General features: G+C 43.8%; 1 protein-coding gene, 1 long non-coding RNA gene and 1 pseudogene across 3 annotated transcripts in view; 1 reads left to right on the top strand and 2 right to left on the bottom strand.

Moving 5' to 3' along the window:
• Positions 1 to 41,511: 41,511 nt before the first annotated feature.
• LOC132869249 (carbohydrate sulfotransferase 12-like) lies at positions 41,512 to 55,565 on the bottom strand (annotated as a pseudogene).
• Positions 55,566 to 65,525: 9,960 nt separating this feature from the next.
• Positions 65,526 to 68,776, bottom strand: LOC132869242 (uncharacterized). Its single transcript, XM_060902581.1, has 8 exons — positions 68,745 to 68,776; positions 68,417 to 68,516; positions 67,900 to 68,039; positions 67,623 to 67,727; positions 67,349 to 67,432; positions 66,650 to 66,852; positions 66,191 to 66,350; positions 65,526 to 65,667 (listed from the first exon to the last, which is right to left on the bottom strand). The coding sequence occupies exons 2-8, from the start codon at positions 68,482 to 68,484 to the stop codon at positions 65,528 to 65,530; spliced, it is 900 nt and encodes a 299-aa protein (XP_060758564.1). The 5' UTR covers positions 68,485 to 68,516; positions 68,745 to 68,776; the 3' UTR covers positions 65,526 to 65,527.
• A 2,789-nt stretch (positions 68,777 to 71,565) lies between these two features.
• Positions 71,566 to 72,089, top strand: part of LOC132872428 (uncharacterized) — a 4,973-nt gene continuing 4,449 nt past the window's right edge. Inside the window, exons 1-3 of one of the 2 annotated variants that reach the window (XR_009651439.1) lie at positions 71,566 to 71,677; positions 71,781 to 71,835; positions 72,081 to 72,089. The exon at positions 72,081 to 72,089 is cut by the window's right edge and continues 27 nt beyond it. This is a non-coding gene — a long non-coding RNA (uncharacterized LOC132872428). Of the gene's footprint in view, positions 71,836 to 72,080 lie in introns of both variants that reach the window. The other variant, XR_009651438.1, reaches the window with a different exon arrangement.

Genomic DNA, 72,089 nt, shown 5'->3' with positions numbered 1-72,089 from the left:
AAGCATCTCTTTATGGATTTGATAATGGATGTGAAGTTTAGATTTGCACCATTTTCTTTCAGTCTTTCTACATTCTCTCTTTAGCAGTTTAACAGCCGGGTACTGCTTCCATGGTGCTTTCTGCTTATCATTGACTCTTTTTATTTTGAATGGAGCAATATCATCCATAATTTGGGTCATATTTAAATTAAAAAATTCCAGTAAATCATCTACAGAGTCTGACATTTTGGTTGAGTTCTGAGAGAGAGCTTGCTCAAAAAGAGCACGTGTTGTCGTTTATGACTCTCCTGCCTATAGTCGTTGAGCTATTCTGAATGTGAGGAGACATAGAAACTTCAAAGAAAACACAGAAATGATCAGATAAGGCCAGGTCAACAACAGTATAAGAAACAGTAAGACCCTTTGTGATGACGAGGTCAAGAGTATGACCACGAGAGTGGGTCGGTCCCTGTACATGTTGTACTAGGTTAAAGTTATCAATAATTGCAAATAGTTCTTTGGCATAAATGTTATCAGTATTATCTACATGCAAGTTAAAATCCCCAGATATAATAAGACAATCAAACTCTAAGCAAATGACTGATAACAATTCATCAAACTCTTCAAGAAAGACTTTGGCTGAATGTCTCGGAGGCCTGTAAATAGTTAATAATAATATGTTAGGAGAGCATGTAACAAGTGCACATAAGTGTTCAAAGGACATAAAATCACCAAGTGAGGATTGTTTACATTGAAAAGAGACTTTGAATATATTTGCGATCCCTCCACCTTTCCCTTGTCAGGTAACATTCAAAAAATTAAAATTTGGGGGAGCTGCTTCGATAAGGGTGGTAGCACTATTTGCTTGATCCAGCCAGGTTTCAGTTAGAAGCAAAAAATCAAGATTGTGTTTACAAATAAGATCATTAATTAAAAATGACTTGTTTAAAAGTGATCTAATGTTCAGAAGGGCTAGTTTTACAGTAATATTTGGTTGTGCACTCTGATGCTGTTTTAAAACAGGAAGGAGATTAGATTGGTTCACCCCCAGGGTTAAATGTGCTCTATGTTTTCTGTTTCTTATCAACACAGGAATAGTGTCAACATCGGATCCCTGCTTTTTTCTACATCCATTTGCAGGGACCCAGAGTACATCAAACAAGACTTTCTAAATGTTCCATTTGGTTTGAGGGTGAAAGGACTGGAGATGACATGTATCTTTTGGATGGTGAAAAAGATTTGTAGCCAGCTGAAAGTCCTGGACGAACACAATTTTGATGAACTGGGTACACTGCTTGTCGCGACAAATTTGGACTGGAAAAAGAGAGTGTAGCCATAGGAAGCAATTTTTTCATGCTATTTGGGAAATCCATCCGAGGAGAAGTGGAGTCGTCTGTCCTTGAATGTTGGGAGGCCTGCAAGTCAGATGTTTGTGTGTCCTTGATGACGACTTGCAAAGATGATTGTTTAGGCTTTGTAACTATGTCAGTCTGCGACATCTTATCAACTGTTTTCCTCGGTGCTGGCTGAGAAAAGATTGCAAGTTTGTAGTGGTCTGCTAAGACTTTGGCTCCAATCCAGCTGAGTTCAGTGCTATTTGGCTTGTAGAATTCTTTGCGATTCCAAAAAAGATTAAAATTGTCTATGAAATTCATACCAAATGAAGAACAAGTTTTTCCAAGCCAGGTGTTAAGACTGAAGAGTCGAGAAAAAGCAAAACTTCCTCTCGCTGGGAGTGGGCCACTGATAAAAGATTGAATTCCAGTCTTATAGAGCTCAGAAAAAAGTTTTCTGAAATCATCTTGGACAAACAGCTGTTCTCTGAAAACATCGTTTGCTCCCACATGTACAACAATACGCTTAATAGTTTTATGCTCGGACATGAGTTTCAAAATGCTGTCTTTGGTGTCAGAGATGGATGCATTTGGAAGACAACAAATAATCATCTCATAACCTTTTAATTGTCTTACAGTGGAATCACCAAGAACAAGGGTTGTGGGATCAGGTGGTGTTACGAGCTGCTTTTTGCCTCTTCTCACAGCTCTTCGATCTTGGTGCGATCTCTTTTTACTATGTGTTTGTCCACTTGACAAATCCTCTTCCACATCCCTGAGGCATTCAAATTTGTTCTGAAGCTTTATGGGCTGTGGATTTTCCATAGGATTGTAGATCCTATTGTAATTTGTAGAACGAGCTGGTGTTGAAGTAATTACTCTTCTGTTTTTGTTTTTGGGCTTAGCACCCATCATTTGCCAGTTTTCAGTACTCACATTTTGTACAGCTTGAGTTATGAATTCTTCCACTTGGTCTGCAATGTCCTCAGTCTGTCGGAGCGCAATCTCTGCATACTCAGCCACTGTTTCTGTACTCCTTTCCTGAGATATCGCTTTTAATTCGTCTGTCTTTGGCAGAGCATTAATCTTTGATTCCAGAATAGAAATCCTCTGTTCTAATTCCATGCATTTTCTGCAGGATTTTTTGCTTCCTGGCATTAAAAAAAAAAAAAAAGTGGAAATTAAAATTAAATTTAAAAGCTTATAAAGATGAAGAAAAGAGAAGAAAAAAAAGTGGAAATTCAATGAGAAAGTAAAGTATAGAAATAAAGATTAAGAAAGCAGGAGCAAAGCAAAGAAGCGTCCTACTCGCTTGAGTAGGAGGAGCATGCAGCAAGACAATGACCCTAAGCACACAAGTCGTTCTACAAAAGAATGGTTAAAGAAGAATAAAGTTAATGTTTTGGAATGGCCAAGTCAAAATCCTGACCTTAATCCAATCAAAATGTTGTGGAAGGACCTAAAGTGAGCAGTTGATGTGAGGAAACCCACCAACATCCCAGAGTTGAAGCTGTTCTGTATGGAGGAATGGGCTAAAATTCCTCCAAGCCGGTAATGTAAGTAAAGTACATTAACGTGTCAACAAATTGCCCTATATCTTCATAGTGGTATTAAAATGACTACCACTTATAATTATAGAGTCTCTTAAGTTGTTGGCAAGGAAAACAGAGGAGATGAGGACGTGATGGGCAGATATGGTGTAAGAGAGAGAAATGTGGAAGGGCAAATGGTGGTTGATTTTTCAAAGAGGAATTTGGCAATAGTCAATGCATACTTCGAGAAGAAAGAGCAGCACAGGGTGATGTTTAAGAGTGGAGGAAGATCTACACAGGTGGACTACATACTCTGCAGAAGGGGTAACCTGAAGGAGATTGGAGACTGTAAAGTGATGGCAGGGGAGAGTGTAGCCAGACAACATCAAGTGGTCGTGTGCAGGATGAGCTTGAAAGTGAAAAAGAGGAAGCGTGAAATAGTGAAGCCGAAGATTAAGTGGTGGAAACTAAAAGAGGTTGAACATCAGAAGGAGTTTAGGGAAGAAATGAGATGAGCATTGAGTGGTCATGGAAGTCTGCTAGAAGATTGGAATACTACTGCTGTACTAGTAAGAGAGGCAGCAAGGAAGGTGCTAGGGTGGTCATCAGGAAGGAAGACAAGGAGACATGGTGGTGGAACAAAGAAGTGCAGGAAATTATAAAAGAGAAGAGGATAGCAAAGAAGAATTGGGATGATCAGAGAGATGAGGAAAGCAGGCGGTTATACAGAGAGACGAGACAGAAGGCAAAAAGAGCAGTAGCGAAGGCGAAAGCAGATGCATACCAGGAGTTGTATGAAAGTCTGGAGACCAAAGAAGGAGAGAAAGACCTGTACAGACTAGCTAGGCAGAGAAACAAGGAAGCAAGGGATGTACAGCAGGTAAGAGTGATGAAAGATGTAAATGGAAATGCGCTGACAAACAAAGAGAATGTATTGAGAAGTGTGATGATCAACGCACAGAGCATGATGACATAGATGACATAGGCAGACTAGAACAGTGAACAGGCAGTGAACACCTGTATATGCATTGTGCGAGTACCCAGTAAAGATACCAGCGAACTCCAGAAACCCTCTCAGTCTGGTTTATTCAATACACACACGACTGTGCAAGCTGCAGTCATTACAGTGGCGACGAGGATTCAAAACGGCAAATAAAGGAGAAGACGAACAACGCTTTCGTCAAACTTTGGAGAGGAGAGAGTAACCGGAGCATTGGAACTTTGAAACGCATGAGTGCTAACATCCATGAAAACAACTAGCCAGCTAGCACAGCAAATGCCTGACTACTGAAGCTAAGTAAAATGTTTAATTCTTCGATTGCAAGCCATGCTATTCAACCGTTTGATACAGAGACAGATCCGAGCTCTGTAGGCACGAGATGGAGTAAGTGGATACAACGCTTTGAAAACTTTCTCGTAGCAATGAACATTGTGAATGACGCTAGGAAGAGGGCACTGCTTCTGCACTTAGCTGGGGAACGAGTGCATGATATTTATGATACTCTTGCTGAGGAAGAGGACGATTATGCGGCTACAAAAACGAAGTTAGATGGCTACTTCACCCCAGTGAAAAACACACAGTATCTCGTGTACAAATTCAGAAAAGCAATGCAGCAACCCGGCGAGTCCCTAGATACTTATCATACAAAACTTCGCACTCTAGCCAAAGACTGTGAATTCATCGATGTCGACAGTGAGATCAAAGCACAGCTAATCCAGAGCTGCACGTCGCAAAGGCTCCGCAGGAGGGCGCTCAGAGAACCTGAAATGACATTAGAGAAGCTGTTAGAATATGGGAGGACACTGGAAATATCCGAAGAGCAAGCAGAGGGCATAGAGAAAGGAACAGCCACTGCAGTTAACATGCTGGAACACAAAAACAAAGCACAAACTGAGTTTCAAAGCAAAGACAAAAATAAAGCAAACACAAAATGCAGGAATTGTGGTGGAATATATCCTCACAAAGCAGACTGCCCAGCCAAAGGGAAGGACTGTAATGCCTGTGGGAAACCCAATCATTTCGCCAAGGTGTGCAGGTCCCGCCAAAGAAAAGCACGTGAAGGCAAGAACACAGATTCTGCTGAGAGAAAGCAGATGAGCACCAAGAAGGTAAACCAAGTAACTGCATCGTGCTCAGAGTGCGGCACACACAAAGGTTTATCTAGCAGCGATGAATATGCATTTATGGTCAACAGTGAGGTCTGCTCGTAACATCCACAGACACGTCATGATAAATGGTGTCAAGATAAAAGTCCTGATTGATTCTGGAGCCTCTGTCAACATAATCAGTGAGACAGTAGTCAACACTCTCAAGCCTGCTCCAAAGCTCAGTCCGGCCGAGATCAAAATATTTGCATATGGCTCCAAGACTGCTCTGCCCATTATTAATATGTTTACATGCTGCACCCAAGCCAAGGGCAAAAGCACAGAAGCAATGTTCTACGCGCTGAAAGGGAATGGACATTCACTTCTCAGCTGTGAAACAGCCAAAGCGCTCGGACTGATTCAAATCATCAATGCTGTCAACCTCACCAGACCAAGTGTAGCAGAACAACTCGTTGACAGTCATCCGGAGTTGTTCACTGGAATAGGCAAGCTCAAAGACTTCCAGGTGAAGCTTCACATTGATCCTGATGTGCAACCAACGTGCCAACCGCATCGACGAGTGCCATTCCATATCCGACAAAAGGTTGAAGCAGAGCTACAAAAGCTAGAAAACGACGACATCATTGAGAAGATCACTGGACCAACACCCTGGGTGTCTCCGATAGTAACGCCCCCAAAACCAAAAGATCCTGATAAAGTCAAAATTTGTGTTGACATGCGCCAAGCGAATATGGCGATACAGTGAGAACGACATCTCACACCCACGATGGATGATGTGATCCATGAGCTCAATGGCGCGAGGGTGTTCTCCAAGTTGGATTTAAATGCAGGATACCACCAGCTTGAGCTACATCCAGATAGCCGCTATATCACCACCTTCACTACTCACCTGGGCCTCAGAAGATACAAGCGATTGAACTTTGGCATCTCATCGGCTGCTGAAGTTTTCCAAAATGCCATATGTCAAGCTCTGCACGGTATCCAAGGTGTCAAGAACCTCAGTGATGATATTATCATCTATGGTGCCTCTCAAAAAGCACATGACGATGCCCTGACAGCGGTGTTTGCAAGATTGAAGGAGTGTGGCCTGACACTCAACTGCAACAAATGCGAATTCAACAAGTAACGTCTTGAATTTTTTGGCTTTGTCTTCTCCGCCGACGGCATCTCAGCTGATCCACAAAAGGTGGCGGCCATTCATCAGGCCTCTGCACCCAAAGACCCGGCCGAAATACAAAGCCTCCTAGGTATGGCCAATTACTGTTCCCGGTTTATCAAGGATTTCTCCACCATCACTGCACCCCTCAGGGAACTTACCAAGAAAGGCACACCCTGGAAGTGGGGTGAGGAGCAGTCAGCTGCACTAGAACTGCTCAAGGAGAGACTGACAAGCAATACCATCATGTCTTACTTCGACCCGAACAAGGAGACAGAACTGATTGTTGATGCAAGTCCCGTGGGACTGGGTGCCATTCTCACTCAGAAAGACAAGGGAGAGAGAAATGTCATAGCATATGCCAGCCGCGCGCTCATTGACGTTGAGAGAAGATACTCACAGACTGAATGTGAAGCCCTTGCAATTGTATGGAGCTGTGAGCATTTTCACCTCTATATCTATGGGCACCCGTTCACCCTGGTCACTGACCACAAGCCGCTCGAGCTAATATGGAACAACCCAAGATCAAAGCCACCTGCCCGAATAGAGCGATGGGGTCTCAGGCTGCAGCCCTACAATTACCGTGTCATCTACAGAAAGGGAGCTGACAACCCTACTGACTATTTGTCCAGACACCCAAGTCCAACGCAGACATCCGAGACAAGAGCCTGCAAGGTTGCAGAGGAGTATGTCAACTTCATCTCACTCCAGGCAACTCCGAAGGTGATGATGCTGGAAGAGATTAAAGCTGAAACATTAAAGGACACCACTCTGCAACAGGTCAGTGAATGCATCAAGAACAACACCTGGCACACCATCACAAATGACATGCCAAATGCAGCTGTGCTACAGCAATACAGACATGTTAGCAGAGAACTCACACTGTCTGCGGATGAAGATATCATACTCTGAGGCTGCAGAATTGTCATACCACTATCTCTACAGCAGCGAGTATTAGCACTTGCCCACAAAAGCCATCAGGGCGTAGCCAAGACCAAAGTGCTCCTCCGTGAGAAAGTGTGGTTTCCTAACATTGATCAACAGGCCGAGGCTCTCATCAGAAACTGCTTAGCCTGTCAGGTAAATACTCCTGTCACCAAGACTGAGCCTCTCAGAATGACTGAGTTGCCTGAAGCACCATGGCACTCTGTCAGTGCAGATTTCTATGGCCCGCTCTCATCAGGAGAGTACCTGTTAGTCATTGTTGATGACTACACAAGTGTTAGGGTTTTGCTGGGATTCAAACCTGGTTCATTGGTGTGATAATCCAGCAAACCCCCACTAGGCCACCGGGGGATGACTCAAATGCAGAGGCGTGAGGCGGAAGTAGAAAAAGTATCAAAAAGGTTTATTTACAATATGTACAAAAAATATCCAAAAAGTAAAGATACAAAAACGCTCAGAAGATCACATCACCTCTAGCCGCTTTATCCTTCTACAGGGTCGCAGGCAAGCTGGAGCCTATCCCAGCTGACTACAGGCGAAAGGCGGGGTACACCCTGGACAAGTCGCCAGGTCATCACAGGGCTGACACACAGACACAGACAACCATTCACACTCACATTCACACCTACGGTCAATTTAGAGTCACCAGTTAACCTAACCTGCATGTCTTTGGACTGTGGGGGAAACCGGAGCACCTGGAGGAAACCCACGCGGACACGGGGAGAACATGCAAACTCCACACAGAAAGGCCCTCGCCGGCCCCGGGGCTCGAACCCAGGACCTTCTTGCTGTGAGGCGACAGTGCTAACCACTACACCACCGTGCCGCCCCGCTCAGAAGATATAAGGGAAAAAATAAAAAATCCAAAAGTACAAAACAAAAGCCAAAAAAACAGAAAAGAAAAGGCAAAAATACCAAAGCTCAGAAGATCCAAAAAACACAGTAACTACTAGGTCCAAAAGAAAAGCAAAATGCAAAATAAAGAACATGGTACAGAGGAAACTGGAGATAAACATAACAGCACAAAGACTCCATGACAAGAGGACTGAACTCAGGGGGTATAAATACACAAACTAAATAGAACACAGGTGAAGATAATCAGGTCTAAACAGGCAATTAACACAAACACAAAACACAGGAACAGTGGCGGCCTCTAGAGGCCAAAACAAACATGAGACGAAAAGGAAATAACAGCGGCCTCTAGAGGCCAAAACAGTCCTAGTCCTAACAGGACCCCCCCCCCCCCCCCCCCCCCAGGAGCGTCTCCTGACGTTCCCAGGGCGATCTGGATGGGCCGAATGGAAGTCCCGACACAGTTCTTTATCTAGGACATCCCGAGCAGGAACCCAGCAGCGCTCCTCAGGACCATAGCCCTCCCAGTCCACCAGATATTGCAACCCGCCGCAGACCCGGCGGGAGTCAAGCAGGCGATGCACAGTGAACACAGTCTGACCCTGGAAGATGTGGGGGGGTGGGGGGTTCCTGGGGCAGGGGCATATGTAGATGTCAGTACGGGCCGCAACAGGGAAACATGGAAAGTGGGGTTGATCCTCAGAGTCCGGGGCAACTGGAGCCGGTAGGAGACAGGGTTCACCCTGCACACCACCTTGAAGGGGCCAATGTAGCAAGGAGCAAGCTTGCGGTTCTCCACCCGCAGCGGAAGGTCCTTAGTGGACAGCCAAACCCGCTGCCCAGGGCGGAAAGCGTATGCAGGTCTTCTATGGCGGTTGGCCTGAGTCTGGTTGGTTCTGGAGGTCTGTATGAGGGTCTTCCTGACCTTGCTCCAGGTCTTGCGACACCTCACATATTGGTTGACTGAGGGCATCCCCGCATCCTCCTCCTGGTCCGGGAACAGAGGTGGCTGGAACCTGAATTAGCACTGGAATGGCGACAGCTTGGTGGCCGATGACTGCAGGGTGTTGTGGGCGTACTCTGCCCATGGCAGCCAGGTGCTCCACGATGTCGGGTTATCCATAGCCAGGCCTTGCAAGGTGGTTTCCAGGTCCTGGTTGAGGCTCTCCGTCTGACCATTGGACTGTGGGTGAAACCCAGAGGAGAGGCTGGCAGTGGCTCCGATGACCTTGCAGAACCCGTGCCACACTCGGGAGGAGAACTGGGGCCCTCGGTCTGAGACGATGTCCTGTGGAAGACCAAAGACTCGGAAGACATGATTAAACATGAGTTTCGCTGTTTCAAGAGCAGAGGGGAGTTTGCACAGTGGTATGAAGCGGCAGGCCTTGGAGAATCTGTCAACTATGACCAAAATGACCATGTTACCTTGTGACTCAGGGAGACCCGTGATGTAGTCGACTGCCACGTGGGACCAGGGATGCCGGGGAATGGTCAGAGGATGCAGGAGACCCTGGGGACGCTGTCATGGGTTCTTGGTTCTGGTGCAAACCTCACAGGACAGGACAAATGACCTTACTTCCTTCTCCATGTTAGGCCACCAGAAGCGTCTTTTCAGGAAGTCCAGGGTCCTCCGAGCTCCCGGGTGGGCGGTGAGAGGGGAAGAGTGACCCCACTGGAGAACCTTGGCCCGGGCTTGATGTGGGATGTACAAGAGGCCCGGTGGCCCCGTCCCAGGACCGGGGTCCTGGCGTTGAGCTCGTCGGACGGCCTCCTCAATACCCCAGCGGACAGGGGCCACAATCCGGGACACAGGGATAATAGGCCCGACTTCATTCTCCCTGTTAGTGGCAGAGAACAGCCTGGACAGTGCATCAGGTTTGGTGTTCTTGGAGCCGGGGCGGTACGAGAGGGTGAAGTCAAACCGACTGAAAAACAGGGCCCACCTAGCCTGTCGAGGGTTCAGTCTCTTGGCTTGCTGGAGGTACTCCAGGTTCTTGTGGTCAGTCCAAACCAGGAATGGATGTTGCGCTCCCTCCAGCCAATGCCTCCACTCCTCAAGGGCCAGTTTGACCGCTAGCAGTTCTCGATCCCCCACATCGTATCGGGACTCCGCAGGACTCAGGCGGTGGGAGAAGTAAGCACAGGGGTGCAGCTTTCCTTCTGAACATTGAGAGAGCACCGCGCCGACACCACTGTCCGAGGTGTCCACCTCCACGATGAATGGTTGGGAGGTGTCCGGGAGGACCAGAATGGGTGCCGTGCAGAAGCGGTCCTTGAGGTCTTTGAATGCCTTTTCCGCCTGAGGAGACCAGACATAAGATCCACCTGTCCCTTTGGTAAGGTCTGACATGGGTGCTGCTACAGAACTGAAGTTCCTGATGAACTTGCGGTAGAAGTTAGCGAATCCTAAGAACCGCTGAACCTCCTTAACGGACTTGGGAGTAGGCCAGTCCCGGACGGCCAGGGTCTTGGCAGGGTCCATTTGGAGTTGGCCTGTCCGTACAATAAATCCCAGAAAGGAGACCTCGGGAACATGAAATTCGCATTTCTGGGCCTTGGCGAACAGATTGTTCTGTAGCAGCCTCTGGAGAACCTGGCGGACATGGTGGCGGTGCTCCTGCATGGTCTTGGAAAAGAAAAGGATGTCATCGAGGTAGACAAAAACGTACAGGTTAATCATGTCCCTTAAGACGTCGTTGATTAGGGCCTGAAAAACAGCTGGTGCGTTAGTGAGTCCGAAGGGCATCACCTGGTATTCATAGTGCCCAGACGGGGTGTTAAAGGCAGTCTTCCACTCGTCTCCCTGTCGGATACGGATGAGGTGGTATACGTTCCATAGGTCCAACTTGGTGAAGACGGTGGCGCCTTGAAGCAGGTCGAAAGCAGTGGACATCAGCGGAAGGGGATATCGGTTGCGCACAGTGATCTTGTTCAGGCCCCTGTAGTCAATAGATGGTCGGAGCCCCCCATCCTTCTTGCTGACAAAGAAGAAGCCGGCACCAGCAGGTGAGGTGGAGGGTCGAATGAACCCAGAGACCAGGGCGTCTTTGAGGTATTCCTCCATGGCCTTGCGTTCTGGCTGAGAGAGGGAAAACAGTCTGCCACGAGGAGGGGTAGTCCCAGGGAGCAAGTCGATGGCACAGTCGTAGGCCCGGTGCGGAGGAAGAACGGCGGCCCTGCTCTTGCTGAATACCTCCTTGAGATCCCAGTACTCTGTGGGAACTTGAGATAACTCGGTGAGATCAGGGGGCTCGGCAGGAGACACAGGAGAGCTAGAGAGCAGACAAGAGGCATGGCATGCAGGGCCCCATTCCACAACCTGGCTTGTTACCCAGTCTATGCGAGGGTTGTGGCGAGTAAGCCAAGGAAGGCCTAGAATAACTGGGAACTCAGGTGAAGGAATCAGGTGCCGGGATATTTCTTCCTTGTGACCTTGAGACTGGAGGAAGACTGGAGAAGTAACTTGGGTGACTCTTCCATCACCTAACGCTTGGCCATCGAGGGCAGACACAGACAGTGGGACTTCAAGAGGTGCAGTTGGAATATTGATGCTTTGGGCGAAGTGAATATCCATAAAGTTCCCAGCCGCCCCTGAGTCTAACAAAGCTTGACAAGAGTGGACAGACTCACCCCAGGAGATGGAGACCGGGATGTAGATTCCTTGGCCAGGGAGTCCGGGAGAGAGGGTAGGCCCCGTCACAACCCTCCCTTGGCTGGACGGGGCAGTCCTTTTCCCAAGAGTTCGGGACATGATGCTCGGAAGTGACCAGGCTTGCCACAGTAGATGCAGCACTTGTCCCTCCTTCTGTGCTCCCTCTCAGATGCGGAGAGGCAAGTACGACCCACTTGCATGGGTTCTGGACAGTCACTGAAGGAGGTAGACGGTCTCCAGGTAGAGGTAGGGAGGCTGGGGGGGCTCAAGGCTTGGTGGCGTTCTCTCATCCTGTTGTCCAGATGAATAGCATGTGAGATGAGGGTTTCGAGGTCACTTGGGCATCCAATAGAGGCCAGACCATCCTTGATGGGGTCAGACAGACCATGGTGGAAGGCTGACACCAGGGCAGTCTCGTTCCATCCACTTACTGCTGTGAGCGTCCGGAACGAGATGGCGTAATCTGCGACGCTTCCTCCTTGCCGGATGGACATGAGCTTTCGGGCTGCGTCGGTACTGATGTCCGCCTGATCGAAGACCCGAAGCATCTCTTCAGAAAACAGCTGGAAATCAAGGCACTCAGGTCCCTGTCTTTGCCAGATAGCAGTAGCCCAGGCTCGTGCCTTACCAGCTAATAAGGTGATCAGAAAGGCAATCTTGCGGCGATCCGTAGTGGAGGTGGTAGGCTGAAGCTCAAAGGTGAGTTGACACTGGGTAAGGAACTCTCGGCACTCACTGTGCTTGCCGTCATACCTCTGTGGTGCAGGAAGGCTGGGTTCATGAGGTGAAGAAGGCAGCATGGCAGGAGGCACAGGAGCCGGAGCGGGAGCTGGATCAGGAGATGCAGGCAGAGATGTCAGCTGTGCCAGGGTTTTCCCAATTTGCTGAAGCAGTTCCTCGTGGCGAGCAAGGGCCTCACGTTGGCTGGTGAGCGTACGTCCATGAGCGTCCATGGTCGCTCCGAAGAGTGTCAAAGCTGTCGTAATTCCCTGAAGGTTGGCTGGGTAGACAGTTGAAGCAGCCTCTGCTGAGTCGGTCATGACGGAGTCTTTCTGTTAGGGTTTTGCTGGGATTCGAACCTGGTTCGTTGGTGTGATAATCCAGCAAACCCCCACTAGGCCACCAGGGGGATAACTCAAATGCAGAGGCGTGAGGCGGAAGTAGAAAAAGTATCAAAAAGGTTTATTTACAATATGTACAAAAAATATCCAAAAAGTAAAGATACAAAAACGCTCAGAAGATATAAGGGAAAAAATAAAAAATACAAAAATACAAAACAAAAGCCAAAAAAACAGAAAAGAAAAGGCAAAAATACCAAAGCTCAGAAGATCCAAAAAACACAGTAACTACTAGGTCCAAAAGAAAAGCAAAATGCAAAATAAAGAACACGGTACAGAGGAAACTGGAGATAAACATAACAGCACAAAGACTCCGTGACAAGAGGACTGAACTCAGGGGGTATAAATACACAAACTAAATAGAACACAGGTGAAGATAATCAGGACTAAACAGGCAATTAACACAAACACAAAACACAGGAACAGTGGCGGCCTCTAGAGGCCAAAACAAACATGACACGAAAAGGAAATAACAGCGGCCTCTAGAGGTCAAAACAGTCCTAGTCCTAACAACAAGATACCCCATTGTTGAGGTCCTTTGCTGCATCTCAGCAAACGCAGTGATACCCTGTCTGGATGCTGTCTTCTCTATGTTCGGCATTCCACAAGTTGTCAAGACTGACAATGGACCTCCATTCAATGGCACACAGTTTTCCCAGTTTGCCAGCTACATGGGATTCAAACACAGAAAGATAATACCTCTGTGGCCACAAGCAAATGTGACTGCTGAACGGTTCATGCGGACCATAGGGAAGACAGTGCGGATTGCACAAATGCTTCGCACTTCCTGGAAGCAGCAGCTGAACATCTTCCTGCATGAGTACAGAGCAACACCTCATAGCACAACAGGAAGAGCACCTGCTGAACTGATCTTTCAGAGAAAAATGAACATTAAAATACCATCAGCCAGTCCTGTTACCATTCATGCTGACAGTGATGTACGCCAGAAAGACACCAAGGCAAAGGCCAAGATGAAAGCTCGTTCCAACATCTGACGACATGCCACGCCATCCAACATCAAGCCAGGCGACATTGTGCTCTGCCGTCAACTAAAGAAAAACAAGCTTACCACACCTTACTGCAAAGAGCCATTCACAGTCACACAAGTGAAAGGCCCAATGATGACTGCAGGACGGAACGGCTACTCCATCACCAGAAATAGTTCATTCTTCAAGAAGATCCAACCCGATGCACTGCAGGATCCGCTGGCGCTCCTTGATTCAGACCTGGACCCGGATCAAGACGACGGCGAAGCTGCAGAACCAGCACCCCTGCCACGTCGATATCCTTTCAGACAGCACAGGCAGCCTCCTGCCTATCTACATGACTATAACTAAAGAACTGAGATCGACCTTAAGTCATTAGGGGACTGTTTAGACTTCCCATTAAGTATGGTTAGGTTGCATTTAATGACAGGTTCTGTTGACATCATATTTTCAGTTATTTAGACATGTTATAACATTAGTGAAGCAAGTGCAGTTATGTTCTGTAGTGCAAATGATTTTCACTGCCATTGATAGCCTAAAAGTAAAGTAAGAGTAAAGTAAAAGTGAAAGCTCATGAGATTAGATATTCATACTAAGCTCTGTTATCCGAGTACAGTAATGGTAATGTGTGGAACTTCATTCAAAAAAAAAAGGAGTATTGTGATGATCAATGCACAGAGCATGATGACGTAGATGACGTAGGCAGACTAGAACAGTGAACAGGCAGTGAACACCTGTATATGCATTGTGCAAGTACCCAGTAAAGATACCAGTGAACTCCAGAAACCCTCTTAGTCTGGTTTATTCAATACACACATGACTGTGCAAGCTGCAGTCATTACAAGAAGGTGGAAAGAGTATGTTGAGGATTTATTAAATGAGGAGAATCCAAGAGAGAAAAGGTCAGATTCATTGGAGACAGCAAATCAGGAAGCAGAGTTAGTTAGTAAGGATGAGGTGAGGGCAGCCATGAAAAGAATGAAGACTGGGAAAGCAGTCGGACCAGATGGTATCCCGATTGAGGCTTGGAGATGTTTGGGTGAGGCAGCTGTGGAGTTCCTAATGAGATTGTTTAATAAGATCCTAGACAATGAGAAAATGCCAAATGAATGGAGAAAGTGTGCTAGTCCTAATATACAAGAATAAGGGAGATGTACAGAGCTGCAGTAATTACAGAGGAATAAAATTGATGAGCCACACCATGAAGCTATGGGAAAGGGTATTGGAGGCAAGATTGAGAAGAGAGGTAGCAATCTGTGAACAGCAGTATGGGTTTATGCCAAGCAAGAGCACATCAGATGCAATTTTTGCTTTAAGAATGTTAATGGAGAAGTACAGGGAAGGCCAGAGAAAGCTACATTGTGTGTTTGTAGACCTGGAGAAGGCATACGATAGAGTGCCGAGAGATGAGTTATGGTATTGTATGAGAAAGAGTGGAGTGAATGAAAAGTATATTAAAGTGGTGCAAGACATGTATGAGAACAGTGAACCAGCAGTGAGGTGTGCAGTTGGAATGACTGAATGGTTCAAAGTGAAGGTGGGACTCCATCAAGGATCTGCTTTGAGTCCTTTTTTGTTTGCCATAGTGATGGATAGCTTGATGGACGACGTGAGGCAAGAGTCACCATGGAACATGATGTTTCCGGATGATATTGTGATATGTGGTGAAAGTAGAAAGGAGGTTGAGTTGGGTTTGGAGAGATGGAGGTATGCATTGGAACAAAGAGGAATAAAGGTGAGCAGGAGCAAAACAGAATACATGTGCATCAATGAGAATGGGGATGAGAGTGTAGTGAAGATGCAAGGAGTAGATGTAAAGAAAGTTGGTGAATTCAAGTACCTGGGGTCAACTGTGCAGGAAAATGGGGGCTGCGATAGTGAGGTGAGAAAGAGAGTGCAGGCAGGGTGGAGCAGTTGGAGAAGGATTTTGGGAGTCATTTGTGATAGGAAAGTCCCAGCAAAAGTGAAAGATAAGATGTATAAGACAGTAGTGAGACCAGCTGTGATGTATGGATTGGAGACAGTGCCCTTAATGAAGAGACAAGAAGCAAAGTTGGAGGTGGCGGAGTTGAGGATGTTAAGGTTTATGATGGGAGTGACAAGGTTGGACAAGATAAGGAACGAGCACATCAGAGGGACAGCACATGTGGAGAGCTTGGGAATTAAGCTAGGAGAGATGAGACTGAGATGGTATGGGCACATCCTGAGAAGAGATTCAGAGCATGTTGGAAGGAGAATGTTGAGGATGGAGCTGCCAGGCAAATGAAAACAAGGAAGGCCAAAGAGGAGATACATGGATGTGGTGAGAGAGGACATGAAAGTGGCAGGTGTGGTAGAGAAGGATGCGGAAGACAGGGAGCAATGGAGATGAAAGTTCCGCTGTGGGGACCCCTAATTGGGAGCAGCCAAAAGAAGAAGAAGAAGAAGAAGTCTCTTAAGTTGTTTGGTTGTGAGACAAAGGGTTGATAACGAATCAATCATCATCATCAGTATAATAATAATAATAATAATAATAATAATAATAATAATAATAATAATACATTCAGTTTATATAGCACATTTCTCACACCCAAGGTCATTTTACAATTAGAGAAGGAAGGAAAGAAAAAAAAAGTCCACAAAAAGAGGGTCAGGATGCAATTCCAATGGTGAGTATATACTCAGTATCCACAGATGTGGACAAATTTGTTGGGAACCTTCCACGAAAATAAATAAATAAATAAATAAATAACCAACAGCTATCTCTGAAATAACATGAAACTGACAAAAAAAAGTTCACGGCATCCATCATTGTTTATTCCAAGTTTAACACAAATCAGATTTTGCTTTTGATTTAACTGAATATTTTACATAACAAAAGAAATGAAAATGTCATGGACAAAAATGATGGTACCCTGAACTTAATATTTTGTTACACAACCTTTAGCAGCAATGACTGCTAACAAGCAAACTCTGTAACTCTCAGAGATGGCAGATGCAGATGTAAGTTCTGCATCTGCCACAGGTAGTTTGGCCTATCCTTCCTCAGCAAATGGCTCTTGCCGTCTCAGGTTTGAAGGGTGTCTTCTCCACACTGCATGTTTCAGCTGTTTCCAGAGATGTTCGATAGGATTCATATCAGGACTCAGAGAAGGCCACTTCAGAACAGTCCAATGTTTTGTTCTTTGCCATTCTTGGGTGAGTTTAGCTGTGTGTTTTGGGTTTTTATCCTGTTGGAGGACCCATGACCTGTGTAGGACCCATGACCTACTACCAGGGTAGTAGGTTTCACTCCAAAGAGCCTTCATAGTCTTGAGATTTCATTCTGTACAGATTCAAGGCACCCCATTCCAGATGTAGCAAAGCACCCCCAAATCATTACCAAGCCCCCTCCGTGTTTCACAGTAGGTATGGTGTTATCTTTAAAAGCTTCATTTTTTCTTCTTTGGAGACAGAGCTTATGTGACTTGCCAATAAGCTTGAGTTTTGTCTCATCTGTCCAAAGGACATGGTTCCAGAAGCACTGTGGCTTATCATTATGCATTTTAATAAATTCCAGTATGGCAATTTTTAAAAAAGTTTTTCTTTCAACAGTGGCATCCTCCTGGGTTTTCTTCCATCAAGCTCATTGTCACTCAAAAAGTAACAGATGGTACAAACACATTGATGTACCTTGACCTTGGAGTTAAACTTTTATCTCTTTAAAAGTTGTCCTTAGCTGTTTTTCTCCCATTGGTACTATCCTTCTGTTCAATCTGTGATGGATTTTCTTCTTGAAGTCACATCCAGGAAGGTTGGCTTCAGTCCCATGGACCTTAACAACTTAATAATATTTGCAACTGTTGTCACAGGAACATCAAGCTGCTTGGAGATGGTCTTATAACCTTTTCCTTTAACATGCTGGTCTCTAATTTTCTTTCTGGTCTCCTAAAACAACTCTTTCCATCTGGTCCATGTTCAATGTGGTGCACATGACAAAACCAGACAGCAGAGTCATGACTTTTGTCACTTGAAATTGACTGTATGACTGATTACAAGATTGAAGACACCTGTGATATTAATTAAGGTTAAACAATTAGTTTGAAATATCACTATAATCCAATTATTTGTAGTCATTTCTAGGGGTACCAAGAAATCTGTCCAGGCCATTTTAGAATATCTTTGTAAAATAAACAATCAATAATTTCTTTTCACACTTTTTTGAATGTACTCTCTGATATAGTAAAGGCATGCAAGAATACATGAGAAAATTGTTTATAATTTCATTAAATTTCAGATGGAATAAAGCATTGTCTCAACAAGCTGTAAGGATACCAAAAAATTTGTCTAATTTTGTAGGATTAAACTTGGGTTTACAGTAGTTGTTAAGGTTACACTGGTTTTCTGTTGATAAATGATTTTCTTGTAGTAGACCACAAATTTCTACTTGTATTTTAACAAAATGAGCAAGTAGATTTTCTTTTTGAACATGAACCAGTCCTACGGTTGTTTGAAGTTACATATTTCAGTGTTATATTGTTGACTGTCTATTGTGTTTTTGTAATAGTCTACAGTGGTGCTTGAAAGTTTGTGAACCCTTTAGAATTTTCTACATTTCTGCATAAATATGATCTAAAACATCATCAGATTTTCACACAAGTCCTAAAAGTAGATAAAGAGAACCCAGTTAAACAAATGAGACAAAAATATTATACTTGGTCATTTATTTATTGAGAAAAATGATCCAATATTACATATCTGTCAGTGGCAAAAGTATGTGAACCTCTAGGATTAGCAGTTAATTTGAAGGTGAAAATAGAGTCAGGTGTTTTCAATCAATGGGATGACAATCAGGTGTGAGTGGGCACCCTGTTTTATTTTATTTAAAGAACAGGGATCTATCAAAGTCTGATCTTCACAACACATGTTTGTGGAAGTGTATCATGGCATGAACAAAGGAGATTTCTGAGGACCTCAGAAAAAGCGTTGTTGGAAAAGGTTACAAAACCATCTCTAAAGAGTTCGGACTCCACCAATCCACAGTCAGACAGATTGTGTACAAATGGAGGAAATTCAAGACCATTGTTACCCTCCCCAGGAGTGGTTGATCAACAAAGATCACTCCAAGAGCAAGGTGTGTAATAGTTGGCGAGGTCACAAAGGACCCCAGGGTAACTTCTAAGCAACTGAGCTTCTAAGCACATTGGCTAATGTAAATGTTCAAGAGTCCACCATCAGGAGAACACTGAACAACAATGGTGTGCATGGCAGGGTTGCAAGGAGAAAGCCACTGCTCTCCAAAAAGAACATTGCTGCTCATCTGCAGTTTGCTAAAGATCACGTGGACAAGTCAGGCTATTGGAAAAATGTTTTGTGGACGGATGAGACCAAAATAGAACTTTTTGGTTTAAATGAGAAGCATTATGTTTGGAGAAAGGAAAACACTGCATTCCAGCATAAGAACCTTATCCCATTTGTGAAACATGGTGGTGGTAGTATCATGGTTTTGGCCTGTTTTGTTGCATCTGGGCCAGGACAGCTTGCCATCATTGATGGAACAATGAATTCTGAATTATACCAGCGAATTCTAAAGGAAAATGTCAGGACATCTGTCCATGAACTGAATCTCAAGAGAAGGTGGGTCATGCAGCAAGACAACGACCCTAAGCACACAAGTCGTTCTACCAAAGAATGGTTAAAGAAGAATAAAGTTAATGTTTTGGAATGGCCAAGTCAAAGTCCTGACCTTAATCCAATCGAAATGTTGTGGAAGGACCTGAAGCGAGCAGTTCATGTGAAGAAACCCACCAACATCCCAGAGTTGAAGCTGTTCTGTAGAGAGGAATGCACTAAAATTCCTTCCAGCCGGTGTGCAGGACTGATCAACAGTTACCGGAAACGTTTAGTTGCAGTTATTGCTGCACAAGGGGGTCACACCAGATACTGAAAGCAAAGGTTCACATACTTTTGCCACTCACAGATATGTAATATTGGATCATTTTCCTCAATAAATAAATGACCAAGTATAATATTTTTGTCTCATTTTGTTTAACTGGGTTCTCTTTATCTACTTTTAGGACTTGTGTGAAAATCTGATGAAGTTTTAGGCCATATTTATGCAGAAATATAGAAAATTCTCAAGGGTTCACAAACTTTCAAGCACCACTGTATACGTACATGGATATTAATACAGTAAACACACAAGTACCGACAGTAGGTTCATACACTGGGGCTTGTTTTCTTTCATACTGCAAGGGTAAGCTATTGTGAATGATTATATTGTTTTTGTTTTAAATGATATTTGGTGTTACTATAGAGAATCAGCATGGAACAAGCCAATTTTAAATATAAAGTTTGTCTCTGATGATGCACATGTATCATCCTTCCCCTCAGTGTTGTCTCATTTTAAAAAAATTTTTATTTGGTAGTTTATTTTTTCCAGGTATTACATTACATGAATGGCATTTAATAGATGCTTTTCTCCAGAGCAACGTACAACATATCCAGAGCAGCCTGGAGAGCAGTTGAGGATTAGGTGCCTTGCTCAAGGGCACGCCAACCATTCCTGCTGGTCCAGAGAATTGAACCAGTGACATTTTGGTCCCAAACCTGCTTTTCTAATCATTAGGCCATGGCTTCACCCCATAGCCTAGTGATCATATTAATTGTTCTTTCGTGTTGTAATACCTGAGTTTGGTCTTGATATCAAGACCACTTGTTGAAGGTTGCTTTAATACAATTAATCGACAAAATATCTACAGCTATCGACAATGAATTTACCATAGGAATATTTTTACATCTATCAAAGGCATTTGATACAGTAAATCACTTCATACTCCTTGGGAAACTATTAACCTTAGACTCTTAGATTATTCAAGCATCCATCCATCCGTTATCTGTAGCTGCTTATCCTGTTCTACAGGGTCACAGACAAGCTGGAGCCTATCCCAGCTGACTATGGGCGAGAGGCGGGGTACACCCTGGACAAGTCGCCAGGCCACCGCAGGGCTGACAGATTATTCAAACAATCAATATATAGTTATTGTTGCCTTGAAAATCCTTCATTCACTTTTTGTATCCTATTTCTATATCCTCCTGAGAACCGACCCTTAGACTTGTGTCCTCTGTTGTTGACACTTGTTTTACGTGCACACCCTCTTACTCTTTCAAGGTATTCACTTGAGTTCTGGTGTCTTGTAAAGAGTATGTCCTGGGCTTTCCAATGATATATCATGTGACTTGGAGGGTTGCTGGGAAATTCCTAGTCAGGAAATCACAACAAAAAAGAAATTGAGAGACACATTTTTTTCTTGGCTCCCAGGATATTTCATATTTCATTTACTTTTAATATTGTAATTAAGTTGATTATGTTGTTCACTTATACATTGTTGTTGATATTGTTAGTTTTATTGTATAAATTATATTATTTTTATTTATTTATTTATTTTTTATTGATAACTTGTGAAAAACTTGCTTATTATTTTACTAGCTTAGAATTTGACGTTAGATGGAGGACAGCTTCCTACAAGCCAAAGAGGCTTTTCTCCCTTCCCAGCATGTACCATCATATTATCATTGTATTTATACTGTATTTTTTTAATGTGTGAAATCAGACAAACAAAACAAAACAAAACAAAACAAAACAAAACAAAACAAAACAAAACAAACAAGGTCCAGGCTCAGAATTGATGACGTTTTTACTCAGTCTTTTCTGGGTCTTGGACAGAGAGGAATCGGGATTTTATTTCAAGCCCAGGCAAGATCACAACTCACAATTTCACTAAATTGCCTGCACATTGTTGAATTTAATTGTGAACATCATTACTGTGATTGGATGTGAACTGCTCTGCTTCAAATGCAACCAATAACATGACTTATTGCGAATTTGTAATTTTTATTACTGTTAATGGAAAGAACTGAAACTCCATAAAATACCATCAGGTATTTGTGTGTCCTTTTGCACTCACACTGACATGCTATGAGTTCCACAATATGGCAGTCCATTCTTCCTGGACAATTTTCTCTGGATTATTTGTGTTTGCTGAGACTCATGGCTCCAAGTCATTGCATTAAAAAAAAAAAAAAAAAAAGGCTATGTGAGGTTATGTCACCACCTAGAGGTTTACTCTGCACTGTGATCTTAGATCTCATATCCCTCTGATGATAAAATTGATGTGCATGATTTTTGTGATGTTTGAACAAAAGGCTACATAAAGAATACACTAGAATATGCTCCTGTGTTCATTGTTTCACTAATGAAATCTTCTTCTTCTTCTTCTTCTTTTGGCTGCTCCCGATTAGGGGTCCCCACAGCAGATCTTTCGTCTCCATTGCTCCCTGTCTTCCGCATCCTTCTCTTCCACACCTGCCACTTTCATGTCCTCTCTCACCACATCCGTGTATCTCCTCTTTGGCCTTCCTCATTTTTGTTTGCCTGGCAGCACCATCCTCCACATTCTCCTTCCAACATACTCTGCATCTCTTCTCAGGATGTGCCCATACCATCTCAGTCTCATCTCTTTTCGCTTAATTTCCAAGCTCTCCACATGTGCTGTCCCTCTGATGAGCTCATTCCTTATCCTGTCCAACCTTGCCAGTCCCATCGCAAACCTTAACATCCTCAACTCTGCCACCTCCAACTTTGCCTCCTGTCTCTTCGTTAAGGGCACTGTCTCCAATCCATACATCACAGCTGGTCTCACTACTGTCTTATACATCTTACTTTTCACTTTTGCTGGGACTTTCCTATCACAAATGACTCCCAAAATCCTTCTCCAACTGCTCCACCCTGCCTGCACTCTCTTTCTCACCTCACTATCGCAGCTCCCATTTTCCTGCACAGTTGACCCCAGGTACTTGAATTCACCAACTTTCTTTACAGTTGTATTCTTCATGTCTTTACTCCTTGCATCTTCACTACACTCTCATCCCCACTCTCATTGATGCACATGTATTCTGTTTTGCTCCTGCTCACCTTCATTCCTCTTCATTCCAATGCATACCTCCATCTCTCCAAACCCAACTTAACCTCCTTTCTACTTTCACCACATAACACAATATCATCCGCAAAAATCATGTTCCATGGTGGCTCTTGCCTCACTTCGTCCATCAAGCTATCCATCACTATGGCAAACAAAAAAGGACTCAAAGCAGATCCTTGATGAAGTCCCACCTTCACCTTGAACCATTCAGTTGTTCCACCTGCACACCTCACTGCTGTTTTACTGTTTTCATACATGTCTTGCACCACTCTAATGTCCTTCTCATTCACTCCACTCTTTCTCATACAATACCATAACTCATCTCTCGACACTCTATCGTATGCTTTCTCCAGGTCTACAAACACACAATGTAGCTTTCTCTGGCCTTCCCTGTACTTCTCCATTAACATTCTTAAAGCAAAAATTGCATCTGATGTGCTCTTGCTTGGCATAAACCCGTACTGCTGTTCACAGATTGCTACCTCTCTTCTCAATCTTGCCTCCAATACTCTTTCCCATAGCTTCATGGTGTGGCTCATCAATTTTATTCCTCTGTAATTACTGCAGCTCTGTACATCTCCCTTATTTTTGTATATTGGGACTAGCACACTCTTTCTCCATTCATTTGGTATTTTGTCATTCTCTAGGATCTTATTAAACAATCTTGTTAAGAACTCCACAGCCATCTCCCCCAAACATCTCCAAGCCTTAATCGGGATACCATCTGGTCCGACTGCTTTCCCAGTCTTCATTCTTTTCATGGCTGCCCTCACCTCATCCTTACTAACCAACTCTGCTTCCTGATTTGCTGTCTCCAATGAATCTGACCTTTTCTCTCTTGGATTCTCCCCATTTAATAAATCCTCAATGTACTCTTTCCACCTTCTCAATACACTCTCTTTGTTTGTCAGCGCATTTCCATTTACATCTTTCATCACTCTTACCTGCTGTACATCCCTCGCTTCCTTGTTTCTCTGCCTAGCTAGTCTGTACAGGTCTTTCTCTCATTCTTTGGTCTCCAGACTTTCATACAACTCCTGGTATGCATCTGCTTTCGCCTTCGCTACTGCTCTTTTTGCCTTCTGTCTCGTCTCTCTGTATAACCGCCTGCTTTCCTCGTCTCTCTGATCATCCCAATTCTTCTTTGCTATCCTCTTCTCTTTTATAATTTCCTGCACTTCTTTGTTCCACCACCATGTCTCCTTGTCTTCCTTCCTCTTTCCCGATGACCACCCTAGCACCTTCCTTGCTGCCTATTTTACTAGTACAGCAGTAGTATCTCAATCTTCTGGCAGACTTCCATGACCACTCAATGCTCATCTCATTTCTTCCCTAAACTCCTTCTGATGTTCAACCTCTTTTAGTTTCCACCACTTAATCTTTGACTCCACTATTTCACGCTTCCTCTTTTTCGCTTTCAAGCTCATCCTGCACACGACCACTTGATGTTGTCTAGCTACACTCTCCCCTGCCACCACTTTACAGTCTCCAATCTCTTTCAGGTTACCCCTTCTGCAGAGTATGTAGTCCACCTGTATAGATCTTCCTCCACTCTTAAATGTCACCCTATGCTGCTCTTTCTTCTCGAAATATGCATTGACGATTGCCAAATTCATCCTCTTTGAAAAATCAACCACCACTTGCCCTTCCACATTTCTCTCTCTTACACCATATCTGCCCATCATGCCCTCATCTCCTCTGTTTCCCTCGCCAACATGTCCGTTGAAATCTGCTCCTATCAGCACGCACTCCTCCCTCAGTATACTTTCTACCACTTCATCCATCTTTTCCCAGAAAGACTCTTTCTCTTCATTCTCACATCCAACCTGTAGGGCTTACGCACACACAACATTGATTACCACTCCTTGAATCTCCAACTTCATGCCTATCACTCTATCTGACACCCTCTTCACATCAATCACACTGTTGACCAACTTTCCCCTCAAAACAATACCAACACCATTTCTCTTTCCATCAACTCCATAATAAAACAACTTGCATCCATCTCCAATGTTCTTGGCTTTGCTTCCTTTCCACCTTGTTTCCTGCACACACAAAATGTACAACTTCCTTCTTTCCATCATACTTGCTAACTCTCTCGCTCTGCCAGTCAATGTTCCCACATTCAGTGTTCCTACCCTCAATTCTAAGCTCCTTCCCTTCCATCTTTCACACTCTCTCCTAGCATGCCCCCCCCCTCTCCTTCTCCATTTTGGCACAACAGTAGCACATTTTCCACCGGCACCCTGTTTACCAACAGTACCGGAGGCGGTCGTTGTTAACCCAGGCCTCGACCAATCCAATATGGTATTTCTCTTTCCATTCCGCATGTCATGCTAATGAAATGGTACTTTAAATTAAGATGAGGGATCTTTTTTATATTTTGCAACACTAAACTTGGTCTCTTCACAGGTGGCACATTTTTCAGACTCTCCTATATCTACATGTTCTGAGATGCTTGGAAAAGGAAGAAATGTAAGAAGATTTTCCATTTGACAATGATTCCCATTTTCTATGACTACTGTCACTAGGCAGCAATCAGACAATTCACCACCTCCTTTGATTTAAAGAAAATAAATGGAGACAGTGTGTTTCTAGATCACATCTGGCTCACATAAGCTCAGCTGACCGTGTCACATTAGGTGGGCCTTATTCAATATCAGTATTACTTAAAAAGACACACTTAAAAACACACACACACACACACACACACACACACAAAATGAAGTGTTCTTGCTACACAGTGTTTAATTAGGTTTATTTGTATCCAGACAGACTTAAATGAACATTGTTCACTTTCAACATTTTAGAGAGACAGTATTTTAACAGTATGTTTGCATTTACTAAAAAAAGAAAAGAAAAAAGAAGCCCTTCTGTTTTGTCGGTGCATTCAGACATACCCACAATATTATATTATCATTATTACACCTAACACCAGAGATTTTATAAACAGAACACCTTCTTTAGAGATCAACTAATATTTAAGAAGTTCCATAAAACTAATCATTAGTGCATGACTATAAATAACACACATCTGAAGTATTTGTTTCAATTTCCACTGGTGCTTCACTTTTCTACTTTTGACTACAGACTCACATTACATTAGAATACTGGTATTTAGCAGACACTCCTATCCAGAGCAACATACCCAGAGCAGCCTGGGGAGCAGCTGGGGGTGAAGTGCTTTGCTCAAGCACACTTCAGCATTATTGATGAGCCAGGGAATCAAACCAGCAACCATTTGGTCCCAAACCATGAGGCCATGGTTTCCCTGTATATGCTGGGTTACAGATTGTGTTACAGGTGACATATATTGGATTTTAGCTGGAAGTGGTGAGGTTGAATGCAAATTTTAATGCCCAATTTGTGCATCATATCACTTCACTAATTCAACCAGAGAGTGTAAATAAAAAGCGATAAAAATCTGTGAAATTCTTCCATTTCTAGCTCTATCTTTGGTCTGTTATGTTGTTTTCAGCTATATAAATAAATATACACACATATACAGTACCAGTCAAAAGTCTGGACAACCCTACTCATTCATAGGTTTTTCCGTATTTTGGCTCTTTTCTGCATTGTAGAACAGTACTGAAGACATCAAAACCATGAAATGACATAGGGAACATGTATGGATTTATGTGATAAACAAAGTGTTAAAAAACAAAATATGTTTCATATTTTAGATTCTTCAGAGTATCCAGGGTTGACCTTGATGACACTTTGCACACTATTGGCATTAAATAGGAAATAATAAAAATACAGCTAACTGCCCGATTCCACAACTGTAGTAATCTATATTATGTCAAGAACCACTCAACTACATAAGTAAAGACAAATGACAGTCGAGATTGCTTTATTGTCACTGCGTAAGATCTCTCTCTATTTTGCATATCATTGCAGTGACTTGGCCGCTCTCACAGCTCCAGTCATCAAAGTTTCTAGGGAAGAATTACAGGAGTGGGTTCCCATTGCCTTCTACTGGATTATTATAGAGGTTTTCTCCTCTCAACCATTCTCTCTCTCTCTCTCTCTCTCACACACACACACACACACACACACACACACACACACACACACACACACACACACACACACACTCGGACAATTTAGAGGAGCCAGTTAACCTAACTGCATGTCTTTGGACAGTGGGAGAAACCAGAGCACCCGGAGGAAACCCACACAGACACAGGGAGAACATGCAAGCTCCACACAGAAAGGCCCCCACCAGCCACTGGGCTCCAGCCCAGAACATTTTGCTGTGAGGCGACAGTGCTAACCACTGCACTAAAGTGCACATCCTCCTATCCTTGACTTCCACTTTATTTATTTTTACTGATGCTTTATTGTACAGGTATGTAGGAAGACTCTGGTGTGGGTGGAGCACAGAAGCACGGCAGGCGGTTGTTTGCAATTCATTCTCGACTTTATTGCTGCTTTACAGCACACAACTTAGACACACTCTCTCACAGACACACACACATATACACACACAGGCTCGTAGCAAGCCCTCAGCGCCGTCCTCCCCTTCTCACCCTCCTTTTATCAGGTGCAGTCACTGAAGGAGACACACAAACACACGTTAATTGATAACAGGTGTAGTGACATGACCACTCACCTTCCCTGACTCCGCCCTCCATTCACAGACTGACGCTTGACCATGCCCCCGCTGGCACAAGGTACTCACCTTGTAATTAGTGGGCTGTAATTTAAAGTGTACCGCAAGCTGGCCTAGTGTTTAGCGTGTCCGCCTCTTGACTGGCAGATTGCGAGTTCTGCTCAAGGTCGGGTCATACCAAGGACCATTATCAAAATGATACCTACTGCCACCTGCTGAGGCATGCCGTAAGATAGATGTGAGTAGGGAGTCAAACTCTTGTGGTTACCAGAGGACTGGCCCACCAGTGGAACTCCACCTATGTAATAGGCAAGAGACTGAGGGCTACTGAAACTGACATTGGCACCACTCAATGCAAATGGAGGGCCTGGATGGTGACATCGCAGGTGTCCACACGGCCCTGAAGTTTGTTCTAGGGCCATCACCTCGACTGACTGCGCCTTTGAAAGACTCCGATGGTAACATCTTGTTGGAGAAACCCAACCAACTCAAATGCTGGGTTGATCACTTTAGCTCTCTCTCCAGCAACCCCGTACCGTTTGATGAATCCGTGCTGGATTGCATAGAACAGTTCCTGGAACTGACGTACCTTGACGAAGATCGCACCTTGCAAGAAATTGAGAGTGCCCTAAAGGACATGAAAAGAGGCAAGGTGCCTGGGAGTGATGGTAGACCTCCAGATCTTCTTAAACTTGATGTCCCTGTCTTGAAAGAACACCTGCTCGACCTGTTGTTATCATGCTGGCGTGAAGGCCGCGTCCCACAGGATCTCAAAGATGCATCTATCTACCATCGACATGGTCTTCACTCTCCGTCTGCTTCAGGAGAAATGCATTGAGCAAAATAAACCTTTGCTGGCTGTTTTCATAGACTTAACCACAGCCTTTGACTCGGTCAGCCGTGAAGGTATTACACAAGTTAGGCTGTCCACCTAAACTCCTAGCTATCATCAAGGCATTTCATGACGGAATGTCTGCTTGCGTAGATTTTGATGGTGACCTATCAGAAGCCTTCACAGTGAATTGCGGAGTTAAACAGGGATGCATAATGGCGCCAACCCTGTTTGGCATCTTCTTATCCACTCTGCTACATATCGCTTTTCCAAACCCTGAAGGCATCGCCCTCAGCACCAGGAGTGATGGCAAACTTTTCAATTTTGCTCGCCTCAGGGCAAAGTCGAAAACCAGCACAGTCCTGATATGCGAACTAATGTTCGCTGATGACGCCACATTTTGCTCTCATAGTGAAGCTGAGCTACAAGGCATGTGTGACGCATTTAGCAACACCTGTGACAAATTTGGTCAAACAATTAGTGTGAAGAAGATGGTTGCCTTCTCAACTAATGCACCCCCTCCTCACATCACGTGGCTCAGGTGAATAAGGTGCCATACCATAAATCCGGGGACCCGGGTTCGATTCTGGCCCGAGGTCATTTCTCGATCCCTCCCCGTCTCTCTCTCTCCCGCTCATTTCCTGTCTCTACACTGTCCTATCCAATAAAGGTGCAAAAAGCCCCCAAAAATATCTTAAAAAAAAAGGTCAGGATGTAATTCCAATGGTGTAGCAAACATGGTCCCACCAAAAGGTGCACAAAAATAAGTTCCACACGGCCTGTGACGCCGCCAAGCAACATTGCTCAGAACACTGCACCATGGATCCACAAAGCAAGCACAGAAGCAGTGCCATGCAGAGCACTGGTATATCCCAAACCACCTGCACAGCCACCACAACACCACTGAGCAACATAGCTCGGAACACCATACCAAGCACAAACATGCTACTGCATGGAGCGTTGGACAACCCAGATGTTAAAAGAGCAACAAGCTCACTGCAGTCCATAGTGAGGAGCACTATCAAGGCCTTCTTCTGTAGGAATTGCACATGGCTTGAATTGGTAATGCTTCTTTGCTTTGCTCCTGCTTTCTTAATCTTTATTTCTATACTTTACTTTCTCATTGAATTTCCACTTTTTTTTCTTTTCTTCATCTTTATAAGCTTTTAATTTAATTTTAATTTCCACTTTTTTTTTTTTTTTAAATGCCAGGAAGCAAAAAATCCTGCAGAAAATGCATGGAATTAGAACAGAGGATTTCTATTCTGGAATCAAAGATTAATGCTCTGCCAAAGACGGACGAATTAAAAGCAATATCTCAGGAAAGGAGTACTGAAACAGTGGCTGAGAATGCAGAGATTGCGCTCCGACAGACTGAGGACATTGCAGACCAAGTGGAAGAATTCATAACTCAAGCTGTACAAAATGTGAGTACTGAAAACTGGCAAATGATGGGTGCTAAGCCCAAAAACAAAAACAGAAGAGTAATTACTTCAACACCAGCTCGTTCTACAAATTACAATAGGATCTACAATCCTATGGAAAATCCACAGCCCATAAAGCTTCAGAACAAATTTGAATGCCTCAGGGATGTGGAAGAGGATTTGTCAAGCGGACAAACACATAGTAAAAAGAGATCGCACCAAGATCGAAGAGTTGTGAGAAGAGGTAAAAAGCAGCTCATAACACCACCTGATCCCACAACCCTTGTTCTTGGTGATTCCACTGTAAGACAATTAAAAGGTTATGAGATGATTATTTGTTGTCTTCCAAATGCATCCATCTCTGACACCAAAGACAGCATTTTGAAACTCATGTCCGAGCATAAAACTATTAAGCGTATTGTTGTACATGTGGGAGCAAACGATGTTTTCAGAGAACAGCTGTTTGTCCAAGATGATTTCAGAAAACTTTTTTCTAAGCTCTATAAGACTGGAATTCAATCTTTTATCAGTGGCCCACTCCCAGCGAGAGGAAGTTTTGCTTTTTCTTGACTCTTCAGTCTTAACACCTGGCTTGGAAAAACTTGTTCTTCATTTGGTATGAATTTCATAGACAATTTTAATCTTTTTTGGAATCACAAAGAATTCTACAAGCCAAATAGCACTGAACTCAGCTGGATTGGAGCCAAAGTCTTAGCAGACCACTACAAACTTACAATCTTTTCTCAGCCAGCACCGAGGAAAACAGTTGATAAGATGCCGCAGACTGATATAGTTACAAAGCCTAAACAATCATCTTTGCAAGTCGTCATCAAGGACACACAAACATCTGACTTGCAGGCCTCCCAACATTCAAGGACAGACGACTCCACTTCTCCTCGGATGGATTTCCCAAATAGCATGAAAAAATTGCTCCCAATGGCTACACTCTCTTTTTCCAGCCCAAATTTGTCGCGACAAGCAGTGTACCCAGTTCATCAAAATTGTGTTCGTCCAGGACTTTCAGCTGGCTACAAATCTTTTTCACCATCCAAAAGATACATGTCATCTCCAGTCCTTTCACCCTCAAACCAAATGGAACATTTAGAAAGTCTTGTTTGATGTACTCTGGGTCCCTGCAAATGGATGTAGAAAAAAGCAGGGATCCGATGTTGACACTATTCCTGTGTTGATAAGAAACAGAAAACATAGAGCACATTTAACCCTGGGGGTGAACCAATCTAATCTCCTTCCTGTTTTAAAACAGCATCAGAGTGCACAACCAAATATTACTGTAAAACTAGCCCTTCTGAACATTAGATCACTTTTAAACAAGTCATTTTTAATTAATGATCTTATTTGTAAACACAATCTTGATTTTTTGCTTCTAACTGAAACCTGGCTGGATCAAGCAAATAGTGCTACCACCCTTATCGAAGCAGCTCCCCCAAATTTTAATTTTTTGAATGTTACCCGACAAGGGAAAGGTGGAGGGATCGCAAATATATTCAAAGTCTCTTTTCAATGTAAACAATCCTCACTTGGTGATTTTATGTCCTTTGAACACTTATGTGCACTTGTTACATGCTCTCCTAACATATTATTATTAACTATTTACAGGCCTCCGAGACATTCAGCCAAAGTCTTTCTTGAAGAGTTTAGTGAACTGTTGTCAGTCATTTGCTTAGAGTTTGATTGTCTTATTATATCTGGGGATTTTAACTTGCATGTAGATAATACTGATAACATTTATGCCAAAGAACTATTTGCAATTATTGATAACTTTAACCTAGTACAACATGTACAGGGACCGACCCACTCTCGTGGTCATACTCTTGACCTCGTCATCACAAAGGGTCTTACTGTTTCTTATACTGTTGTTGACCTGGCCTTATCTGATCATTTCTGTGTTTTCTTTGAAGTTTCTATGTCTCCTCACATTCAGAATAGCTCAACGACTATAGGCAGGAGAGTCATAAATGACAACACATGTGCTCTTTTTAAGCAAGCTCTCTCTCAGAACTCAACCAAAATGTCAGACTCTGTAGATGATTTACTGGAATTTTTTAATTTAAATATGACCCAAATTATGGATGATATTGCTCCATTCAAAATAAAAAGAGTCAATGATAAGCAGAAAGCACCATGGAAGCAGTACCCGGCTGTTAAACTGCTAAAGAGAGAATGTAGAAAGACTGAAAGAAAATGGCGCAAATCTAAACTTCACATCCATTATCAAATCCATAAAGAGATGCTTTGTAATTATAATTATGAAATTTGTAAAGCAAGACAGTCTTTCTTCTCCAATATCATCAGCAGGAATATGAACAATGCCCGTGTGCTATTTTCAACAGTTGAGAAGCTAACTAATCCCCCACCACAATTAGCACCTGAACTTCTCTCAGTTAATAAATGCAATGAGTTTGCATCTTTCTTCAAAGGTAAAATTGATAAAATACGGCAGAATATTTCTCATAATATATCTCAGCTGCAAAAAACTGAAAAACTGCAATCACCAATGACACAGATAGATAACTTTAACACAATGTCAGAATTTTGTTTAATTGATTATGAGACTCTTGAAAAAACTGTACAAAATCTCAGTTCCTCAACATCTGAACTGGACATTCTGCCCACCAACTTTTTTAAGTCTGTTCTTCATCTTATAATTACAGATGTGCTTCAAATTATAAATACATCCTTGGAGACTGGTGTTGTTCCTGTGTCCCTAAAAAAAGCTGTTGTAAAGCCCCTTCTTAAAAAAAATAATCTGGATCCTTCAGTGTTAAATAATTACAGGCCAATTTCAAATCTACCATTCATCGGGAAAATCCTGGAAAAAATTGTCTTCAATCAATTAACTGCCTTCTTGATATCAAACAGCCGTTTTGATAATTTTCAGTCAGGATTTCGTGCCAATCATAGCACTGAAACAGCGCTGATTAAAGTTATAAATGACATACGTCTTAATACTGATGCAGGCAAAACATCGGTCCTGGTATTACTGGACCTCAGTGCAGCTTTTGATACTGTTGATCACAACATACTGCTATATCGACTTGAACACTGGGTTGGATTGACTGGTAAAGTTATCAATTGGTTAAAATCATACTTAAAAGATAGAAGCTTCTTTGTTACCCTGGGAAATTGTTCCTCAACGTCAATGCCCTTGACCTGTGGTGTCCCCCAGGGGTCGATTCTTGGACCATTACTTTTCAACCTTTATATGCTCCCACTTGGGCAAATTATCAATAAAAATTCAATTTTGTATCACTGCTATGCAGATGATACCCAAATTTATTTTGCTCTATCACCAAATGATTATGCCCCCCTTGAATGTCTCTACCAGTGTATCGATCAAATCAATAGCTGGATGTCACAAAATTTTCTTCAGCTGAACACAGATAAAACAGAAGTAATTCTATTTGGAAAAAAGATGAAAGACTCAGGATTACCACTATTCTTGACACAAAAGGGATTAAAACTAAAGAAATGGTTAAAAATCTTGGTGTTTTCATTGACAGCGAGCTAAACTTTGACAGTCACATGAAAGCAATCGCTAAAACGGCATTTTATCACCTAAAAAACATTTCCAAACTAAGAGGACTTATGTCAAAGCATGATCTGGAAAAACTAATACATGCCTTCATCTCTAGTAGGGTTGATTACTGCAATGGCCTTTTCACAGGCCTGCCAAAAAAGACCATCAAACGACTTCAGCTGGTTCAAAATGCAGCGGCGAGGGTTCGCACACGAACAAAAAGAACAGAGCACATTACTCCAATTCTAAGGTCCCTTCATTGGCTTCCAGTAAGCTACAGAATTGACTTTAAAGTATTGCTGCTGGTATACAAATCTCTAAATGGTACAGGGCCCAATTACCTCTCTGATATGTTGCAGCGGCCTAACCCAATCAGATCTACCTGATCGCAACAGAAAAATTTACTATTAAAACCAGTTGTTAAAACAAAGTGTGGTGAAGCAGCTTTTAGCTACTATGCAGTACAGTTATGGAACCAACTGCCAGAGGACATTAAAAATGCTCCTGCTGTTGGCAGCTTCAAATCTCGGTTAAAGACCAAGCTGTTTTCAGATGCTTTCTGTTAAATAATTAATATTTTTACATTTTTTATAATCTTTACTTTCTCTGCATGTTTTAAATTTACTTTAACTTTATTCTATTTTATTCTGCTAGTTTTTTCTTTCTTTATTTCTCTTTTTCTCCTTTTTCTTTTTCTTTTTGGCATTTTAATATTTTATTTCTACTATTGTTTAATTCTTATTATTTTCTTTTAATTCTGTTAATTCTTTTAATTAATTCTTTTAGAATAAAGATAAAATTATTTTATGTAATTTTATTTCTCTATTGTTTACTGTTTTTGTTTTTACTTCTGTAAAGCACATTGAACTGCCATTGTGTATGAAATGTGCTATATAAATAAACTTGCCTTGCATTGCCTTGCCTTGTGTATCATGATCATCATTGCTATTCATGTCATTGTCCGAAATACTTGAGAAAATCAGTGAAGAAATGTCACTGGCAGATGGCGGCATGCATGGTTGCAGCAGCTCACGGCTCTCTTTTTCAGTGCTCTTTTTTGTTGTTATTGTATTTTTTTCTTGCTTGTTTGTGCACCATCGGTTCTGTGAACATCCAGTACACGCCAGACACTTTTGGACATCGGTGACCAATATCAGATATCTGTTTCGAGCAATTTTCACTACACGCATAACATCCCAGACAACATAGCGAGACCGCCGGGCTCTCCGTGGATTGTTATCGGGTCTAGGAGGCGGCGCAGATGGAGGAGGGAGAGGAAGCAGAAGCGGGGCCGCAGGTCCTGTATTATGCTAAGGCTAAGAAAACAATCACACAAGCCACCTCTACCGAGCCTGTATCTCTAATGCCAGATCCCTGGTGCATAAAATGGATGACTTGGAATTACAACTCGCTGGAAATCGCTATGTTTGTGACTGTTGTATCTTGATTATCACCGAAACCTGGCTTCACCTGGGAATTCCCAATGCTAGCTTGCAGCTAGCAGGTCGCACTCTGCTTTGCTGGGACAGGACTGAGGACTCCGGTAAGAGCAGAGGAGGGGGGCTCTGTATTTACGTACATGATAACTGGTGTAACAACAACAATTATAGACAAACACTGTTCCCCAGACCTCAAGTACATGTCTGTAAGATGCCGGCCTTTTTTTCTACCGAGAGAGCTACAGTAACTGTAGTGATTGTCACGGCTGTGTATATTCCACCCGACGCCAGTGTAAACACAGCGCTTTCTCTCCTGCTGAACACCATAAACGAACAGCAGCGAGCCCACCCTGATGGTGTTCACAGAATTGTGGGAGACTTTAATAAGGCCAACTTGAAGACTGTACTGCCGAAGTTCTATCAATGTGTCAAGTGTTGTACTAGAGGGAAGAACACTCTGGATCATATTTACTTCAACATCAGGCACACGTACAGAGCCATACCCCTCCCCTACCTCAGTCAATCAGACCATCTTTCCCTCCTGCTCTCCCCAGCCTACACCCCCCTCAGACGCAGAGCCAGGCCCGCCATTAGGAATGTTACAACCTGGCCTGACAATGCACTCTCCAAACTACAAGAAAGCTTCAATCAGACAGACTGGGACCTATTTGAACACCAGGAGCTGAAGTTATTCACAGGAACAGTACTGGACTATATCAAGTTCTGCATCGGGAATGTGACAGTAGACAAAAATGTCCGGGTTTTCCCAAATCAGAAACCCTGGATGACCACCCTGGCCCGCTCACCATACCTGTCAACTTTGAGGTTTGAAAAAAGGGGATATTTCCCAGATTTTTAACTCAAAATAAGGGAAAATTTCGGAAAGTCATACCCTTCACCAAAAGTGGGTGTGTAGTTGAATGGGGTCAATTTTCTATCTAGTATTTGTGATTTCCTGTACTCTGGTACATGTTGGTGACAGCCAAGACCCAAACTCCATATGCTTATGGTTTATAGAGTGCATTTGTGAATAAACTATACATTTATTTTTATTTGCTTTCAGTGGTACCAGTTATTTCCCAAATTAAGGGCTAAAATACGTATCTTATGTTAAAATAAGAAAGGTAATTATATAACCAGTCAATAAATTCAATTCCACTGCAATTTATTATGGTTTTACCATAGTCATGGCCTCGGAACACTAGATAGATAGATAGATAGATAGATAGATAGATAGATAGATAGATAGAGTAATAAAGAGATAAAGAGTAATATAAGATATTAAACCAAGAGTGATTTAAAATGGGTAAGTTTCAGATAGAAAATAAAATAGACAATGAGTGGATAAAACAGTTAATACACCAATTAGTTTACACTAGGCTATTTATGAGGTCTTAGCCAGGACATACTTAATGTAAACATGTGTAGCTTACCTTTGATTATTTGGGAGGCTTTCGTTTTCCCCATGGAAAATTTATTTGCGATGGAAGAGTCTGGGAACATTCCAGCCACGCACTTGTTGAAATCATCAAAGAAAGAGAGGCTAATGTTTTTCTTAGCTATTAGCATCACCATCTTCACCTCAGACCTAATCAGTGTTGCCAGATACTGCTGACGTTTTCCAGCCCAAAATATGTTCAAAACCCGCCAAAATGCACTTGAAACCGCCCAACTTGGGAGGGAAACTGCCCAATCTGGCAACACTGGACCTAATCACTTGTTCAGTCTCGCCTCTGGGGGACGTGAATTCATGGCACGACTTCCTGCTGTAAACTCCTGTCAGAGGCGGGTCATGAATTCTGGACCTACCGACTTTTTTATATTGTGAAAATACGGGACTTTTATATAATGTGAAAATACGGGATATTTTCGGGAAAATAAAAAAAACGGGAAGACAGCGGGAAATAAGTCAAAATAAGGGATTTCCAGGGAAAAACAGGAGGGTTGACAGGTATGCCGCTCACTCCTCAGGGCCCGCGACGCTGCCTTCAGGTCAGGTGACAGAGCTCTGTACAGAGCTGCTCGAGCTGACCTGAAAAGAGGAATTAAAAAAGCCAAGATGGACCATAGGATAAGTATAGAATCCCACCTGTCCAGCAACAACACACGGGAGGTGTGGCAGGGTATACAAGACATCACAAACTTTAGAGGCTGTGATGCATCAACAAGAGACCTGAGTGCGCCGCTGGCAGAGGAGCTAAATTGCTTCTTTGCTTGCTTTGAAACATCCCAGCAGCACTCATCTGCTCCAGCCCTGCCCCCACCCCCACCTGGTTCCTGCACCACTCCATTCACTGTACAGGAGCACGATGTCAGACGGATGCTCCTGGCAGTGAACCCCAAGAAAGCTACCGGCCCAGACAGAGTACCTGGCAAGGTGCTCAGAGCATGGGCCCATCAGCTCGCCCTCACCTTCAACCTCTCCCTGGCTCAGGCAGTCATCCCACCCTGCCTAAAATCAGCAACAATAATCCCAGTGCTGAAAAAGTCTCCCGTCACCAGCCTGAATGATTACCGTCTTGTGGCCCTCACCCCGGTGATCATGAAGTGCTTCGAGAGACTAGTTCTTCAGCACATCAAGGACTACCTCCCCCCAGACTTCAACCCCCACCAGTTCGCATATTGTGTGAACAGATCCACAGAGGACGCCATTGCCGTAGCTCTCCACTCTGCCCTGAACCACCTGGATCAGCGCCAGAGTTATGTCCGGATGCTCTTTGTGGATTACAGTTCAGCCTTTAACACAATAATCACAGACATTCTCATCAGAAAACTGGACACTCTCGGCCTCCCCCATCTCACATGTGCCTGGATAAAGGACTTTCTCACCAACCGGCCCCAGACTGTGAGACTTGGCCCCCATTTCTCCTCCACCCGCATGTTGAGCACCGTCTCTCCACAGGGCTGTGTGCTGAGCCCCCTCCTGTACTGCCTCTACACCCACGACTGCAGTTCAACCCACAACAACAACCTCATCATCAAGTTTGCTGATGACACCACTGTGGTCAGACTCATCTCGAAGGGAGATGAGGCAGCCTACAGAGAGGAGGTCCTGAAGTTGGCAGCCGGGTGTTTGGAGAATAACCTTGCTCTGAACACCAAGAAAACCAAAGAGATCATCGTTGACTTCAGGAAGCACAGCACTGATCTAGCCCCCCTTTATATCAATGGCGAGTGTGTGGAGAGGGTCCACACCTTCCAGTTTCTTGGCATTTTCATCTCTGCCGACATCTCCTGGACAGAGAACATCATGGCAGTCATCAAGAAGGCTCAGCAGTGGTTACACTTCCTGAGAGTCCTCAGGAAGTACAACCTAGACTCCAACCTGCTGCTGACCTTCTACTGTTCATCCATTGAGAGCCTGCTGACATACTGTATCACAGTATGGTATGGCAGCTGCACTGCTGCAGACAGGGATAGGCTCCAGAGAGTAGTAAAGGCAGCGCAGAAGATCATCGGCTGCCCTCTCCCCTCCCTGATGGGCATTTACACCTCCCGACGCCTCCACAGAGCTAAGAACATTACCAAGGACAGCTCCCACCCTGACTTTGATCTGTTTGACCTGTTGCCCTCAGTGAGACGCTACAGGTGCATCAAGAGAAAAACAAATGGATTCAAAAACAGCTTCTTTCCAAAAGCCATAACCACCCTGAACTCAAATATGCACTGACTTTATAGTCTAACCCCTCCCCAGCCCATGGACTCTCCCTGTGCAATACTTATAATGTGCAATACCTGGACACTCCCTGTGCAATACTTATAATGTGCAACACCCGGACTCTCCCTGTGCAATACTTATAATGTGCAACACCCGGACTCTCCCTGTGCAATACTTATGATGTGCAACACCCGGACTCTCCCTGTGCAATACTTATAATGTGCAACACCCGGACTCTGTGCAATACTTATAATGCGCAATACCCAGACTCTTTCTGTGCAATACTTATAATACTTATAATGTGCAATACCTGGACTCTCTCTGTGCAATAATGTGCAATACCCCACTCCATAATGTAGAACACAACACTGTACATAGCACCCTTTTTTTTGTATTGCATATTTTTATACTGTTTGCACTGTGATTGGAGTTGCTTTTAATCTCATTGTACATGTGTGTAGTGACAATAAAGGCATTCTATTCTACACTGAACAAAAATATAAACGCAGCACCTACTGCAACACGGACTGCAGATGAGACCATGGGGAGACACGATCGCAGGGTCAGCAGTCAAACTGTGAGAAACCGACTCAGAGAAGCTGGCCTCCATGCACGTAGACCTCATCGAGGATTGGACCTGACTGCTGGGCGACGACGTTCTCGTCTGGACTGGGCTCGGGCACATAGAAAATAAAAATGAAAATTAATTTCTATCTGAATATTTGTATTTCATAAAATATGGACCGCTGCATTTATATTTTTGTTCAGTGTATTTTTCCATTTTGTTGAATATGGTCGTGGATTGGAAGTGATGTCACACCTTACGGAAACCATTTAGAAAGCAGCCCGGGTGTCTCATCTCATCATCTCTAGCTGCTTTATCCTGTTCTACAGGGTCACAGGCAAGCTGGAGCCTATCCCAGCTGACTATGGGCGAAAGGCGGGGTACACCCTGGACAAGTCGCCAGGTCATCACAGGGCTGACACATAGACATAGACAACCATTCACACTCACATTCACACCTACGGTCAATTTAGAATCACCAGTTAACCTAACCTGCATGTCTTTGGACTGTGGGGGAAACCGGAGCACCCGGAGGAAACCCATGCGGACACGGGGAGAACATGCAAACTCCACACAGAAAGGCCCTTGGCGGCCACAGGGCTCGAACCCGGATCTTCTTACTGCGAGGCGACAGTGCTAACCACTACACCACCGTGCCGCCCCAGCTCGGGTGTTTCCAGCAATATTTCTGCCTTTTTCCATACAAGTGTGATATAAGTGCCTTTTTCAGCCTTGTTTTAAAGGTAAAGAGTTCGGGTTTGTCCGTCAGTCAGAGTTGCATCTCATTACTACACTATATCAGATGTATCGTGAAAAAAAAAATTGACATTCTCACCTTAGTGGGCCTTTAAAGAGACAAATGCCATTAGGGAAAACTGTTGTCATGAAGGGGTGTACTTTGCAACAATCTGTCAGCAGGTGGTGCATGTGAAAGTAATATCCACATGAAGGCCAGGATATATAAAGACACACACACACACACACACACACATCCAACTCTTGTTTTGGAAACACTACTTCGAGTTTACATAAAACATCAAAGAAATTTAACCTCATCTGGAACGTAAAAGAAGATTGAAGAGCGTTATGAATGACAGTGAAATGTGATGTGCAGGTTGGGGATTTCCATTAGATCAGTTCATCTTTCTGGTGAGATTTCTTGAAAATTTGTCAAGAAGCAAAAATATAACAATGATATGATGCCACCTAATTCCAATGATTTCACCACACTGCCATACTTATCTAATTCTGTGTCTTAAAGGTCCCATGGCATGAAATTTTCACTTTCTGAGGTTTTTTAACGTTAAAATGAGTTCCTCTGACCTTCTTAAGTCACCCCAGTGGCTAGAAATTTCATAATGTGTAAACCAAACTATGCCCAACATTTGAGAATGGCGCGTCAAAACGGCGTGTTGATAAGCTCTTCCCTTTACTACATCAGCAAGGGAGATGATCCCCACGCCCCGCCTCTGGATTCCCACCCACTGTATGGATTGCCCGCCCAGTTGTAGTGAGGAGACCATAGAAGACACAACAACATGGCATCACCTAAGCGAGCGAAACATGGAAATTGCGCTGTACATGGATGTGACAACACAGAAAAGAGTCTGTTTTTACTGCCGATGGGAGAGCCCCTGAAGACGCAGTGGCTTAATTTTATTTACTTCAATAATACACCGTCGAGTCTACCTAAGATGGTGTATGTTTGTTGGAAGCATTTTCCTGAGGAATGTTTCCACAACTTGGGACAGTACAGGGCAGGTTTTGCACATCAACTGTCACTGAAGCCTGGGTCCGTACCAAGCATCCCTGCCGCATCAGCAACAAACACCGAAAAAGTAAGTGTATAACTGGTCGTTTTGCCGTGTTTTAAAATCGGTGCGTTAGCCTAGCAATGGCTACATTAGCTGTGCAGCTAACCGCTTCCTGCAGTTAGCCAGGTAATCTGCGCTACAAAACTAAAGAGCATGCAGCATGCTCTGTTAAAGTGAGTTTAGTCTGGAAATTGACTGTAACTTATGAGCTTATGTTTGACTATTGCTCCGCAATGCATGTCTTCTGTTGGATAAGCGATATGTTGCTGTAGTTGCTGCTTCTATCCTCTTTGGTTATGGAGTGCGTGTTCAAGCCTAGGGTATTATACGTTCGTAAACTACCACTCTGAACATTCTCACTCTCTGTTCTCTGTGTCACGTTGAGTTTACAAAAGGAGTCCAAGGGAGAACGGGGTTTTGTCTTAGCAGCGTGGCTACAGGCGCTGATAGCAGCGAGTATGTGTGTGCGCAGCTTGGTCAAGCCCCTCCCCCAAGATCTTTTCAGAAAGGAATATGAGAAAGAAAGAGGTCAGTGAATATTAAAGTTGTTCTCCTAATGAATATTCTGGTCAGGCATAAATACAATCCCCAGAAAAATTAGTCATACAACCCAGCTTGACAAAATAGTATCAGGTACAAAAGTTAAGGATAACAGGAAATTGTCTGTGCCAGCATTTCTGGACTTCACTGAACCAAACCCAACAATAATAATTTTCTACCTGTTTGCTTATGATGAAGAAGGTTATATAAGTCCTGTACTGCAGCAGCCAGTGCCATTTATAAATTAAAAATATCAAAATTTTCATTTGTATCCTGGAACTAGGAGATCTTTGATTGTTACAATGTGCAAAAGTGGCACTGAACTCAAACAGGTCAATTGTCACGTAAGAACAAGGAATAATATTTCCTGTCACCAAAACACCCATGCCATTCAAATTAATAAAGGGGACTAAACTACCAATGACAAGTCCTAATACGAGATTCCACTCCAAATGAACAAAGATAATAACAGAACACAACAAACAATTCAGATGACGTTTTCAGGAACAAAATTGTCTAGATCTTCATATTTATATCCAAAGAGTCTAAATTCTGCCTCATAAACTTTGTAGAGTGTCCTCCTCCACTCCATGGGGATGTTGGCGAACCAGGTCTTTGTCTAGCTTTGCTCTGTTTTTGTGCTGTTCAGTGGTCGAAGACCAACAATGTTATCAATATGGAGTATTCGTAGCAGTTGAGCAGCATCTTCATCAATAGTTTCCATCTTCCCGATAAAGTCATAATCAATCAGGCGGGGATGACACAAGTGAATTACTTGTTGCCAGTGTTCATCAAACTTTGTGTAACTGCTTTCTGCAAGGCTCAGTATATATTGGATGAAGTGGTAGAAAGAAGGAACAATGCCATCAGCGTGTGCTTTCTCAAATGATGCTGGTGGAATAGAGAAATTTCCAAATTTCTTTATTATGCCCAGATGAATTCCTTTATAATATGTATTATTTGTTGTTTGCATCTTATCTCTGTAGGCTGAAATCAGCCTCACAAATGGATCTCTGACAAACATGAACTTTTTGTATGTCTCAAGTTTTTGTTTCATCACTGCCTTTGGGTATGCGTTAAGGTGCTGTACAGAGGATCCATGAACTTGTTCATAGGGGATGTCTGCAGGGTCCCTGTAAGGTACACCATGCACCTTCAGGCTCTCGCTCAGAACGATCATGATCCGTTTCCATGCAGTGCAGCCAACTTTTGGAACATAGCAATAGATTGTTCCATGCCGGTCATCGACAAGCAGGTTGTTCAATTCCGACTGGGGAATTTGGTCAAACGTCTACCATTTGCGACCGATGTCTAAGGTATTTGTTAGGGTTTTGCAGGGAATCGAACCCTGGTTGCTGGTGTAATGATCCAGCAAACCCTCACTAGGCCACCAGGGGAATGACTCAAGTACAGAGGAGTGAGGCGAAAGTAGAGTAAAAAAAAAAAAAAACAGTTTATTTACAACATTTACAATCCAAGGCAAAAACAAAAGTATAATCCAAATGCTCAGAAGATAACCAGAGAAAAAACCAAAAGTTCAAAATCAAAACAAAGAGCCAAAAACCAGAAAAGAAGAGGCAAAAATTCAAAACGCTCAGAAGATCCAAAAATAGTAAATACAAAGTCCAAAAAAGTCCAAAAGAAAGCAAAGTACAAAAACCACAAAGACATAGGCGAGAAACACGGAACAGAGGTGTCAGGTGATAACAGCACAAAGACTCCGTGACTAGGGACCAAACTGAGGAAGTATTTATACACAAACTAAAATAGAACACAGGTGGCAATAATGAGGACTAGGTGGGGCACAAGGCACATGGAAAAACAAAACACAACACACAGAAACAATAGCGGCCTCTAGCAGTCAAAACAAACATGACAACAACAGAAAATAATAGCGGCCTCTAGAGGCCAAGATAGTCCAAGTCCTAACAGGACCCCCCCCCCTCAAGGATCGTCTCCTGACGTTCCCAGGATGCTCAGGATGGGCCAAATGGAAGTTCCGGCAAAGTTCTTTATCTAAAATGTCCCGGGCGGGGACCCAACAGCGTTCCTCAGGGCCATAGCCCTCCCAGTCCACAAGATATTGAAGCCCGCCACAGACCCGGCGGGAGTCCAGCAGACGGCGCACGGTGAACACAGTCTGACTCTGGAAGATGCGGGGGGGCGGGGGGTTCCTAGGGGCAAGGGCATACGTGGACAGCCAAACCCGCTGCCCAGGGCGGAAAATGTGGGCAGGCCTTCTATGGTGGTTGGCCTGAGTCTGGTTGGCCATGGAAGTCTGGATGAGGGTCCTCCTGACCTTGTTCCAGGTCTTGCGACACCGTCTCATGTACTGGTTGACTGAGGGCACCCCAGCGTCCTCCTCCTTTTCTGGAAACAGAGGTGGCTGGAACCCGAACTGGCACTGGAACGGCGACAACCTGGTGGCAGATGACTGCAGGGTGTTGTGGGCGTACTCTGCCCATGGCAGCCAGGTGCTCCAAGATGTTGGGTTATCCATCGCCAGGCCTCGCAGGGTGGTTTCCAGGTCCTGGTTGAGCCTCTCGGTCTGGCCGTTGGACTGGGGGTGGAACCCAGAAGAGAGGCTGGCAGTGGCCCCGATGAGTTTGCAGAACTCCCGCCACACTCGAGGGAGAACTGGGGCCCCCGGTCTGAGACGATGTCCTGCGGGAGACCAAAGACTCAGAAGACATGGGTAAAAATAATTTAGGCTGTTTCAAGAGCAGAAGGAAGTTTACACAGTGGTATGAAGCAGCAGGCTTTGGAGAATCTGTCGACAATGACCAAAATGACAGTGTTACCTTGTGAGTCGGGAAGACCCATGATGAAGTCGACCGCCACATGGGACCAGGGACGCCGGGGAATAGGCAGAGGATGCAGGAGGCCCTGGGGACGCTGTCGTGGGTTCTTGGTTCTGGTGCACACCTCACAGGACAGGACAAATGACCTCACTTCCTTCTCCATGCTTGGCCACCAGAAGCGTCTTTTCAAGAAGTCCAGTGTCCTCCAGGCTCCCGGGTGGGCAGTGAGAGGGGATGAATGACCCCACTGAAGAACCTTGGCCCGGGCTTGACGGGGGACATACAGGAGGCCCGGTGGCCCTGGCCCAGGGCCAAGGTCCTGGCGTTGAGCTTGTCGGACGGCCTCCTCAACACCCCAGAGGACAGGGGCCACAATCCGAGACACAGGGATAATAGGCCCAACTTCACTCTCCCTGTTGTTGGGCGAGAATAGCCTGGAGAGCGCGTCCGGTTTGGTGTTCTTAGAGCCAGGGCGGTATGATAGGGTGAAATTAAATCGGCTAAAGAACAAGGCCCACCTAGCCTGTCGTGGATTCAGTCTCTTGGCTTGCTGGAGGTACTCCAGGTTCTTGTGGTCCATCCAAACCAGGAATGGATGTTGTGCTCCCTCCAACCAGTGTCTCCACTCCTCAAGGGCCAGTTTGATTGCGAGCAGTTCCCGATCCCCCACATCATACCAGGACTCTGCAGGGCTCAGGTGGTGGGAGAAGTAAGTGCAGGGGTGCAGCTTTCCCTCCGAACGCTGAGAGAGGAAAAACAGTCTGCCACGAGGAGGGGTAGCCCCAAGGAGCAAGTCGATGGCACAGTCGTAGGCATGGTGCGGAGGAAGAACGGTGGCCCTGCTCTTGCTAAAAACTTCTTTCAGATCCCAGTACTCTGTGGGAACTTGAGATAACTCGGTGAGATCCGGAGACTCGGCAGGAGACACAGGAGAGCTAGAGAGCAGACAAGAGGCATAGAATGCAGGACCCCATTCCACAATCTGGCTTGTTACCCAGTCTATACGAGGGTTGTGGCGGGTAAGCCAAGGAAGGCCTAGAATCACCGGGAACTCTGGTGAAAGAATCAGGTGCAGGGATATTTCTTCTTGGTGACCTTGGGACTGGAGAAAGACTGGAGAAGTAACTTGGGTGACTCTTCCATCACCTAAAGCTTGGCCATCCAGGGCAGACACAGACAGTGGGACTTCAAGAGGAGCAGTAGGGACATTGATTCTGCAGGTGAAGTGGACATCCATAAAGTTTCCAGCTGCCCCGGAGTCTAACAAGGCCTGACGGACTCACCCCAGGAGATGGAGACCAGGATGTAGACTCCTTGGCCAGGAAGTTCAGGAGAGAGGGTAGGCCCCGTCACAACCCTCCCTCGGCTGGACGGAGCGGTCCTTTTCCCGAGAGCTCGGGACATGATGCTCGGAAGTGGCCAGGCTTGCCACAGTAGATGCAGCACTTGTCCCTCCTTCTGCACTCCCTCTCAGATGCGGAGAGGCGAGTACGGCCCAATTGCATGGGCTCTGGACAGTCACTGGAGGAGGTAAATGGGCTCCATGTTGAGGCAGTGAAGCCGGGGAGGCTCAGGACTTGGCGGCATTCTCTAATCCTGTTGTCAAGACGAATGGCATGTGAAATCAGAGTTTCGAGGTCATTTGGGCATCCGACAGAGGCCAGGCCGTCTTTGATGGGGTCAGACAAACCATGGTGGAAGGCTGAAACCAGGGCAGTCTCATTCCATCCGCTGACTGCTGCAAGCATCCGGAACAAGATGGCCTTGCCGGATGGACATGAGCTTTCTGGCTGCGTCTTTACTGATGTCCGCCTGATCGAAGACACGAAGCATCTCCTCTGTAAACAGCTTGAAATCAGAGCACTCGGGTCCCTGTCTCTGCCAGATGGCCGTTGCCCAAGCTCGTGCCTTACCAGCTAACAAGGTTATCACAAAGGCAATCTTGCGGCGATCTGTAGTGTAGGTGGTAGGCTGGAGCTCAAAGGCGAGTTGGCACTGGGTAAGGAACTCCCGGCACTCACCATGCTTGCCGTCATACCTCTGTGGTGCAGGAAATCTGGGTTCACGAGGTGAAGGAGGCAGTGTGGCAGGAGGCACTGGAGGGGGGAGCAGATGCCGGATCAGGATGAGGAGATGCGGGCAGAGGAGTCAGCTGTGCCACGGTTTTCCCAATTTGCTGAAGCAGTACCTCGTGGCAAGCAAGGGCCTCACGTTGGCTTGCAAGTGTTCGTCCATGTGTGTCCATGGTAGCTCCGAAGCGTGTTAAAGCAGCCATAATTCCCTGAAGGTTAGCCGGGTAGACCGTTGAAGACGCCTCTGCTGAGTCGGTCATGACAGAGTCTTTCTGTTAGGGTTTTGCTGGGAATCAAACCCGGGTCGCTGGTGTAATGATCCAGCAAACCCTCACTAGGCCACCAGGGGAATGACTCAAGTGCAGAGGAGTGAGGCGAAAGTAGAGTAAAAAAAAAAAACAGTTTATTTACAATATTCACAATCCAAGGCAAAAACAAAAGTATAATCCAAATGCTCAGAAGATAACTGGGGAAAAAACCAAAAGTTCAAAATCAAAACAAAGAGCCAAAAACCAGAAAAGAAGAGGCAAAAATTCAAACGCTCAGAAGATCCAAAAATAGTAAATACAAAGTCCAAAAAAGTCCAAAAGAAAGCAAAGTACAAAAACCACAAAGACATAGGCGAGGAACACGGAACAGAGGTGTCAGGTGATAACAGCACAAAGACTCCATGACTAGGGACCAAACTGAGGAAGTATTTATACACAAACTAAAATAGAACACAGGTGGCAATAATGAGGACTAGGCGGAGGACTAGGCGGGGCACAAGGCACATGGAAAAAGAAAACACAACACACAGAAACAATAGCAGCCTCTAGCAGTCAAAACAAACATGACAACAACAGAAAATAATAGCGGCCTCTAGAGGCCGAGATAGTCCAAGTCCTAACAGTATTGGCCATATCGTTATTGCTGCACATGTCATGAACAAGCTTCTTTCTTGCATCCTGTCTGATCTTCAGCTTCAGAGGCATTGGGCTTGTATGGATCTTTGCCTCACATCTACCGTGCTCCTCAGAGTTCAGCTGTGGTCCAATTTCTGGGCTAGAAGACTGAGTCTTGGGACTGACATATCTTTCATGTCCATCCTTTGTTTGTCTGTGCATAAAAACTTGAAAAGACATTAAGTTCAGGGACAAAAGAAACATGTAAATATACTTAGACTGGCTCATTTCATCAGATGGGTGAGAGAGAGTCTGAGTATTATGAGCAATTCTGAACTAAAGTAATTCTGAGTGAGGGTGGAGTACATTTAACTGGTAAGGTGACTGCTTTTAAGTCATGTCAAATCAAGTCAAAGTTATTTTCCCAGCACTTTTAACAATAGACATTGTTCGCAAAGCATTTTTACAAAGAAAGTTTAAATATTTTAATCATGAGCTCATTTTACCTCTAACCAATGAGCAAGCCTGTGGCGATGGTGGCAAGCAACAACTCCCTCAGACGACATGAGGATGAAACCTGGAGGGGAACCAGACTCAAAAGGGGACCCACCCTAATTTGGGTGATAAGAGACAATGTGATTATAAATAGCTTGCTTCTATAACAGTGTCCTATATAGTCACAAAGTATAACTGTGAAACCAGGAAATAGATAGAGAGAAAGAATGCTTTTACTGTCACTGCACAAATGTACAACAAACTTTAGTTCATCAAAGGAGAGCAAAGCCACTGCATACGTGTTTGCCGCTACTCTTGGGCACTTCAGCCCAAGGCCGTCCCATGTTAACCTAACTGCATATTTTTGAACTGTGGGGAAAACCAGAGGAACCCACGCAGAACATGCAAACTCCACACAGAAAGGCCCCTGTCAGCCACTGGGCTCAAACCCAGAACCTTTTTGCTGTGAAGAGACAGTGCTAACCACTCACACCACTGTGCCACCCATGATTGTAAATAACTTACTTCTATAACAGTGTCCTATATAGTCACAAAGTATGAAACCAGGAAATTCATTATAGTTTTAACATGAAGTCTGTTTTGTTGAACTTATAAACTGTTCATTGATGGAAACTTGAGTGCAAAACTGTTCATGACAACTGTAGTCCTAGAGTTTGCAAGTTAACTGTAGTCCTCAGCCATAAAAACATTACTGTAAGTGTCCAGAGCCATCTTCCAAGTGCAACTTTCGACTGTCCATATGGGGCCGTCCTCCACAGGAGCTATGTGATGAGACCCAGCCAGATGCAGAAAAATTAATTCATGCTTTTGTTTCCTCTAGGTTGGATTATTGTAATGCCTTACTGTCTGGATGTTCCAGTAAGTGCATAAACAAGCTCCAGTTAGTTCAAAATGCAGCAGCAGCAAGAGTCCTTACTAGAACTAGAAGATATGACCACATCACCCCTGTCTTATCCATGCTACGTTGGCTCCCAATCAAATTTCGTATTGATTATAAAATACTACTATTGACCTTTAAAGCACTGAATGGTCTTGCACCACAGTACCTGAGCGAACTTCTGGTCCTTTATGACCCACCACGCCTACATAGATCAAAAGATGCAGGCTATCTGCTGGTACCTCATATAGTGAAGGCTACATCAGGGGGCAGAGCCTTTTCTTACAAAGCCCCACAGTGATGGAACAGCCTTCCAAGTAGTGTTCAGGACTCAGACACAGTCCCAGTTTTTAAGGCTAGGCTGAAAACATACCTGTTTAGTCAAACCTTTTGTTAATAGTTTTATCAGGTAAAGGAGTAGATCTGGAGGGTCCTCAGGTGTTTGGTAAACTGGGATGGATGGATGTTGTCAGCCCCCCACTCACTCAGGTTTGTTGACAGTGTAGTGGCTGGCTGCTGTATGTCCCACCACACCCTCATGTCTGTGTTACCTTCTGGCTCTCCCCTTTTAGATATGCTGTCATAGTTAGTTTTGCCGAAGTCCCTGCTTGCACTCAGCGCAAAATGTATATTGTTCTTTCTCATCAGGTGACTTTTGGCATACCTAACAACCTGTGTTTTCTCTCATCACATTGCTCCTGTGGAGGACGGCTCCATATGGACAGTCGATAGTCGCACTTGGAAGATTGCTCGGGACACTTACAGTAATGCTTTTATGGCTGAGGACTACAGTTAACTTGCAAACTCTAGGACTGCAGTTGTCATGATTAGTTTTGCACTCAAGTTTCCATCAATGGACAGTTTATAACTTCAACAAAACAGACTTCATTTTAAAACTATAATGAATTTCCTGGTTTCACAGTTATACGTTTTCACATTATCACATTGTCTGTTATCACCCAAATGATGATGCGTTCCCATTTGAGTCTGGTTCCTCTCCAGGGTTCTTCCCCAGGTCGTCTGAGGGAGTTTTTCCTTGCCACCGTCGCCACAGGCTTGCTCATTGGGGATAGATTAGGGATAAAATTAGTTCATGTTTAAAGTATTTAAGTTTCTGTAAAGCTGCTTTGCGACAATGTCTATTGTTAAAAGCGCAATAAAAACAAACTTGACGTGACTTGACAGAGGGCGTCAGGATGGATCAGGGTTTTTTTTTTTTTTAAATCAGATGAACATTCCATTTTGTCACATTCCATGCTTTGTTTTTCAAAACAGGACAATGTCTTCTATTCAAAATCATGAATCAATGGGCCAACACCTGCAAAATGACAGCATTACCAGTTTCTGAATTATATCCATACCCATACAACTGATGATAAAGCCTAGCTCTTTTATTGTGAGCAGAAATGTACATCAGAAGTCAGATATATAAATTGCAGTATTGGGGGTCAGAATATAAAAATTCAACTCATAGCGCTATTCAATTGTTCTTCAATATATATAAGACTATTAAACCAAGTTATGGTCTTATTTACTTATTTCAGATAGTTTTGCTTATTTCAAGCATTTTTTTCTAGAAAGAAGCAAACATGATCTACCAAGAGGATAACAGATATATAAGCTTTATATCTTGAAATAGGCTTAATGGGTTTATATTTGTGATATAATGATTCGTTATGAAAAATATTAAATTTTTTTATTGGTTCAAGATATCTTCATTCACTAAGAAATCATTTTCGCAGTGCAATAAATAGTGATTGCTGCTTTAATTTTATGTCCACACATCACTCAGTGTCAATCTGGAGTGAGAACACAGTTGCAGAAAGCAAGCTTCTGGCACCCCCTTGTGGGCAGCGCTCGAAACTAACGGTGTCCCAATGTCCCGGGGACCATAAAAAATGTCATCGGGACACAAAATTATCATATCTGGGACAATCCCGGGACAATGGAAAAAAACAGATCTAGAAAAAAAGTTCTACATTAATAGTATTTACAAAGCCGTAACACATACGTAGACATTCACCTAATTTGTCAATTTTAATTTTAAAACGTTAACAGCGAAAAATACATAGTAGCTACACTTTCGATGCACCTGCATCCGTAGGCTACAGAGCAGCGCATTCTGTTCTAGAATCTTCGGCCGGAGTCCGCATTATATGGACTTGGAATGGAATTGCTACCGCACACGCTGCGCCGACTCTTGCCAGAACAAAAATGCTTAAGTGGTTGAAGCGGACTGACCGCGGGGAAGAAACTGAAAGCCCAGACATAACGTCTCCGGGACCTTCAGGATCCAAAGTGTCATCGCCTGGTCTGCAGGCAACGCTAGCAACTGAATGAACTTAATGAACACTGTTAGACACGTTATAAAATACAACAGGAATGATGTGGATGATATTGACGGAAGATACCGTTCAACAGAATAAGTGAGTTTTCTTGGTGTCTTTCTAGTTCAGAAAGTTTAGTCAGTCAGCAGCACAACTAGGCTCGGACCTGGCACTATGTTGATGTTGCTAACATTTGCACCCGGCAGCGAAAGTTCATAAAATGGATAACGGAAAGTTCATAAAAATGGATAACGGAAAGTTCATAAAAATGGATAACGTTAATGGATAACGGAAAGTTCATAAAAATGGATAACGGTAATGGTGAAAATTATAAGTTGGCCTTATAAGTGCCAACAGATATTCAAGGTATAAGTAGATGAAATGAACATAAAAGGGGTCTTATTTTCAACTAAAGTGTACTGCAGATGTAGGGAGTTGAAACATTTTCTGAATGAGCTAGTTGGCCCCTTTAAATAAACAGGTATCTATTCATACAGTGAGATCGCCAAAGTTTAATAAACTGAAAATGCAATAACTGTAATTTTGAAGTAGATGATGTATAGGACATGTGTCGCTTGTGTCTTGTGACTTATTGTAAAAATGATATAAAGGGTTCAAAATCGCATAGTTACAAATATAATAGTAACTTCATATGATGGGCGGCACGGTGGTGTAGTGGTTAGCGCTGTCGCCTCACAGCAAGAAGGTCCTGGGTTCGAGCCCTGGGGCCGGCGAGGGCCTTTCTGTGTGGAGTTTGCATGTTCTCCCCGTGTCCGCGTGGGTTTCCTCCGGGTGCTCCGGTTTCCCCCACAGTCCAAAGACATGCAGGTTAGGTTAACTGGTGACTCTAAATTGACCGTAGGTGTGAGTGTGAATGGTTGTCTGTGTCTATGTGTCAGCCCTGTGATGACCTGGCGACTTGTCCAGGGTGTACCCCGCCTTTCGCCCGTGGTCAGCTGGGATGGGCTCCGGCTTGCCTGCGACCCTGTAGGGCAGGATAAAGCGGCTAGAGATAATGAGATGAGATGAGACTTCATATGATAATATTAACCACTGGTTATTTCAGAGAGGAAAAAAATGGGGACACTATTGCTTCCATTCGGGACAATACAACACAGAATTCGGGACCACTGGGGGACACAAAGAAAAAAAGTTAATTTCGAGCCCTGCTTGTGGGGAAAATGGTTCTCTCTGCAGAGATCACACAGTATTTCCAGATTTTAAATTTGAATTGTTGAGTTTGTATGTGAGCTGCATGAGCATGAGGGTGGAGAACATTTAACTCATCAGATGACTGCTGTTATTTTTCTTTTTCAGATAAACATTCCATTTCATCTCATCCCAGGCTTTGTTTTATAACACAGGACAGTGTCTTCTATTCATGGTCATGAATCAATGTGCCAACACCTGCAAAATGCTGAGGCAGGTCTGTGCTAAAAAGCATGACATCTGCCCCTAAATTTTGGCCAAAAATTGTCAATTTGGTTCAAAATGTACTTTTTGTTTCATACAAAATGTAAGACTGGGATTGACATGTACTCCATTCACTCTCAGGAAAGTTGTCTGAGATGCAACATAATGTATGGGGTCCATGATCTCCACCTTATTCTAAGTTTAATGTAATTTGATTTCAAATCATATTTAACCTATTGCGCTTTTGAATTCTGATTGTCGAATTCTGAAATCTGATTGGTCAGAATGTCTTGATTAATTTTCGATAACAGCAGATCTGACATTCCTGCTGAATGTTTCAAAATTCCATATTTTATTCAGAATAGAACATAGACGACATATCAAATGTTTAAACTGAGAAAATGTATCATTTAAAGAGAAAAATTAGGTGATTTTAAATTTCATGACAACAACACATCTCAAAAAAGTTGGGACAAGGCCATGTTTACCACTGTGAGACATCCCCTTTTCTCTTTACAACAGTCTGTAAACGTCTGGGGACTGAGGAGAAAAGTTGCTCAAGTTTAGGGATAGGAATGTTAACCCATTCTTGTCTAATGTAGGATTCTAGTTGCTCAACTGTCTTAGGTCTTTTTTGTCATATCTTCCGTTTTATGATGCCCCAAATGTTTTCTATGGGTGAAAGATCTGGACTGCAGGCTGGCCAGTTCAGTACCCGGACCCTTCTTCAACACAGCCATTGATGCTGTAATTGATGCAGTATGTGGTTTGGCATTGTCATGTTGGAAAATGCAAGGTCTTCCCTGAAAGAGACGTCATCTGGATGGGAGCATATGTTGCTCTAGAACCTGGATATACCTTTCAGCATTGATGGTGTCTTTCCAGATGTATAAGCTGCCCATGCCACACGCACTAATGCAACCCCATACCATCAGAGATGCAGGCTTCTGAACTGAGCACTGATAACAACTTGGGTCATCTTTCTTCTCTTCAGTCTGAATGACACGGTAGGCCTGGGCAAAAAATCGATGCGGTTTTAAAATCGAGTGGGCACGTGAAATCGATTCATTTTTTAAGAAACTCGAGTTTTATGGTTTATTTATTTATTTATTTATTTATCCACTGTCTATGTGTCGCTCATGTTTTATAGCCCACGGCGCAGGCATATCATTTTTTACATTCGCCAATGCACTATCCTTTGTCGTTCATGTTTCCAAGACCATGGTGCACGCATGTCATTTTTATATTCACCAATCCACTGTCCCGACATCAATTTCCAGGCCGCAAGCCCGCAGCGCACGCATTTTTACATTCGCCAAAGAACCCTCGAGGCTTTCCGTACACGTCCTGCAGTTTCTCTAGTTCAAACAAACATGGCGAGTGAAGACGATGAGAAAGAGAGGCTCCTGCCCAAAATAGGCACAACTACATCAGTAATCTGGAACTGGTACCGCTTTGCTGAAACAGATGAAAAGCAAACAACACCGCTTTGCAAAGTGTGTCTGAAACCAGTTGTCGTTACCTGCAGCAGCACGACAAATCTGTTTCAACACTTGAAACGAAAACATCCCGCCGAATGGGAGAAATGCTGCGTTCTACGGAAAGAAAGCATTCCTAGCCGTACTTCCACTGCTAAGTCCACTGCATCAAGAGTATTTTTTTGTTTTCAATTAAGATGTTAATGGAATGTTTGAAGCCTGCTGTTGCTGCTAGGCTCCTTTTCCTCACAAAGAATGTCTGCACTTACTTTTTTACATTTCTATTAAGATGTTTATGGAATGTTTGAAGCCTGCTGTTATTGCTAGGCTCCTTATGAAGAATGTTTGCACTTCTTTAAAATTAACAGTTGAGTTTTTTTATTGGATGTGTTACCTCAGGCTTTGGGCTCTTTAATAGCTCATTGGAGTGCGGGTCCATAAAACTACAGTGCACAAGCACTTTTTTTTGCTGAATACAGTTATTGAAGCCTCTTATGAAAATAAATGTGTTTTGGAAATACATTTACCGTGAGCAGTCATTTTATTTTGAAGGTGGTCATTGAATCGAATCGTGAATCGAGTTTTTTATTAAAAAATCGAAGGGTTTTTTTTTTTTGGGTGAATCGCCCAGCCCTATGACACGGCTTCCCTGATTTCCATAAAGAACTTCAAATTTTGATTCGTCTGACCACAGAACCGTTTTCCACTTTGCCACAGTCCATTTTAAATGAGCTTAGGCCCAGAGAAGATGTCTGCGCTTCTGGATCATGTTTAGATACGGCTTCTTCTTTGAACTGTAGAGTTTTAACTGGCAACGGTGGATGGCATGGTGAATTGTGTTCACAGATACTGTTCTCTGGAAATATTCCTGAGCCCATTTTGTGATTTCCAATACAGAAGCATGCCTGTATTTGATGCAGTGCCGTCTAAGGACCGGAAGATCACGGGCACCCAGTATGGTTTTCCGGCCTTGACCCTTACGCACAGAGATTCTTCTAGATTCTCTGAATCTTTTGATGTTATTATGCACTGTAGATGATGATAGGTTCAAACTCTTTGCAATTTTACACTGTCGAACTCCTTTCTGATATTGCTCCACTATTTGTCAGTGCAGAATTAGGGGGATTGGTGATCCTCTTCCCATCTTTACTTCTGAGAGCCGCTGCCACTCTAAGATGCTCTTTTTATACCCAGTCATGTTAATGACCTATTGCCAATTGACCTAATGAGTTGCAATTTGGTCCTCCAGCTGTTCCTTTTTTGTACCTTTAACTTTTCCAGCCTCTTATTGCCCCTGTCCCAACTTTTTTGAGATGTGTTGCTGTCATGAAATTTCAAATGAGTCAATATTTGGCATGAAATTTCAAAATGTCTCACTTTCGACATTTGATATGTTGTCTATGTTCTATTGTGAATTCAATATCAATTTTTGAGATTTGTAAATTATTGCATTCCGTTTTTATTTAGAATTTGTACTTTGTCCCAACTTTTTTGGAATTGGGGTTGTACAGTAGTGGGTTCCCATTGCCTTCTACTGGATTATTATAGAGGTTTTCTCCTCTCAACCATTCTCTCTCTCTCTCTCTCTCTCTCACACACACACACACACCCTCGGACAATTTAGAGGAGCCAGTTAACCTAACTGCATGTCTTTGAACTGTGGGGGAAACCAGAGCACCCGGAGGAAACCCACACAAACACAGGGAGAACATGCAAGCTCCACACAGAAAGGCCCCCACCAGCCACTGTACTCCGGCCCAGAACCTTTTGCTGTGAGGCAACAGTGCTAACCACTGCACTAATGTGCCCGTCCTCCTATCCATGACTTCCACTTTATTTATTTTTACTGATGCTTTATTGTACAGGTATGTAGGAAGACTCTGGTGTGGGTGGAGCACAGAAGCATGGCAGGCAGTTGTTTGCAATTTGTTTTCTACTTTATTGCTGCTTTACAGCATACAACTTAGACACACTCTCTCACAGACACACACACATATACACACACAGGCTCGTAGCAAGCCCTCAGCGCCATCCTCCCCTTCTTACCCTCTTTTTATCAGGTGCAGTCACTGAAGGAGACACACAAACACACGTTAATTGATAACAGGTGTAGTGACATGACCACTCACCTTCCCTGACTGCGCCCTCCATTCACAGACTGACGCTCGGCCATGCCCCCGCTGGCACAAGGTACTCACCTTTTAATTAGTGGGCTGTAATTTAAAGTGTACCGCAAGCTGGCCTAGTGTTTAGCGTGTCTGCCTCTTGACTGGTAGGTTGCGAGTTCTGCTCAAGGTCGGGTCATACCAAGGACCATTATCAAAATGATAGCTACTGCCACCTGCTGAGGCATGCTGCAAGATAGATGTGAGTAGGGTGTCAAACTCTTGTGGTTACCAGAGGACTGGCCCACCACTGGAACTCTACCTATGTAATAGGCGAGAGGCCGAGGGCTACTGAAACTGACATTGGCACCACCCAATGCAAATGGAGGGCCTGGATGGTGACATCGCAGGTGTCCACGCGGCCCTGAAGTTTGTTCTAGGACCATCACCTCGACTGACTGCGCCTTTGAAAGACTCCGATGGTAACATCTTGTTGGAGAAACCCAACCAACTCAAACGCTGGGTTGATCACTTTAGCTCTCTCTCCAGCAACCCCGTACCGTTTGATGAATCCATGCTGGATTGCATAGAACAGCTCCCGGAACTGACATACCTTGATGAAGATCCCACCTTGCAAGAAATTGAGAGCGCCCTAAAGGACATGAAAAGAGGCAAGGTGTCTGGGAGTGATGGTATACCTCCAGATCTTCTTAAACTTGACGTCCCTGTCTTGAACGAACACCTGCTCGACCTGTTGTTATCATGCTGGCGTGAAGGCCGCGTCCCACAGGATCTCAAAGATGCAAAGCTGGTGACCCTCTTTAAGAACAAGGGGTCTAGACAAGTCTGTGACAACTATAGAGCCATTGCTTTGCTCAGTCTGGTCAGTAAACTCTTTGCCTGTGTAATTCTGAAGAGATTATAGGTTCTTGCAGACAGAATTTATCTTGAATCTGAGTGTGACTTCCAAAGGCATCTATCTACTGTACCATCGACATGGTCTTCACTCTCCGTCTGCTTCAGGAGAAATGCATTGAGCAAAATAAACCTTTGCTGGCTGTTTTCATAGACTTAACCAAAGCCTTCGAATCGGTCAGCCGTGAAGGCCTGTATCTGGTATTACACAAGTTAGGCTGTCCACCTAAACTCCTAGCTATCATCAAGGCATTTCATGATGGAATGTCTGCTTGCGTAGATTTTGATGGTGACCTATCAGAAGCCTTCACAGTGAATTGCGGAGTTAAACAGGGATGCGTGATGGCGCCAACTCTGTTTGGCATCTTCTTATCCACTCTGCTACATATCGCTTTTCCAAACCTTGAAGGCATCACCCTCAGCACCAGGAGTGATGGCAAACTTTTCAAACTTGCTCGCCTCAGGGCAAAGTCGAAAACCAGCACAGTCCTGATACGCGAACTAATGTTCGCTGATGACGCCGCATTTTGCTCTCATGGTGAAGCCGAGCTACAAGGCATGTGTGACGCATTTAGTCAAACCTGTGACAAATTTGGTCAAACGATTAGTGTGAAGAAGACAGTTGCCTTCTCAACTAATGCACCCCCTCCTCACATCACCATCAATGCTCTCGACACGGTCAAAGACTTCAGTTACCTAGGTTCCATGGTCTCGTCTTCTGGAAATCTAAACCATGAAGTTGACTCACGCATTGGCCAGGCTGCCTATCTGTTCGGGAAATTGAAAAGTCATGCTTGGGACAAGAAGAATCTTACAATCCATACCAAAGTGCGCATATACCAAACTTGCATACTGAATGCTTTGCTCTATGGTTTTGAGACATGTGCTTCTCATGCTCACATTGAAAGGAAACTTAACAGCTTCCACCTTTGATGCCTCAAAAATATCTGTGGGGTTACATGGATGGATAAAGTTTCAAACTTGGAGATCTACAAAAGATGTGGCACCACAAGCCTGTATCCAATCCTGAAACAATGTAGGCTGTGTTGGTTGGGCCATGTGTTCCGCATGGCCAACTCTTGTCTTCCCCACCATATTTTCTATGGTCAGCTTGCAGATGGCAAAAACTTCACTTTGTCGATGTTTGCAAGCACGACCTGAAATTATTCAACATCAGAGCTGATTGGGAGAACCTTGCCCAAGATCAAATTTCTTGGTGGCACAAGCTCCACCAAGGTGCCAAAAAACTTGAAAATGATCTGGTGACAAAGGAGTCTGACAGAAGATGGAAGAGACATGAACCTTGTCAAACAACGGAATTCATCTGTGAAACCTGCGGCAAGCTTTGCAACAGTGCTTTTCAGTGCGGCAAGCTTTGTAACAGTGCTTTTCAGCTTTTCCTTTTCAGTGCTCTTTTTTGTTGTTATTGTATTTTTTTTCTTGCTTGTTTGTGCACCATCGGTTCTGCAAACATCCAGTTCACCCGCCAGACACTTTTGGACATCGGTGACCAATACCAGATATCTGTTTCGAGGGATTTTCACTACACGCATAACATCCTAGATGACATAGGGAGACCGCTGGGCTCTCCGTGGATTGTTATCGGGTCTAGGAGGCGGCGCAGATGGAGGAGGGAGAGCAAGCAGAAGCGGGGCCGCAGGTCCAGTATTATGCTAAGACTAAGAAAACAATCACACAAACCACCTCTACCGAGCCTGTATCTCTCTAATGCCAGATCTCTGGTGCATAAAACGGATGACTTGGAATTACAACTCGCTGGAAATCGCTATGTTCGTGACTGTTGTATCTTGATTATCACCGAAACCTGGCTTCACCCGGGAATTCCCGATGCTAGCTTGCAGCTAGCAGGTCGCACTCTGCTTTGCTGGGACAGGACTGAGGACTCTGGTAAGAGCAGAGGAGGGGGGCTCTGTATTTATGTGCATGATAACTGATGTAACAACAGAACAATTATAGACAAACACTGTTCCCCAGACCTCGAGTACATATCTGTTAGATGCCGGCCTTTTTTTCTACCGAGAGAGCTAATGTAACTGTAGTGATTGTCACGGCTGTGTATATTCCACCCGACGCCAGTGTAAACGCAGCGCTTTCTCTCCTGCTGAACACCATAAACGAAGAGCAGCGAGCCCACCCTGATGGTGTTCACAGAATTGCGGGAGACTTTAATAAGGCCAACTTGAAGACTGTACTGCCGAAGTTCTATCAACGTGTCAAGTGTTCTACTAGAGGGGAGAACACTCTGGATCATGTTTACTCCAACATCAGGCACACGTACAGAGCCATACCCCTCCCCCACCTTGGGCAATCAGACCATCTTTCCCTCCTGCTCTCCCCAGCCTACATCCCCCTCAGACACAGAGCCAGGCCCAGGCCCACCAGGAATGTTACAACCTGGCCTGACAATGCACTCTCCAAACTACAAGACTGCTTCAATCAGACAGACTGGGACCTATTTGAACACCAGGAGCTGGAGATATTCACAGGAACAGTACTGGACTATATCAAGTTCTGTATCGGGAATGTGACAGTGGACAAAAATGTCCGGGTTTTCCCAAACCAGAAACCCTGGATGACCAGCCAGGTCCACTCACTCTTCAGGGCCCGCGTCGCTGCCTTCAGGTCAGGTGACAGAGCTCTGTACAGAGCTGCTCGAGCTGACCTGAAAAGAGGAATTAAAAAAGCCAAGGCAGACCATAGGATAAGTATAGAGTCCCACCTGTTCAGCAACAACACACGGGAGATGTGGCAGGGTATACAAGGCATCACAAACTTTAGAGGCTGTGATGCGTCAACAGGAGACGTGAGTGCACCGCTGGCAGAAGAGCTAAATTGCTTCTTTGCTCACTTTGAAACATCCCAGCAGCACTCATCTGCTCCAGCCCTGCCCCCACCCCCACCCGGTTCCTGCACCACTCCATTCACTGTACAGGAGCACGATGTCAGACGGATGCTCCTGGCAGTGAACCCCAAGAAAGCTACCGGCCCAGACGGAGTACCTGGCAAGGTGCTCAGAGTGTGCGCCCATCAGCTCGCCCTCACCTTCACCAGGATCTTCAACCTCTCCCTGGCTCAGGTAGTCATCCCACCCTGCCTAAAATCAGCAACAATAATCCCAGTGCCGAAGAAGTTTCCCGTCACCAGCCTGAATGATTACCGTCTTGTGGCCCTCACCCTGGTGATCATGAAATGCTTCGAGAGACTAGTTCTTCAGCACATCAAGGACTACCTCCCCCCAGACTTCAACCCCCACCAGTTCGCATATTGTGTGAACAGATCCACAGAGGACACCATTGCCGTAGCTCTCCACTCTGCGCTGAACCACCTGGAGCAGCGCCAGAGTTATGTCCGGATGCTCTTTGTGGATTACAGTTCAGCCTTTAACACAATAATCACAGACATTCTCATCAGAAAACTGGACACTCTCAGCCTCCCCCGTCTCACATGTGCCTGGATAAAGGACTTTCTCACCAACCGGCCCCAGACTGTGAGACTTGGCCCCCACTTCTCCTCCACCCGCACGTTGAGCACCGGCTCTCCACAGGGCTGTGTGCTGAGCCCCCTCCTGTACTGCCTCTACACCCACGACTGCAGTTCAACCCACAACAACAACCTCATCGTCAAGTTTGCTGATGACACCACTGTGGTCGGACTCATTTCGAAGGAGACGAGGCAGCCTACAGAGAGGAGGTCCTGAAGTTGGCAGCCTGGTGTTCGGAGAATAACCTTGCTCTGAACACCAAGAAAACCAAAGAGATCATCGTTGACTTCAGGAAGCACAGCACTGACCTAGCCCCCCTTTATATCAATGGCGAGTGTGTGGAGAGGGTCCACACCTTCCAGTTTCTCTGCATTTTCATCTCTGCCGATGTCTCCTGGACAGAGAACATCATGGCAGTCATCATGAAGGCTCAGCAGCGGTTACACTTCCTGAGAGTCCTCAGGAAGTACAACCTAGACTCCAACCTAATAATCATGGACATATACTTGACTTGCTTTGCTCTACTGGTACAAAAATTGTATCTGTATCAGGTTCTGATGTAGGTTTTACTGACCACAGGTTGATTGAGTGTTGTCTCAGTGTGCCACCTTCTAAACTTCCTCTGCGTTCTACTGTCTCTTTCCGTAATCTTTCTTCTATTGATGTGCATTCTTTCTCTGCCTCTCTCCTTTCTTCTTTTGTTAAATTTGCTGAGGTTTCCTCTCCTGATGATAAAGTTGCTATTTACAATAATACGATATCTAACGCACTTAACACTTTCGCTCCCCTTAATACTAGACAGGTCTCCGCAAGTCGCGCCTCTCCTTGGTTCACCTCTGAGCTTAGGGCCTTGAAGGCCAATGGAAGGCGGCTAGAGCACCTTTATAAGAAAACTGGCCTTACTATTCATCTTTCACTCTTCTCTGAACACATCACAAAGTATAAGGATGCTCTTAATGCTGCTCGTTCCTCCTACTATGCTAACATCATTAAGAGTGGCAATCACAGACCCAAAACTTTGTTTAATACAATAAATAAACTTCTTCAGCCTCCTTCCTCAACCACTCCCAGTTCTCCTGCTCAGTGTCAGGCTTTTTTGGGTTTTTTCAATGATAAAATTGCCAGTATTTACCAACACTTTCATTCTGAAATTTATTCTTCTGTCCCGCTAGTAGCTCTTTCTCATAAAGCTGACTGCTGTCTCTCTGCTTTCTCTCCTGTTGATTCTTTTAAAGTATCGGAAATTATAACTAAGTCCTCCTCCTCCTCATGTTTGTTGGACCCTGCACCCACTGCACTCCTTAAATCCTGTGTATCTGCTATCTCCCCTTATATTGCTCATTTGATTAATCAGTGTTTTGCTTTAGGCACTGTTCCCATCTCCCTCAAAATTGCTTCAGTTACACCAATACTAAAGAAACCTGGTCTAGATTCTCTTTCACTGTCCAATTACAGACCCATTTCAAATCTCCCTTTTCTAGCTAAAGTAATGGAGAGAGTTGTAGCCTCTCAGCTTCATACTTTCCTTGCTCAAAATGATCTCTATGAACCCTTTCAGTCAGGCTTTCATAATATGCATAGCACTGAATCTGCTCTCTTGAGAGTTGTTAATGACCTCCTGCTCTCAACTGATGCTGGTCATCTCAATGTCCTTGTTCTCTTGGACCTCACAGCCGCCTTTGACACCGTACATCATGAGAGACTCATTTCCAGACTATCTTCTTTTGGTATTACTGGCTTAGCTTTATCCTGGTTTCAGTCATATCTAGCAAACAGGCAACAGTTTATTTCTATTGGTGTTCATAAATCATCCACTGCTACTGTTGCTCAAGGTGTGCCTCAGGGTTCTGTCCTTGGTCCCCTTCTTTTTATATTATATGTTTCTCCTATAGCTCAGATTATTCGTAACCATGGCCTTAACTTTCATTGTTATGCTGATGATATTTAAATCTACATCACTATCACCCCTTCCATTGCCTCTGTTCAGCTGCTAAGGTCTTGCATCACTGACCTTAAGCAATGGCTGTATAAGAACTGCCTTAAACTTAATGCTGACAAAACAGAGGTTCTATTAGTAGGTACCAAAAGACAGGTTCAGAATTTCTCCAGTTTTACTATTGATATAGATGGTGTGTCTATTCATCCTTCCCAAGTTATAAAAAACCTTGGAGTTATCTTTGACTCCACCCTTACGTTTGAACCCCATCTTAAACTAATTACTAAGAATGCTTTCTTTCACCTCCGCAATATTGCTCGTCTCCGCCCTTTTCTTTTGGAAACTGATGCCAATATGTTGGTCAATGCATTTATTTTTTCTTGTCTTGACTATTGCAATTCTCTCTTTTATGGTCTCCCTGCCACATTGCTCAATCGCCTGCAGTACATTCAAAACTCAGCAGCAAGAATCCTCACACTCACCAAGCGCACTGCTCACATCACTCCTGTTTTACAGCAACTGCATTGGTTGCCAGTTATCTCCCGGATCAAATACAAAATTTTGCTGTTAACCTATAAAGATCTTCATGGTTTCGCTCCTTCCTATCTCTGTGAGTTAATTCATTTGTACTGTCCCTCCCACTCCCTCAGATCTTCTGTCTGTGGACTTCTGACTGTTCCTCGTTTTAAATTGGCATCTATGGGTGGCAGATCATTTAGTGTTGCTGCTCCTAAACTTTGGAATTCGTTACCACAATCGCTTCGTGACTGTTCCACACTCTCTTCCTTCAAAGCCAACTTGAAAACTTTTCTCTTTACCTCACACTATTCTTCCTAATTTTTTTTTTGATGGTAACTCTTTTGTAAAGCATCCTTGGGTTTGTGAAAGGCGCTATATAAATTGAACTTATTATTATTATTATTATTATTATTATTATTATTATTATTAACCTGCTGCTGACCTTCTACCGCTCATCCATTGAAAGCCTGCTGATGTACTGTATCACAGTATGGTATGGCAGCTGCACTGCTGCAGACAGGGAGAGGCTCCGAAGAGTAGTAAAGGCAGCACAGAAGATCATCGGCTGCCCTCTCCCCTCCCTGATGGACATTTACACCTCCCGCTGCCTCAGCAGAGCTAAGAACATTACCAAGGATAGCTCCCACCCTGGCTTTGATCTGTTTGACCTGTTGCCCTCAGGGAGGCGCTACAGGTGCATCAAGACAAAAACAAATAGATTCAAAAACAGCTTCTTTCCAAAAGCCATAACCACCCTGAACTCGAATATACAATGACTTTATAGTCTAACCCCCCCAGCCCACGGACTCTCCCTGTGCAATACTTATAATGTGCAATACCCGGACTCCCCCTGTGCAATACTTATAATGTGCAATACCCGGACTCTCCCTGTACAATACTTATAATGTGCAACACCCGGACTCTCCCTGTGCAATACTTATAATGTGCAATACCCGGACTCTTCCTGTGCAATACTTATAATGTGCAACACCCGAACTCTCCCTGTGCAATACTTATAATGTGCAACACCCGGACTCTCTCTGTGCAATACTTATAATGTGCAATACCCGGACTCTCTCTGTGCAATGCTTATAATACTTATAATGTGCAATACCTGGACTCTCTCTGTGCAATAATGTGCAATACCCCACTCCATAATGTGGAACACAACACTGTACATAGCACCCTTTTTTTTTGTATTGCATATTTTTATACTGTTTGCACTGTGATTGGAGTTGCTTTTAATCTCATTGTACATGTGTGTAGTGACAATAAAGGCATTCTATTCTATTCTATTCTATTCTATTCTATTCTATTTTTCCATTTTGTTGAATATGGCCATGTACTGGAAGTGACGTCACATCTTACGGAAACCATTCAGAAAGCAGCTTGGGTGTCTCATCTCATCATCTCTAGCTGCTTTATCCTGTTCTACAGGGTCACAGGCAAGCTGGAGCCTATCCCAGCTAACTACGGGCGAAAGGCGGGGTACACCCTCGCCAGGTCATCACAGGGCTGACACATAGACACAGACAACCATTCACACTCACATTCACACCTACAGTCAATTTAGAGTCACCAGTTAACCTAACCTGCATGTCTTTGGACTGTGGGGGAAACCAGAGCACCCGGAGGAAACTCACACGGACATGGGGAGAACATGCAAACTCCACACAGAAAGGCCCTCGCCGGCCACGGGGCTCGAACCCGGACCTTCTTACTGCGAGGCAAGAGTGGCAGCTAGTTATAGTAGCTCCGAGCATGTTCATGTGTTTTGGTATGTTTTTGTACTTTTTTTGTGTTTCTTTCTGTACTTGTCTCAGTCGGAAGTGTGCACCTCGGGATGTACTACTCATGAGACTGTGCATTTGTATTTTTCTCTTTTTCTTTCGGGGGCTAGTTAAATCGGCATCAGCGGACCCTTTCAGCCATGGCTCCATTGTTTACACTCGGGAGCAGCTGTTAGCACTGCGCAACTCCAAGGTACTCCCCATGGAAAGACCTTTGATCCCCGCGGAATTAAGGAGAAGGAAAAGGGGATGCAGAGCTGGAATGAAGTGCCGGGAGAAGAAAAGATGGTATAAACCATGTATACTGTCTGTCATCATGGGAAACGTAAGATCTCTCCCTAATAAGATGGATGAGCTAACGGCGCTAACCAGGCTGCAGAGGGAGTACCGGGAGTGTAGCCTTATGTGCTTCACAGATACTTGGCTGAATGAACTCTCACCGGACTCACACGTCACTCTGGACAGATTTCAACTCGTGAGAGCAGGCAGGAAAGCCAAGGAGAGCGGTAAGAGGAAAGGAGGGGGTATCGCGATGTTTATGAATGACAGATGGTGTAACCCGGGGCACACCATCAGGGTAAAGGAGCAGTATTGCAGTAAAAATATTGAACCGCTAGCGGTTAGCATTCGGCCATATTCCCAGCAAGCAAGCCCGTGCAGGCTCCCTTTGGGCCCACCATGGGCCATATTAGGGGCCCCCTGCGGGCTGCCCGCACAGGGCCCGTGAGGCTTTGCTCATTGGCAAAGTACTGGCCCCTCAGTATGGGCCCCATACGGGCAGCCCACACCTAGCCCTAAATAAGCCCACACAGGTCCTGAATGGGCTGCCCTCACTCTGCCCTAAGCATAGCCCTCTCCTGGCCCGCAGAAAACACACATTGATATTTTTATATATATTAATATTTATGATATTTCATTCTACAATGTGTGCACACAAAAACTTAAAAAATGTATAGATTATTTAAAGAATTCTATAATTGACTTGATAAATACTTTGTCCTTCCTAGACCCATACAATATCAATATCAAAATGTGTGTGTGTTTGAATAGTAATTTCTATAGTGTTTATTATTTATTGTGTTTCTGACAATACATAATAATGTTTAAAAAATGTGAAATAGTCAAAATTTCAGAGTCCAAGTTTTAATAAATAATTTCACATAAATAAATAAATGAATAAATAAATAAATAAATAAATTTGAACAAATACATACAGTTCATCAAACGCTTTTGCACACCTCTGTAAATTGACAGGTGCGTATATAGGTTAACATCCCAGTGAGGTTGTCATTCAAAAGTAAAGAATATCTTCCACCACTAACAACACACACACACGCGCACACACACACACACACACACACACACACATTAAACGTCCTGTGCTGCAACTCGAATGTACCGCTGCCTACGGCCACCCGCCCTATCTCGGGCATTCCGGAACCACACCTTCACCTCGTCCTCAATCTGTGCTGCTGGTGGGGAGTCCATTGAGCCTCTCCTAACAGCATCTGTATAGATGGGCAAAATGTTTTCAAGATAAGAGGAATGTTTGGTTATTTGCAAAATCAGCACTTTTGATATATTTGATTTGAAGTTCATTTCAAAGGTCCAGCGTGTAATTTTAGCAGTTTGTTTAGTTTAAAACTAGAAGAGTGAGTGCAATATGGACCAGGGTGCTAGATAAACAGAGAACAAGCACAGTAGGAATTACTTAAAATGCACATTGTACAGGACAGATTCTAAAAAGTTGGGACAATTGGAATTTTTGTGAATAAAACAAAACACTTTTTAAACATTCAATCTACACATAAGATGGAGGAAAAAATATTGTTTCGTGGGAAATATGTATTCATTTATTTGATACATGCAACAGATTTTTAAAAATGTGACGGCAAATTATTTTGTTGTTATTCACAAAATAAAATTTCACTTTGGAATCCAATTTGTAGATGAAGAGAATCCAGTGTCTTAAGTGCCAGTCAAAGAGTGATGATCAGCCAATTTTATCGTAGGAGATTAAAAAAAACTTACCTACAACTACCCTCTTTAATTTTAGGTCCCGGAATGCCCTTTTGTCATTGCACCCATTCCAATTGATGGTCATGGCCAATGAATGGCCGAAAACGGTGGCCAGGACCCTCCTGGTTGTGGCCTGGACAGTGGCACCACCAATTGTCCCCAGATAAGCAGTCTAAAGGAAAGAAAAGTAAAGATTAGCTCATCTGCTCCCACAATAATGGACATTATAAGCCATTTTCATAGATTTAATGTGGACAAAAAAACAAGCTGATACAACACAAACTACTGAATCAAAAGTCCCACTTGTGCACATTTTTCAAAAGCATCATAACACACGCCATCAGTTAAGGTAACTCCATATATCATCACTTATAACTTCTTGATCATAGAGAGGAATTCGCCTCAGACCTTTACTATAATACCTTTTCAAAGAACTTAAAGGGGCTGCAACTTAGAAACCAATATACATACCAATTCTTTTTGGTAGGGGCTGTCCTCCAGTTTTTCCTCCAGTCCATTGAGGTCCTGGAAGTTCTGGAGAGGTAGCTCCAAGTTGTCTGGCAGCTTTGCGTGTTTGTTGCTGCCTGATCTGGCCAACATTGTCACCGTCCGCTCCAATGCAGACAGCCTATCCTTAATCTCCTCCAGCGTAGAGACCAAATATCTCTCAAGGCCTGAAAGGAAAAAGACACTGAACTGAGTGGCTTTTGTGCTTGAGAGAAGCTTACAGTCAGGATAGTGCTATCATGCTAACATGTTTTCTAAAGATTTTTCAAAAGGTATCATGATTTATGTCTTTTGCTTTGTATCCAAATGCGAATAGACGAATGAACACCAATTTTCAAGGAGCTATGATAAATAATACAGAATGTAAGGGGAAAAATATAAAATGTGTACAAACGGATGAATATGCAATAAAAAAGACCCTCCAGTTTTCTCCAAACTCCTAACTGATCTTGAATCCATCAAACCATTTCTATTTTTAGAACTGTCTACATCCAAAATAACTTCAGTCACTGCTTCACTGTCCATCAGAGCTCAATTCTCAATCCAAGTTAAGTCTGATATAGACAGCTATAGGGACATTTAAGTGGCTTGATGGATGCAATAGCAGTAAAAGTTTTGGACTCAATACCAGTTGAACACTTAAGGTATATCTGCATAACCTACCTGAGGATAATGATGGCTGCCTTGCAGGTGGGTAAATAGGGAGGGGTGGACTAAGTTGGTCGTCCACTTGTTCAGATGGATTTCCTGCAAAGATGAGAAAAAAACTGTTACACATGTGTGTCAAACAAAATTGTTTTTGACGTGGTTGCAGTCAGTCACACTAAACAAGATGATACATATCTTTTGAGTGTGTGTGTGTGTGTGTGTGTGTGTGTGTGTGTGTGTGCGTGTATTGGGGCGTGGGGTATGGGAAAAAGTTGTAAATAATGCCTACTTGAGGATGATGATGGCTGCCTCAAAGAGGGGTGAATTGGGAGGGGTTGAGGTGGGCTCAACAGCTGGGTGTCCATGTGATGGGCTTGGCCTGAGTGTGAACTTGCTGCAAAGATGAGAAAAAAAAGTTTCTGTTACACTGTGCCTCAGAGAATTGTCTTTTGATGCGACTACAGTCATTCACACAGATATTAAAGAAGACATTTCTTTGTGTGTGCATGAGGGAGATTTATAGGCCTAGAGTTTATGGGGAAAATGTGTAAATGTGCATAACCTACATGAGGACAATGATGGCTGCCTCACTGGTGAAGGTGGTGGGGGTGGGCTCATAAGAGTCAGGTTCATCGCTGCTGGTGGAACTGGTGGCAATGGTCTACTTGGTCCAGGCTCAGGCAGGGTGATGTAACGTTTCGTTGGTCTGCACAAAGAAACAGGATAACTTTAGTTGTTTGTTTTCTCATTCATAATTTACCTACCCAGCTCCTTGTTGTGAATAACATGGCATAGGCGTCGTGCTCCAACTCCCCAGCCGTTGTAAATCAAGCGTAAACCCACGGCCTCTCGTGGCTTATTGCTTAAATTAATGAGGGGAATGTTTGCTCTCCAAATCTTAAATTGGTTGGTTGCTTTTTCACGGTGCTCCTCTGAACAAAGCCTAACCAAATCTAATTCATAACTTTTCAATAAAGAAAGTGTGTTCAGACTTTAATGGTCCTGACAGAATTATTATCATCTACTTCAATAATTGGCACAATTTAACCCAATGTCTTCTACAGTGGCACAACTCAAACTTACTGTCTTGAACGCTGGCATCTCTCCAACTCCTCAGGCTCACTGGCGACAGCTAAATGTGTTTCTGCCATTTTGGCCTTTTTTCTCGCCTTTTCATAGTCATCTGTAAAGGCAAAAGTTTGTCAGACCCAAATTTATATACCATATCAATTCATCAGGCATCACTACTTCTGACATTCCTGTTGTAACCCTGTGGAAAAATGGATAAACTGTTTTTTAAGTGAGAATAAACTTTTCACCAACCATTAAGGGGAAAAAGAAATTACAAACTGTTCAGATTAATGTTTGCATTCAGCATTATTTTCAATTCTTGAAAAAAGGAGAGTCCTACCTGCAGTGCCCAAAACTGTGATGGTGTGGGTGGTCCACGCTGGTCTATGTGTTAATAGAGCCATTTTAAATTTATTTGGATCTGCATAAGGTGGCCAGAAGGTCATCGAATTGTCACCATTAGTCCAGCTGTTGCTTACAATCCCAACAGAGTTGTCAAGGAACTCCACAACAAAATACATGATTGGCCTGAAAGTAAAAAAATAATAATAATAAAAAAAAGATTAAAAAAACTGTCAGGTGGGGGTGGGGGGGTGGCTAATTACTGTGGAGGAGAGGAATGGCTGCCCACTCTGATGTCATTGGTATCAAAACATACTTTTGGGTGACATCTGACAAGCGATACATTTGATCTGTATTTTCTAGATTACTGGCTTTATAAAAGCCAATGTCCTTTGAGTCCATGGGGCTGAAGAACAGTGACTCTAGTTTCAAAAACCTCCTAAAAATGATGTACGTTTTTTGTGTTCTCTCATCGCAGAGTATGTTCTGTACAAGTCCCAGATTGCCTTGAGCCATGACACAGTTGTCACCAACAGTTGTGGCAACACTGAAAAGTTCAAAAACCGCCTTTCTGTATTGGGTGCAGTGAGGCAAGGTGGCAATTGTTGGTCCACATGTATGTTTGATTTTCAGTATTGTCTTTGAGTTTTTGAGTTTTCTGGGTTTCATAAAGGCTCTTTCCAATGTGATGTGCCGGTGTAGTTGTTGTAAGACAAATTGGGGTTTCCTGCAAACTTTTTTTAATTTCCTCATGTAGTTTTCAAATGGAAAGGCTGATACTCCATCCAATGCTCCATATCTCCTCACATCATCAGCTAGATGGCATAAATTATGCACATTGTACACCAATTCATTTGCTCCGTATAATTGTTCAAATTCATTCAAAAAATGAGACATTAGAGCGTCAGCAAAGTCACAATAGTATTTGCAGAGAGCAGGGGAGAGCATGAGGTACATGGCAATGGAGAGATTTAGGAAATTGGTGTATTGGGAAGATGGAAGGATGCCTTGCAAAACAATTGGGCCTGTATAAAGAAGGAACTGGCGGTATTCAGTTGCTTTCCATCTGTCAATTTCTGACAAACTTCTTGGCTTTCTTTGAAATTCAATTGGGATGTGTTGTCTTAGCTGTACCAGTCTTGCAGAGATCGCCATCACTGCCTGAGAACCCAGCCTACACGACAAATCTCCTTTCATCCAAAAACGCATCAGTTTTCGAGTGACGCCTAGACAAACAAGATGCATGTAATCCAGGATGAACATTGTTATCATGCCTAGATTAATTCGAGTAAGGGGGGAGTCGCCCTTGTGGTGGTCCTCATCCACTTTTCTCAAAAACTGGTCATCTGTGCGAGGCACAGCTGTCTTCTCAGGGAAAGTCATATGGTTGTGGACATAGACTCCCTCTTGAGTGCAACGCTCACATCCAAAATACCCATTGTGCCCTTTGATGTTTTTTAGAAATGACCTCGCGGGAGCGTCACAGACGAAACAGTCAATTCTTAAAAAGAAGGTCTTTCCAGCCATGTGAAACCCCTTCTCAAGCTGTGCTACCTCCTCCACAAAATCATGCAAATATTCCTCTAAATCTAGAGGCTTTGTCTTGCCACAAAACATTCCAATGACAAAGGGATCCTTATCAAATGGCACTTTGCCCAAGATTGGCCACAACTGCAAAGCTGAGCTCTTATATAATGGCAAACCATCCACATTAACTTGTAAATTAATCATCTCACTAACATTGTGGAGAGCATCTGTTGCGATTGTCTGGAGGTATTTGAGAATGCCAATGTGTAAATACTCCCCTCCTTTTATGTTCTTTACATTGGCTGCTATTTTAGCTGTTTTTAGCAGGGTTCGAGCTTGCTTTGGCAGGCTTGGATGGAACTCCTGTAGCACACTAAGAAGATCAGAAAAGGTGTTCTGTGGCACATTGTTCCTCAGAGCCCAGTCACAAAGAACATTTGTCAATTTTGAACATTCATCTTCACTATCTTCATCAGTTTCACAAACATCCTCTGAGTCACTGTCTTCATAGTCACCATCTGAGGTCATGCCATCAACTCTCTTATCGTTACAGTCATCAAATGAACTTGTGCAGTCCATGAAAACATCGTCTTCCTCCTCAGCACTGTCATTCGGGGCCTGACTGATGTCACGGTCAACAGCATCCAAAATATCTCCTCCATTGTCAGAATGTGACTCAAAAGACTGAAGGATTCTTAATGTGCGTCTGCGTTTAGTCCAATAACTCCTGGATGCCATGTTCCTGTAAGCAGATCAAATTTGGGCTATAGGACTATCATCATAGGCAGCACCATTCCAATCCCATTCCTTCAGACATACACTGTAATATGACAACATTTATGTTTAATGCACTTTTCATAATTTCAATTGAGATTCACATCGTGTTTAAAACAGCCTATTTCTGTCTGTGTGCTAGCTTGGCCTACTAGTATACAATATACTTATATATAGGTTATACACTGGGGTGAACATTGGTAAAGTGGGACCACTGGTAAAGTGGGACAGCTGAGGTTTTTTCATGAATATCTCCTTTGTGGTTCGGCCTTAGCAATTTAAAACCATTGTTGAATAATCCCTGGAATGTAAGGGGTTAAATATTCGGTCAACATGCATATCTGTTTTGTATGGAGAATGCTGGTGACCGAAAATGTTTTTTCACTGTTGGTGGCACTTTTTGCACTGCTTGCTTGAGTGCGCAAGTTCCACTTCTTGCTACTGGGGATCAGGGAAATGTGCGATTGGTTAGATCAGGTATGACGCATCATCATCTGGCACGAGGTTGAAGTGTACAGTCAGTGCTTAGTGCGTCGTGCATCTCATTCTTGGGCAGGATTATGTTGGCGACAGTCAGACACGAGCCTATGCTCAGGCAGCGCACAAAGCAGCTTCTGAACCATTGAAACGGTAAGTTCTGTTGATTATCCTTCAATTAGCCTACATGTAACCTCAGCACTGTTAATATATTACTGTGGTAAATTTTAATTGGGGATTTTTCGTCAAAATTCAGGCGGACCATCAACCAGAGGCGAACTAAGCATAACGGCATCCTATTCAGCCAAACGGTAAAGTATGCTTATTATTTAGTTGTGTAAGCAATAACACGTAGACGGAATTTGGAAACAATCCACTAATGTAATATTGTTGTATTGTGTAATTTCTACGATGGTCGGTGGTTTAATGTCGAATCAACACCACGTGGCTGAGTAACTAGCCAGCAGAGTTATCACATGGCAACAAGCCAGTAGCCAGCTACAGGCCTAGCCTCGGGCTGTCGCTAATGCCTTATCAATTGTAATGTGTTATACAGGTTGATGGA

Source organism: Neoarius graeffei, chromosome 2 (genome assembly GCF_027579695.1).
Source record: "Neoarius graeffei isolate fNeoGra1 chromosome 2, fNeoGra1.pri, whole genome shotgun sequence".
NCBI classification, from domain to species: Eukaryota; Metazoa; Chordata; class Actinopteri; order Siluriformes; family Ariidae; genus Neoarius; species Neoarius graeffei.
This window is presented reverse-complemented; position numbering and strand designations above follow the sequence as displayed.

What these genes read in the sequence shown, in the direction of transcription:
- LOC132869242 (XM_060902581.1), bottom strand. Translation starts at nt 68,484, where the DNA reads ATGGCAGAAACACATTTAGCTGTCGCCAGTGAGCCTGAGGAGTTGGAG. An exon ending in GCAGCCATCATTATCCTCAG is followed by an intron (nt 66,853 to 67,348) that starts GTAGGTTATGCA and finishes TTTTCCTTTCAG; the next exon opens with GCCTTGAGAGATATTTGGTC. An exon ending in ATTAAAGAGGGTAGTTGTAG is followed by an intron (nt 65,668 to 66,190) that starts GTAAGTTTTTTT and finishes CCATCTATACAG; the next exon opens with ATGCTGTTAGGAGAGGCTCA.